Source organism: Eublepharis macularius, chromosome 4 (genome assembly GCF_028583425.1).
Source record: "Eublepharis macularius isolate TG4126 chromosome 4, MPM_Emac_v1.0, whole genome shotgun sequence".
In the NCBI taxonomy this organism is placed as follows: Eukaryota; Metazoa; Chordata; class Lepidosauria; order Squamata; family Eublepharidae; genus Eublepharis; species Eublepharis macularius.
The window spans coordinates 26,249,394-26,320,242 of record NC_072793.1 but is presented as its reverse complement, the minus strand read 5'-3'; the positions used below and the strand labels follow the sequence as shown (position 1 = coordinate 26,320,242).

General features: G+C 44.2%; 2 protein-coding genes and 1 long non-coding RNA gene across 7 annotated transcripts; 2 read left to right on the top strand and 1 right to left on the bottom strand.

The window, feature by feature from the left end:
- The first annotated feature begins 12,068 nt into the window (after positions 1–12,068).
- Positions 12,069–29,887, top strand: C1QTNF1 (C1q and TNF related 1). 2 transcript variants are annotated; one of them, XM_054978859.1, is made up of 4 exons: positions 12,069–12,151; positions 16,870–17,011; positions 21,971–22,110; positions 24,854–29,887. In XM_054978859.1, the coding sequence occupies exons 2-4, from the start codon at positions 16,881–16,883 to the stop codon at positions 25,402–25,404; spliced, it is 822 nt and encodes a 273-aa protein (XP_054834834.1). In that variant the 5' UTR covers positions 12,069–12,151; positions 16,870–16,880; the 3' UTR covers positions 25,405–29,887. The 2 variants fall into 2 exon arrangements, with proteins under 2 accessions (XP_054834834.1, XP_054834833.1); XM_054978858.1 differs by having other exon boundaries at positions 12,075–12,151; positions 16,867–17,011.
- Positions 29,888–35,531: 5,644 nt separating this feature from the next.
- On the top strand, positions 35,532–69,926 carry ENGASE (endo-beta-N-acetylglucosaminidase). Of its 3 annotated transcripts, none has more exons than XM_054978856.1 (14): positions 35,532–35,585; positions 45,368–45,444; positions 45,539–45,740; positions 46,609–46,757; positions 48,028–48,185; positions 51,230–51,378; positions 53,943–54,108; positions 54,466–54,569; positions 54,840–54,948; positions 60,229–60,413; positions 64,529–64,680; positions 65,888–65,990; positions 66,191–66,305; positions 68,369–69,926. In XM_054978856.1, the coding sequence occupies exons 2-14, from the start codon at positions 45,381–45,383 to the stop codon at positions 68,792–68,794; spliced, it is 2,082 nt and encodes a 693-aa protein (XP_054834831.1). In that variant the 5' UTR covers positions 35,532–35,585; positions 45,368–45,380; the 3' UTR covers positions 68,795–69,926. The 3 variants fall into 3 exon arrangements, with proteins under 3 accessions (XP_054834831.1, XP_054834830.1, XP_054834832.1); XM_054978855.1 differs by lacking the exon at positions 35,532–35,585 and adding an exon at positions 40,613–40,667; XM_054978857.1 differs by lacking the exons at positions 35,532–35,585; positions 45,368–45,444 and having other exon boundaries at positions 45,733–45,840.
- On the bottom strand, positions 45,835–50,460 carry LOC129329338 (uncharacterized). Of its 2 annotated transcripts, none has more exons than XR_008596945.1 (3): positions 50,374–50,460; positions 47,875–47,955; positions 45,835–47,252 (listed from the first exon to the last, which is right to left on the bottom strand). It is a non-coding gene; the product is annotated as an uncharacterized LOC129329338 (long non-coding RNA). The 2 variants fall into 2 exon arrangements; XR_008596946.1 differs by having other exon boundaries at positions 47,875–47,972; positions 50,374–50,433.
- Positions 69,927–70,849: the final 923 nt, after the last annotated feature.

Here is a 70,849-nt window from a genome sequence, read left to right as displayed (position 1 = left end):
CTGCTACTAGATTGCTTAACACTCTTCAAGTTTTACTCCCGTCAGACAACACAGACTGGGTGAACATTCTGCAATCCGAAGTCAAACATAATAACATACAAAATCTACTTTGGAACGACAAAAAAGAACGTTCACAAAAAAACAAGCCTTTCCTTGAAGCAATACTTAAAACTTGCGATCAATTTAGATACAAAATCATGCCAAAGATTTCTAGATTCTCCTCATTTCTTGACCAGCAGTGCTCTCCACCAGGACAAACTAAGGCCTTTAAAGAAGCATGATTGCGATCGAATATGACCCGCCTAATAGACATAACATCAAACAACGGAATCATAAGTAAAATGGAATTGGAACAAAAAATACAACAAAAAATACACTGGTTCACTTACCTACAACTCTCAAACATGTTAAACCAACTTGATACTTGGAAAATACTCAAAACATCTCTATCAGAATTTGAACTTCTTTTAGACACCAAAACTCTTAAACGGAAAGGTTTAATCTCAAAATTATATAACATTTTAATAGCTTCAATACAGACTAAGACTCGTGAAATGTCAAACGAACTGGCATTTAGATTGCAAATCAGAATTCACAGCAGAGCAATGGAAGGAAATCTGGACTTCAAATATATTAAACTCAAGAATAGTTTCATCCCAAATCCAATCATATAAAATAATGCACAGGTGGTATTTGACGCCAAAAACCCTCTCATTGATTACTACAGCAAATTCACCACTTCGTTGGAAAGGTTGCAGCAACGTAGGAACGTGTGGGCATTGTTGGTGGGAAGGCCCTCGGATTGAAATCTTTTGGAAAGATGTTTTGGGATACATAAAAGAAATAATAGGCTACAAAATCCCTCTTGATCCAGAAATTTTATTTCTAGACCAATGGAACACAATTGAGATCCCTCAACTCAGAAGAGATCTGATTAACATCCTTTTTGTTGTTGCCAAAAGCTTAATCGCTTCAAATTGGAAAACACTCAAAACGCCTTCAATAGATAATTGGCTGGAGAAAATATGGGACTATTATATACAAGATAAAATATACGATAGAATATATCAAGTAGAGCATTATCCGAAAGAAACTAATTTTACAGCAAAATGGTTACCATTTCTTAACTATATGACCCAAAAAACAGGCAACCGCCTAAAACGTATTCTTTATCACTTTAGATCAATGAAACAAAAATGATTTGGTAATAAGAGATAGAGTTAATTACATTGGTTAATTTGACTATTGTATAGTTATGTACAAACATGTACAGAATTTATAAGCATTTATATACAGTTAATGTATACTTATTATCTGTTAGTTATGTATAATGATTCTGCATTAATAAAAATTTATAAAAAAAAAAGAGGGAAGAAAAAAAAATAATAGGACAGGCCATTGGTGGGCATCATTCCCCAGACCTGTTAAGAAAACTTTCTTCTGTTGTCTGTCTTGAATGGGGAGTGGGAGAATCTACTAGGTCTTCTTTAACCTATTCTGATCTATACTCAAAAAGCAAGAAACTGATGCTTCCAACTGCAGAAGGTCTTTTTTCCATTACCAGCCCTACAAAACAGCCTTTATATGTAGTCCCACATCGCTAAGATCAGAAAAAAAACAGTGCAATTTGTTATTGTTTTTAGCTTCCAATTAGCTTGTTAACTCCAGTGGGATAGAATTTGGTTCCCGGCCAGGTAGCCAATTGCTATGCAGCCATTAAGGGCACCCACAGAACTTCCGGAGCCACTATGCCTATTGTACATCTAAAGGGAGGGAGGCATAACACTACACCAGTTTGGTGTAGTGGTTAATAGTGACAGGACTCTCATGTGGGAAAGCGGGTTTAATTCTTCACTCCTCTGCTTGAAGCAAGCTGTGTGACTGGATCAATCTCAATTTCTTTCAGCCCTACCCAACTCATAGGGTGATTGTCGTGAGGATAATAACAACACACTTTATAAACCGCTCCAAGTGGGTGTTAAGTTGTCCAAAGGGAAGTATATAAATTGAGTGTTGTTGTTAATGCATAAGGTCTCAGTCCCTGGCATCTCTCCTAAAAAATCTTAGCAGGAAACACCGCCCCCCACTCATGATACCAGAGAGCGTTCACTGTTTAGCAGAGAGTACAGGAATATACTAATACTCAAAGAGCAAGTGAGCACACATTGCCCTAGCCAAAACAAACATCCCATAACACCTTAGGTATCAGAGCCATCTAAAGAATAAAGGACTGGAAGTAGTAAAAAAAAGGGGAGGTTGGCAGAAGCCAAACACAAGAATTAAGTACCAATCGAGCCATTCCGTTTTCCTTCTTCCTTTCACGTTCACAGTAAGTCATTCCTCTGAGAGGATCAGACGAAGAAGTCCACTTTTCCATGTGATAAAACCAACCCAGAAAAGGTAAATCAGTTTTGTTTGGGGCAGGGGAACAAAGCAGTGTTTAATGCCAACAATGCTGTTCAAACATCAGTACCATCCCCTGTTCCCTTAGCTTAGTCTTCCATATTGTGCCAGAGAGAATCCCCATTATGTAAGCAGTCAGCCTGGCCTCCGCCATTTTAACAGCAGTTTTTGTATGGCTGCTTGTGATATTAACAGTGTTCAGGCCTCTGGAGTAAAATGGCTGCAGTTTGGCCAACAGAGGACCTCTAGCAGTTGCTGAATCCCCTCCCCACCCCGGGAGACATGGCATGAATGGAATGCTGCAAAGGAATGCGGGGTGATTAAGCAGCGATTGGACTTACTATCTTCCTGGCCTCACCCATGACCAGCACAACAAAGGACTTGCAGCATCACCCCCACTTAGCACATTCCTCTCCCTCCTTCCGTGATGAGATCTGCTGTCCATGATTGAGGAGCTAATCAAATGACATTCATAAGTATAGACAGTCGTTCCTGGCACAATGTATCCCCTCCCTAAAAACACTTAACCTAGCTCCGGTGTACCTCATCAGAAAGTTGTCCTTTTTGTGCAGTGCTAGAACTAGCTTTGCATCTGCATTCACACACCCTGGCAGCTATCAATCAAAGTACTCAAGCCTTCTGTCTAACCCAGGAACTAGCCGTTGGAGTCTTTGTCCTAACTGCTAGGAGGACTGTCCTCCACCTCAGGGCACATTTTACCTATAAAGGTAGAGCTCTGGCCCCATTCAAATTGTGCAAGATTCCTGGCTTCTCCCTTAGGGTCACTTCCCTAAGCCTCTCTTCCTCTGAACATGTTTCCGGATCCACAAGCACTGTCCCCTTGAAGTTCGCTCTAAGCCTCTTGCCTTGCCAAGGATGCTGGCCGTTTGAAGCTCTTCTCTCTCTCTCTCTCCTCACCGCAGACTGGACCCCTTCTCCAGGATAGGTAGATATAATTACTCCCTCTCGCTCTATTCACAAATCTCTGGCTATACTTCCTAGGACTCTGTGTGTGCGTGTGTGTATGACTATTTCCCCCAGTTATTGATGTGTATGCGCATGAAGTTCTTGTGTTCAATAAAAGTTCTTGTTTAATATTAAGTACCAGACTCACTTGTTCTATTGTCGGAAGGGACCTGGTATACAAAGGTGATTGATCCTGGTTACCAGCCTCTTGCATAGCCATTCTCCTTGCCAGCTAATTCCCCCATAAATCATATTTATTGCAAGGAGACCATTTCCAGTAACAATTATATGCCTTAGACCACCAATCTTCAGACTTTCCTAATCCAGCAGCAACTAATGAGCTTCAGGCATGTAACATCACAGTAGTACAAATTCAGATCCATATTATAGTATGGTGAGGACTCAGAATTAGATCCTCACTAGTGTCAAGGCCAGGAGTGTAGGCAGTGGACCAAAAGAGCCAAGGACAGGAAATAGAAGCCAAGCAGCACCAGGAGATGTACCATTGTTAGTGAAGAACAATTCAAGGAGCATAGCCACCAGGGAATCCTCTCTGTCAGTGAGTTTGTCTTGCTGTCCTGCTGTTATCCTCTGCATTCGTTTAGGGAGAGGTAGGAGGGGTGATTAGGGCTGACAGGTACCCCTCACCTCCTGTCGGGAGGGTGGAGTCCCTGGCACTTACCTTGTGTGCTGCACAAGGCCATGGGCTTTGCACATGCGCGCCCTGAGGCTGGCGTGATGATGTCACTTCTGGAAGTCACATCACCACACCGGCTGTGCAAACGCTCACACACTCCGCATGGGGCCGGTTTGGCCTGTTTGGAGCCCAAATTGTCCCCAAACAAAGCGCAGGAATGCTCCAGCGGGCAGCACGATGACATCGGGAGTGCATGCACAGTATGAGCTCCTGAGGTGCCTGCCAGTGGTGGGCAACCTCTGGGAGCTTGCCCCCTCCTACCGATTGCTGAGCAATCAGCAGATGGGGCAAATCCCCAGGAGGTGTCACTGGCAGGCACCTGGGAAACCTAGGGGTGATGCTAACTGTAACAATTTTCAGCCCCCCAACCTTAAACGACTTCTCACTTACAATCATGAATCGGCTAGCAGAGTCACCAACACAGGTACCAGACCCTGCAACAGACCCAGATGCCAGCTTTGCCCTCATATCTACCCAGGGAATACAATTACAAGACCCAGTGGCGTCAACTACACTGTCTCTGGCTCTTACAGCTGCTCATCCTCCAATGTGATATATGCCCTCATGTGCCAACAATGTCCATCTGCTCTGTACATTGGACAAACCAGCCAATCTCTGCACGAAAGAATAAATGGACACAAATCTGACATTAAAAATGGCAACATCCAGAAACCAATGGGAGAACACTTCAATCTATCAGGACATCCCATCAAAGACTTAAAGGTCACTGTAGTTCAACAGAAACCTTTCAAAAACAGAATCCAATGGGAAGCTGCTGAATTGGAATTCATATGTAAATTTGACTCAGTCAGGCTTGGATTGAATAGGGACTATGAATGGTTATCTCATTATCAGAAGTAACTGATTTCATTATCAGAAGCAAACTGATCCCATTATCAGAAGCTACTTATTGCATCTACTCCCCCCTCCCCTCTCCACCTATATATCTGACCAGTTTCTTCTTACCCTCCATGCATCTGATGAAGAGAACTGTGATTCTTGAAAGCTTATGCTACAGTAAAGTTGGTTAGTCTTAAAGGTGCTACTGGACTCTTTTCTATTTTGCTAGTACAGACTAACATGGCTAACTCCTCTGAATTTTAAGTGTGTGTGCATTTCTTTAAATGATTGGTGTGTTACAGAAGAAGAAGGAGGGGTGAAAGAGAGGGATGAATGAGTGAAGTGATTGGTTGATGACTGAGAGTATAGGTGGAGTTGAGAAGAGTGAGTGGAGTGAAATCTGATTGGACAATAGCAGGGCTCTAGGGGGAGAGTGAATTGTAGGGTTTTTTTGGTTGCTAAGGGGAGAGAAAATATTCATTCTGGGCGAAGCGGGCAGCCTGTGTGGAAGCCTGAAAGGATTCTCATTCTAGTTCAGTCAGGCAATCTCTGTGAAGCCTGAACTATGCGTTTCTGAGAGAAAATGTTCTATCTAAGTTAGGCAAACTGTGTGTGCGCCTGAGAGAGAATGTCTATGTATATCTGAGTGAGAGATTAATCCATCTAAATTAGGCAAGCTGTGTGGAAAGTCCTAAATGAATCTACGTTTGTGTGGAGTTTATTCTCTTAAAGAAGACTTGTATTGAAAATTATTTTGTGTGACTGAGTCTATGGAAAAAAACTTCAAGAACAGAGAACTATCTTTGAAACCACCAAACTTAAGAAAAGGTGTGAAACCAATACGCTTCATGTAATAATAAAGGTTTATTTTGGGTTTTTTTTGTTCACCCCAGAGTATACGTGATATATCCTGTCTTAACCTCAGAGGGCCACGTAGTCCCATGAAGGAGCCTAACGCTTTGGCATATTATTTAGATAAAAATTTAATTAACTAGTTTGTAATTGATTTCCAGGTGGCAGTATTACCTACCCAGAGGGGGAAATAATGAGGGTTTAAGGCATCAACTCAAACTACACGGTAAGAAGGGAGTTGTAACACTAATTTTGTCAGGCTGCCCACTATGGCCCCCAGAACCCCTACTGTTGCTCAATGGAGAAGCAGAAGCAAAATGGGGAGGGAGGAATGTCACAACAACATTACTTTCAGTCATGTACCCAGAAGTGCTGTCACAGTGTTGCACACCACTAGGAATGCCCCAAATTTCTATGGTAAAAACCATAGAGATTTGAGAAATTGCTAGAGTGTTGTATGATGCCGTGACATCACTTCCAGATACGTGACTGGAAGTGACATCATGACATTATGCAACACAGTTTTCTAAGTCTCCCTCCTCCCTAAAGCTAGGTGACTCCCTTGTTTTCTATACATAGTTACTAGCAGGAGGTCCTTCTAACCCATACAAAAAGTTGTAAAAAAGCCCATTGTGGCTCTATAGGAGTTCATGAACCTCCAGGAGGTGTCTCCATGACCCTCCTAAAGGTTCTTCTGACCTATGGGTTGAAAACCATTGCTTAAAAAGCTATCACAATGCAAAACTGACCACTTGAAGGGGAGAAACAACTATAAATGTGAAAAGGCCTGTCCTTGCTCATAACGGGCAAATCCACATGCCCTCGGAGAGTCCTGGCGTTGTGCTAAATGTTTGCTAAACACCCGGAAGTATAGTGTCTTTCTAGCGTGATTCAGAAATCGCGCTAGAAAGATGCTATACTTCTGGGTGTTTAGCGAACATTTAGCGCAACGCCGGGACGCCCTGAGGGCGTATGGATTCAGCCCAGATTACTAAACTCAGGTTAGGTTTTGTACCTCCACTGTTATTGCTGTTTGTGATAATTCATTTTGCATTAGCTTTAATTTCACTGTGGGAAAGTTAGTGAAATTCAATTATTTTCTTCAAGGAATTATTTAGTGGAATCAGTTTCCTGCTGATATATAGATTTGTTTTGTCTAATGACTCATAAGCAGTTATCCATTTGCTTCTATTCATTACTCCAGTCTTTTCCTAACAACAACTGTGACCCATGTGAGCTTTTTAAGGCTTCAAATATGTGGAGGAAATGGGCTTGTGTAATGAAGTATTGGTACCTTATTAACGTCTGCACTAAAGATGCAATCCTATGGAGAGTTACTCCAGTCTAAGCCCATTGAAGTCAATGGACTTAGACTGGAGTAACTCTCCATAGGATTGCACTGTTAATGTTTGGGGGCGGTAAGTTAGCAGCTGAGGCCACGGCTGGAGTGGCTCTAACTAGTCCACTTGTGAGACAAGGCAGGGTAAGAGTTGACAAGCTTCTTGAACAGCTGAAATGGAATTTACTCCTGAAAATTCCCACATTTCTCCATTGTAAATTTGAGCGTGAAATCTGAATAAGTGGGGACTTCGGTATTTTTTCTTACCCTCCAGTGCAAGGGATAGTCTAGCCTACTTCACAGTTTAAAAGGCTCCTTTGGTTAAATTAAGCTCTGAGGATTTATGTTTTAAAAGGTCGTGCTTCTTTTGAGCCATGCCCCCCGCCCACGCACATGGAGCTTTCATCTCCAAGAGGATAGTCCTGAGAAGGTAGGAAAATTGGGGTTAGCGGGCATGCACTTGAGAATATGTGTACTGTAAGCCTGCTTTCTTGTCACATTTATCTCTCTATATAAAGACAAGTGTCCTGACTGACTCATCAATAGAGGTGGGCACAATCCAAAAAAAATTACCAATCAAGCTGATTGGGGATCGGCGCCGGCAACAACCCCAAATCACCGATCCACTCCAGTCATCTCCCATTTCCGATCCATGGATCGGGGATCGGGGAAGCCAAAGCAGAGGGGCGCCCCGCTGTTCCCAGCTATGTGGGAAGGTGGGTGGTAGCGGTGACCACCGGGTCCAGCGGGCACAGGGAGGCGGTGACGAGCTGCCTCCCCTCAGGGAGGGGACGTTCACACACACACACACACACACACTTAGATCAGAGGGGGGGGAGTTTTTAGCCCTGCGACAAGCCGCCTCCCCTCAGGGAGGGGATGTTCACACACGCTTAGAGCAGTGGGGGGGGAAAGTTTTTAACCTGGCGACGAGCCGCCTCCCCTCAGGGAGGGGACGTTCACACACACACACTTAGAGCGGGGGGGGGGGGGAGTTTTTAACCTATCCCTGCCTCTCCAAATAGAGAGAGAGAGACACCCTGTCAACATGTTTCAGCCACCTTTTAAAAGAAAGCAGGGACAGAATCCTCCATTCCTCCCCACCCAATTTTAAAAGCAAGCAGCCAGTCTTCCAAAAGCATATTTTAAACACACACGCAGAGCTGTGAATGAGGTTTTCCCAGAAAATACAGTGTTTTAAAAGCAGATTAAAAACAGAGTGACAGACAGAAAAACAGCCATTCCTTCTACAAAGCCCCGTTTTTTAAAAAAGCAAAAAACGTTTGGAGTGCCCATGACTACAGAACACCCCCTTCCCCCTCCCTCCCCTGGCTGTCTTCTCCCAACTGGTGATGAGTGCGTTGCTGCTCCGTGGTTGGAAGGAAGCCCTGCTGATCAAGGCAAGCTAGGTTTCCATTCGGGTTTCCAGGGTGACAGAAGGAGGGCAAACTCAGCTCAGGCATTCCCCTGGCTCTGTTGCCAGGGGAATAGATTACTGGCACCGGAGTGACTGGATCTCCGATCAGATACCGATCGCTCCGATCAAGCCCCGATGAAGGCCCCCCCCCCCGAACGCTGGATCGGTCACCGTGGATGGCACTGATCCACCGGGTCCCGATCGCGGCGAACGCCATTATCGTGGGTATTTTTCTGTCGTAATGCCGATTGTGCCCATCTCTACTCATCAATGCCCAACCCAAACCCCTGGACCTAGAAACAAGACATTTGTGGAGAACATTCCTTTCATGATGTAAACATCCACTAAGAAGGGATTTTAAGAAATTCAACCCTAAGGGGGTAAAAAAGGGTAAAATGTGTTTTCCGAAAGGGATAGAGCTTTCCTGTATGTCTGGCAGGCTGCTGCCTACTTGCGCCCCCTCCCACTGCCAGCTCGGCCACTCTTCCCTGATTGGGCCAGCCTTTCAAGGTCATTTGCATATGCAGGCTGATTGGGGCTCCCAACATTCTACATCTCATCCCACCCCCCATAGACAATAGGAACACAGAGGTCATTTGCATATGCAGCATGATGGGTCCTCACCCCCCACATTCTAAACAGTATGCAGTTGCTATTGCTAGTCATTGAATATGTTCTAACATTCACTAGGGTTGTCAATCTCTCTGTGGGGCCTGGCTTTCCTGTGTGGCTGGCAGTCTGTGTGGCTGCTATTATACTACAAAACCAACTTAAAAAAACAAAAAACACAACCCCCCCCCCCAAATATTACATAGCCATAAGTATTATAACTGGATTTTAAGTAGTTAGTGGCATGCCCGTTTCTTTTAACACCATCCATAGCTTTTCATGATCCGCACAGTAAAAAGCTTTGCTGTAATCTATAAAATACAAACTGATTTTTTTAAAAAAATTATCTGGTGTGTTTCATTAACCATTGTAAATTTGCAGTATTATCTCTAGTGCCTCTTCTTTTCTGAATCCAGTTTGAACAACTGGCGTTTCTCATTCCAAATATGGTGAGAGTCTTTGTTGTAGAATCTTGCTGCATGGAAAAGTAATGTGATGGTCAAATAGTCGCTGCCATCTTTTGCATCTCCTTTTTTCAGAATTGGAATGTGGATTAAGCATTTCCAGTCTATGGGCTATTGTTTTGTTTTCCACATTCTGTTGACATATTCTTGTTAAGCTTTTGATGGACTCGGTTTGTATAACTTGAACCAGCTCTATTGATATCCCATTTACTCCAGGGGATTTGTTTCTCCCAGCTGACTTGTGGGCAGCTTTCACGTCACTTTCTAAAACTGCAGGTTCTTCATCAAAAGATTCTTTGATGGAATCTATCATCCTTTCATCTGTTGTGTACAGTTCTTCAGTGTATTTTTTCCATCTTTCCTTTATTGTGATTGGATACAAGTCTGCCAAGAAAACTTCGTGATGTGACATCCCCCATGGGTCAGTATGTCTCGGTGTGTCAGGGCCTGCCAGTTATATCCCCAGTTACTTCACTGTAGACACTCCAAGAGTCCAGTTAAAGTTTCTTTATTAGAGATCCATCAGTATCAGTGCGCTCAGACTACAGCATTGGCAGAAGTAATGTAAAGGGGGAAAGCAATGTTAGTTATAGGGCAAAGTTCCCACCCTGGGATAAGGACCGTTAGAATTTAGGCACGCAAGGTTGGAGGGGGTAAGGGAGGGGAAGACAAGGATGAGCTAATTTCATGTCTCAGGAAGATACGGCTCTGACCTGCACTTCAAGGACACTTTCCCATGCCAGTTGAGAAAGTGAAAGTAGCCACCTGCAAGATAAACGATTCACAGCTACACAGTTAGACAGCTAGACAGATATTTCTTTACACATTCTCAGAGGCCCAGAATACAATACAGAGTATAATAGGCATACACGGCAGATAAGCAGGGGCGCATCTGACATGGTACTTGCACCTTTACCTTTTTACTATTTCCATATTTATCTTTTAACATCCCTGCTGGTGGTTTGGATTTTCCTTTGATTTCCTAGATCTTGTGGAACAGATCTCTTGTTTTTCCTTTTTTTGTTATTCTTTTCTGTTTCTTTGCACTAGTTATGACAATAGTTCTCTTTGTCTCTGCGTGCAAGTTGCTGAAAAACGGCTTTTAGAATTCTGACCTTATTTCAGTCACCTTTTACTTTTGTTTCTCATCTATCTTTAGCGATTTTAAGAGTTTCATCAGTCATTGGGGAAAGGGAAAGAAAGGAAAAGGGGGGGTTGGGCCGTGGGGGTGCCACCAAAATCAAAGGCACAGCCGTGCTTTGGCACAGACATGACAGAGGTAAGGGAGGAGAGGACAACAGCAGTGAGAGGAGCAAGAACAGGGGTGTGGGATGCCGCTTCTGCGCATTCTCACCCTGCTTGCAGCAGTTGCTGTGGTCGTGGTCTGTTTTTGCACCTTTCTGTAGATGTAGCCTAGTATGGATAGTATTTGTACTATGGAATTCTGACAGTATTTGATGGGAGACAGGAATGCTCCATCCAGCAGCCAGATCTTCTTGGAACTGACAGATGACATGCAATGATGTTTAGTATTTGTTGACAGCCCAAACAAAACCAATTAAGAGATTCAATGTTAAAGTGCATGCATATTGAACTAAAATTAAATTTCATGTTCAACATTTGAACAGTAAAATTTTGTATGTTGTCAATTTTTTTTTTTAAAAAATGTGGATATTAATTTTGGCTCTGTTGGGGCAAGATAATGATCAAGGTTCTAAACTAGGACTGGTTATTAGCAAGGAGCTCGTGAGGCAAGTTAACTGATACTTCCTTGAGATTATATAAAAAGAACTCAAAGTCCAACCTGAACCTTTAGCCAGAGATTTCTTTAAGTACCGAGCTGGCAATCACCAATATGCTACAAGAAGGCCCATTGCCTGACTTGTCTGCGAATTCACATTCCCCACTTCATGCCGACTGTTAACAATTTCAGATTTTCACACACACTTTGTAGTGGAATCTCTTTGCATTCTGGCAGAAGTCTGAATTGGTCTGCAGGAGGAGGGGAGCACAGCCTGCTAGGTTTTTCCATAGCCGGGGAGACATATTTGCAGTCTATGGCATTGTGAGCGCAGACTGCATACAAAGGGACAACACCCCAGAAGTCAAAGGGAAACTGGCAGTGGGTTTCTGTGCCAACCCGACACAGACTGCTTCAGAGCTGCCTATCTTCTGCCAATCTGATCTCCATTGCTGTGGGCAGTGGCTGTCGTTTCCTTCCCTCCTTTCTTCCCTTCTTGGCTCTAGACCCCAACATCTGGAGATATTTTTTGGCAGAGGAAACCTGCCTTCTCTCTCTCAGCTGTGGGTGCTGGGCATACATATGGTTAACGGCAGCTGCGTTCCCATCCGAAGGAGGAGGGCCGGCTTGCAGAGTCTGCCCCCTTCTTTCCCTCTCTCTTTCTCTCTGACTTTTCCAGCAAGCGCCTTTCTGCTTGAAGGCTAGAAGTAGAACCGCCTTGCTCTCTTCTTCCCTGCAAGGTGTTTCCTCGGAAGGGGATGCTCTAGAAGATTAAAGGCAAAGACAAGCGGTGGCTCTGGCAGCCTGGAATCCTGCCCCGAAGGTAGGTTGGACTCTGCCCGGGTGCCAGCTGGGCAGAGTCCTGGGGCCAGATGCTCAGGTCTGTGTGGAATTATACATAGCTGGGGGAGTAGGTGGCAGGGTACAGCAACCCAAGGCTCACTGGGATCTTGTACAAGGAACCTTTCCCCAGGGAGCTCTGTGGGGCTCCAACTGTTGGTCCGTTTGATACTTTGGAAGATGAGACAGACAGTGATTCCGCACACGTTGGATAATGCACTTCCAATCCTCGTTATAGATAATTTCGAACAGATTTTCTCATGTGCGGAACAAAAAATCCACCTCAAATGATTGATAAAGTGCATTGAAAGTGCATTATCCAACATGTGCGGAATCAGCCAGAATCTGTCCCATGCGGTATCTTCTCGTTCACTATCTACTCTCTTCTCTCTTATCCATCCCTGCTTGTAGTGGGCTATACAGCATCATGCAAACTGCTCCAGGACTTGTTTCTGATACAGAGGCAAGCCCTGTCCTCAGCTCCCTCTACAACTGGCTAATACAACTTGCTAATGTGCTCTTGGGGAAGTATAATCTAGGGACAAGTGATATGAGGCAATCTTCTGATGCACAATTACCCTGCCATGAGAAAGGGGGAAAGTGACTCTCCCACCCCACCCCTCCCAGGTTTGCTCCTGAGAGACTCCAGATTATAGCACCAGGCTGTGAACAATCATAGGCTGACAGGTGGGCCAATCCAAGAGCGGCTTCCTTGTGGTTCCTCCACATATCCAAGAGAATAATGGACGGGTGGCCATGAGGCAAACACAGGAACCGTGGGATCCTGTCTCCGCATCACCCCAATGTCCTTTTTCTTTCTGCTCTGGCTAGAATGGGTTCCTGTGCATCTAGAGGCCTCCAATGTTGAGAAATTCTTTTCCAGGATGTGGGGACTTTACATTCTCAGGCTGCTGTATTAGGCCCTGCAGAGATGGAGAGTGGCCAGCGTGAACCGGAAAAAACAAATGCACTCTCTCAGAGGACACATTGCTCCACTGCTCCATGTGCCCATGTTTTTGTCTCCATAATTATCCTATGCTTGTTCATATTTATGTCTAGTCTCCGCTAGTATCCCTGAGGAGTTGTGAGCCTCTTTGTGTCTGCCCCCGTTACTGTGATTTTCTTCTTGTGGGTTTGTGTGCAAGGATTAGACAATTAGTTCTAAGCTAGCAGGGAGCATTTTTGTTATCTTAATTTTTCTATACTGCTTAGTAGACTTTTTAGGATTTATAAATAAGTTTAAAAATGTGATCATGAACCCACTTAGATTTGTCGTCGCTCTCATCCCCAAAGAACAGTGCTTTAAAAACAATTAAAATTGATTCACCTCCTTCTAAATATGAATGGAGCAGAAATATCACCTACCAGGTTATCACTATACAAAACCTGCTCGCACAAAAATGTTGTACAGCTGTTTTGAAAATGCTTATGCTTAAATTAGTTTTCAGTGGAAAGGGATTCCGTAGTTGTGGGGTAGCCCCAAAAAGCACGTTTCTTCTGTGTGAGGTCTCCATGGGATTCTTGTGTGGGATTATTTCTCTGTACATCGCTTGTTTTTTGCATGCAGATAATATTCTGGTGTCTGTGAGTATGTGTAGTTCTTCATTTGTATTTCACGTATATGGATCTTACTTGAGGGATATATACAGGCTTCCTGCATGTGTATGTATGTAATTCTGTGTGTGGTTCCCATCAATATTTAGCATATATAGAATTTTTTCAGTCGTGTATTCATGTACTTTTGAGATTGAATCCTCCCCCCATTTTGTTGAACACTTGAGTTCCTAATTTCCCCCCCACTACTGACGATTGGCATATACAAACTATGCCAGCCTATGTATGTCTTTGCACTAATGTATGCCAGTGTGTGATACATCTGGGAAGGAACCATGTTAATTAGTTTTGTCTGTTGAGCATGGGCTTTTTGTCCATGATGCACAGTGAGAGAGAATACATATAATGTTTGTAGGGCATGCAACAGCGCATAGAGGAGAGAGGGATACATGCAATGTACAGTAGGCTATGTGAGTTTTGTGTGAGTGCAATTGATGTTGAGAGTATGAATGTTGCTTCCACTGCACACTCTGTCTGCACTAAAACTATATACAAGATTAACAGTCAGGGTCAGGGCTTCTGTTTAACACAAGGACTGTAGTTTTGTTCAAAGGCTCTATCATCCTCAGAAAACTACAATTCCCAGAGATCCATGGAGGAAGTTGTTTAAGTAGTAGAATGAACTACATGCATGGTTCTCGCACAGTGTGCAAATGCCCATACATGCACGTACACTACAGCTGTAGCTTATTCTGAGTTATAGGTGGGGGTGCCCAAATACAGTATTTGTAAGTGTGGCTTCTGTTTGCACGAGGGGCATAGCTGTGCCCTTTGGTCCATATGCCCTCTCATTCTGCTTTGCCAGAGATGCTTCCATGAAATGCTCCTTGTTCTGGATTTTTGACCCAGCTACATGGTTCATTCCCTGAGAAATGTTATCTCTCCAGAGGCTGGATGACCACACAGATTTTAGGAGAATTGCCCAGTTTTGCTTGGCACTGTACTGCCTTGCCTTATTATAGGGCAAGGGTGGGGCAAACTTCCAAACTGTGCAAATTCACATGCATTCTGCCACAGGAAAGAGTCAGAACAGAGTCAGGCAGCTGAAAGGACACTTATATAGGACTGATTCAGAGCATCATTGTAGCGTTTCAGGGAGGGTTCCTCCGCTCAAGCCTCCCAATTTCCCAGCTACTCTCCTCAGCAATTATCACTGTGTATAGGGAAAATAGATCCAGAGGAGTTAGCCGTGTTAGTCTGTATTGGAATTCATATGCAAATTTGACTCTGTCAAGCTGCGACTGAATAGAGACTATGAATGGTTATCACATTATCACAGGTAACAGATTCTCTTTACAGAGGCGTGGTCTGGGGGAGCCCAGTGACGCCTGGTGTGGGCTTTCGGGGACCACAGGTCTCTTTGTCAGATGCAGCTGGCAGGGAGAGCTGTGGTTACCGAAGGCTTATACTACATAGGAATTGGATACCTTCACTGCTACAAATACAGCAAACTGACTGCACACCAAAAGGAGATGTTTACATTTCCAAGCAAAGGAATGTTTTGATTACCTCCATGCTAATTGCATTCTGTCCTCTTGTGATTTATGCCCCCCTCTTTCCTCTCTTTCTCTCTCTTTCCCCCTCCTCTTCTGTATCTGCCCAGTTTTGATCAGGCATCTGATGAAGAGAACTTGATTCTCGAAAGCTTATGCTATAATAAAATTGGTTAGTCTTAAAGGTGCTACTGGACTCTTTTTGATAGGGAAAATAGGTCCTTTTTGCTTTTCTCCAGACCTTCTCGTTCTGAGTTAAAAAGCCTATCTACATATTCATCGGTGCACACAGGTCTAGAAATCTTTGCAGTCACTCCATAGGACTGAAGGGTGATTAGTAAGCAGAACGCAATGAGCAAGGGTGTTCTCGGTTCTTCTTCACCTACTGTTTTTCTCTGCAGCCCCTACCAGATTCTTTTCTCCATCTGATGCAAGAAACATAATCTTGGACCCCAAGTGTGAGTTGGGGCTATACAAGGGGGAGACGTAGAAGGGTTAAGCAACATCCTTCTCTGCAATGAGCTTTATCCCCCCACCCCACCCCCACCGTGCAGAAGAAACAGCCAGACTGTGTCCACTGTTGCTGCAAGTGCAAATTCACCCTTGACGATTATGCCAAGGGACCAGGAGGTGCTGAAATCGAGAAGTTGCGTTCCTCTGCTGAAAATCTTCAGCCCAGGAAAGTAGCTATGTAGGGAACATGCACGGTGCTGTTGAGAAAAGATACGTGGAATCATAGTTAGCATTTAGCCTCTTTCAAAATTCTGTACCAGAAATCAATTTCGAGCTGCCTCGAGATCCCCTTATATATTATTCAGCAGTCTGGATCTGCTCGTGTCCTACATTTGTTTGCTATGATAGAGGCGTGTGAGGAAAGGAGGGCATTTGGGGACCCAGGTCAATGGACCCTGATGTATGTGGACTGTGTTTTTGGAGATCTTTATTGTGACAAATCCTGGTGGAACACCATTGTGCCCTGGCAGTAAATGTGAATTATAGGGAGGGTCAGGGCTTTTTTTCTGGGAAAAGAGGTGGTGGAACTCAGTGGGTTGCTCTTGGAGAAAATGGTCACATGGCTGGTGGCCCCGCCCCCTCCAGACAGAGGGGAGTTTAGATTGCCCTCTGCGCCGCCGAGCAGCGCAGAGAGCGATCTAAACTTCCTTCTGTCTGGAGATCAGGGGGCGGGGCCACCAGCCATGTGACCATTTTCAAAAGGTTCCGGAACTCCGTTCCACCCCGTTCCCGCTGAAAAAAAGCCCTGGCAAGGGCTGCACATGCCCTAACACTGCCATGCTCTGACACATGCTGCTCTGAAAGATTGATGTCCATTCTTTATGCTGGTCAAGTGTTTGGCAGGAAGGGAGGGATGGCCTACTTCTTGACCTCAGACAGACAGCAGAACTGTGAGCAAATGCGGGTGGAAATCCTGCAGGCCCTGTAGACCTCACCCTCCCCAAATCCATCCCTTCTGAGGCGACTGCTTTGCGCTCTCTCTTCAGTGACTAACTCCTAGGTTCTTCCACAGCTTTTGCAAGATCTGGTCTGTCCTCCCCACTCAGCACTTTGCCTTGCCTGACTCTCCCTTCTCCAGCAGGGCTTGGCGCAATGAAGGGGCTTCTAGCACCAAGTGCCCTTTTGCTCATCTGTCTGCTGTCCTGGGCTTATTGCAGTGCAAGTGATCCAGAAGAAAGGACTGGAACACCAACACGAGCACCGCACCAGCGTCACACTGCCAGGTAGGTTGTGACAGTAACATCACCTTGCAACAAGAGGCCCCAACAGCAACAGTTTTGCCCTTGAGCTGTGGAAGATGATCCCCAGTTGAGCCTCATGATGGGCTTGCTCACACCAGCCCTGATGAGCCATGCAAAGCGTACCTGGGCTCAGAATATCTCTCCTCCCCAGCTTTTAAAGAAATAACTTTATGTTGTACTTCAATGGCCAATTAACTTCATTAATGTGCCTCTTAAGTTTGCCGTTAATGCACAATTAACTCTATTGCTCCGACCCACTTTGAAGGAAGCCAGAGGCTGGTGGAGGATGATAATGGCTCTGGAGGAGGCGTAAATGCCTGCAAAAGGGGGCCTTAATGGGTGTTTCAGAGCATAAAATTAAGGTTCCCCTAAGCAAAGTGAGCATTCCACAATGTATCTTTGGATTGCAATGGGTTATGCTTCTCTAAGTTTCCCTTCAGCCCCTGGAAACAAACGCAACTGAAGAAGCCTTCAACCAGTCTCTGTCTAGTCCTCTTACTGGAATATAAAAGAGGAGCAGAGATATCTTTAGGTGGGAACTTGGTAAACGGGACTTTCATCCCTGATGTTTTTGCTTCTCCAACTATAAAGAAGAATAAACAATTATTCAGTAGCCTTTGTTCCACCCTCCTCAGATCTGTAAATGACCTATTTCTCTCTGACATTGGCCATCGTCACACGGCCATAAATTTAGCACCAAACTAGCGCCATCTCCTGCTGCATGCTCACCTTATTCCGGTTCTGTTGCGATTTCGCCGTTCTCCCCAAATCACGCTTTGTGACTCTTTATGTCGTCCTTATCCGCTTCCATGTGAATGTCCTGGATCGACTGTGAACACTTTGCAACGCCAAAGCGCTCACTTCTGCGATCATCTGTCCCACCTAACACTGATTTTCCTGCCCCACACTCCCACAAGCCCCAGCGCCACCTGCAATTAAGCCTCAAAGTAATGTATTAAAAAGGTAAGCCTTATAGCGCTATTGCGATATTCTGCCATGCAAGAATAACTGAAGCAGTTTTACACCGGTTGAGTACACTGATATTTCCTCTAAAATTTTAGTGCCAAGTAGCCGTGGATTCTCTGCTTCGCTGCCCATCTTGGTCCCCCCTTTTTAATATATATCAATGTTTTAATATATATATATATATCAATGTTGGCCCAGCACAACATTGGTATAACGGAAGTGCGATATAGTGCAAATATGCGAAAAAAATTTTTTTTAAGGGGGGCAGGATTTTTGGCCCCATTTCCGAGGCACTTTGACTGCCCATCAAATTGTGCTTTTCCCTGTTAATGTGTCCAACTGGAAGAGCAAGCAGTCGTCAAAAGATGGGAGAATCCGTTCTGATAACGATAACAGAGGAAACGATTTCTAACGCAAAATTGACGAAATAAGGGGCCATGGGACGACGGCCATTAGATAAGTGATATGCCACAGATCATGGAGAGCCACATACAGAGTGCCCATCAACCAAAGGAGCCATTTGACTATAGTATGCCCTGCACTCCACCCCCAAAACACAGAAGAATAATGTGTAACTATCAGATAACCCTTTTAATGACGGAGTATCTCTGAGCGTGTCAGGTGATCTTTCCCTTTTTGAGATTTTTTTTTTTAAGGCTCAGTATTCAACTGTGGTATGTCCTATTCTGCCACCTTATTAAATTGCATATGTTGACCTAACTTCATATACAGAATCCCTCCATCTGCACAGCCTTGATATAACCATCATGTGTGGCAAGTAAAAAAATAAAGCAGTTTTATATTGGGCTAAATAGCAATGATGATATTATTCTAAGTTCTAAAGAAATTGCCCACTTTCCTTAAACTTGGGCAGGTGCCACATGGGGAATGGTGCTCAGAAAAGCCAGAGGTGGCATGTCAAAGAGCCACAGGTAGCTTCCGAGCCTCTCAGAGCGGAACCACAAGTGACGCCTGACACAGGTTGGACACTTGTCAGCTTCCCTCAAGTTTTGATGGGAAATGTGGGCGTCCTGGTCTTGCAGCTTGGCTCTCTGACTGCTGTCCAATGGGCTTTTCAGCTGTCACTTGTCCAACATTCTGCCAAGCTGCCTACATTTCCCGCCAAAACTTGAGGGAAGCTGACAAGTGTCCAACCTGTGTCAGGCGTCACTTGTGGTTCCGCTCTCAGTAGCACTGCATTAGATCACTGAAGATTGCTGAGATTCTAAAGGAGCAAGTAGCTTATGGTGCGGCAAAGTGCTGCACAATTCGTAGAACTCTGTTGCCACCTCCTCCTCCCTGTACACAGAAGATACAAAATGTTAGCTTCAACCTATGTGATTGTTCTTTTGTGTACTGAACGTCCTCCCTCCCTCTCAAGTGTGGAAGTTGCAAATCAACTGCCACTTTAACGTTTTAGACAGAAACCTCCATAGGAATTATGGGGCCCTGTGCTAAAAAACAAGGGGCAAAAGCAGTGAGAAAGTTCTCACCAAAGCCATGCGGCTCATCCACAATTAACGCAGTGAGAATTGGCAAGGCTAGCAGCGGGCATGAGCCTAGTTCCTGGAGCAGTGACAATGTGCCCAACCTCCGGGCTATAATATATACTGTTCCAGTAATAGTCCAAATAATACATGCCCAAATTTGGCTAAAATCATCGGTTGCAACTTGCAGCACATTATGAGAAAATAAGGTACAGTACTTATTTAATGCACACTGCTGTATTCACTAAGTGGGCTGACTGACCCTATGTTAATGTTCATTTGTTCTGAGTGACTTCAATAATGATAGCGTCCCAAATGTTTTTGAGTAGCTTTTGTTTTCACAGTGGCTCTGTTGCTCTCTTCAGTCTAGTGATTGGTCACCAAGTTTCCACTGCACTGTCATAGAATGTCTTCCCTTTTGCTGTTAAATACAGCTGTGGTGTGGAGTGGTGGCTAGGTCAAACACAGGCACATGGATATTCAGGCATGCAGAAGAGACCTAATTGTAGGCTTGCAATTTGCCTGCCCTTGGACCCAATCCCTCTGCTCTTGAGAAACGGAGGAGCAGGAGAAAAAAATGTCCTCCATCACAACACTCTAGGAATTTCCCCATTTATCTATGGTCTTTATTGGAAGATTAGGAGAAATTCAGAGAGCGTCCCCTGGAAGTGACATCACAGCCTCTCCAAACCCCGTCCTTCCCAGGCACCGCCCTCAAAATCTCCTAGCATTAGGGTTGCCAATTCCAGGTTGGGAAATCCTTGGAGATTTGGGGGTGGAGCTGAGGAGGGCAGGGTTTGGGGAGGGGAGGGACCTCAACATGGTGTAATACCATAGAGGACACCCTCCAAAGCAGACATTGGAAATCAGTAATAATTTTGGGAGATCTCCAGTCTTCACTTGGACATTGGCAATCCTACCTGGCATACCTAACTGAAGCCTGCCACGAGTGCACTGCCTGCCTGATATTTGTCCCTGAAAATTACAGTCTCTATTTGTGTGTGTGTCCGTGTGTGTATGTACATCTTTGCATTAGAACGCTTCAGTCAGATCATTAATTTCGGTGTAGGGGTGAATCTAATGCACACATGCATCTAAATGTATATACATGGATACAAACTACTGGTTCATTGCTTCCTTTCCATCCTACTCCTGTTCAGACAATAAATATTTCCTGATTGTTTTTGAACGGTGCCACCAGATCTATTGTGCAATTAAACAATTGAATTTGGCAGGGTAGGCAGGCTTATAAAGGCAACAGCTGATGCCTAATGCATCCTCTTTCAAGTGTGGGAATAAAAAGGTTTCGAGCACATATATTCCTACACTTTGCTCTGAAATTTAAAAGTTGGACACTTGAAATTAGAAAGTTGGACAGTGAAGAAAACTGACAGGAAGAAAATGGATTCATTTGAAATGTGGTGCTGGACGAGAGTTTTGCAGATACTGTGGACAGCCAAAAAGACAAATAAGTGGGTACTAGATCAAATCAAACCTGAATCCTCCCTAGAAGCTAAAATGGTAAGACTAAGGCTATCATTATGAGTCACATTATGAGAAGACAAGATTCTCTGGAAAAGTCAATAATGCTAGGGAAAGTGGGAGGCAGTAGGAAAAGAGGAAGACCTAAAACGAGATGGCTGGACTCAATCAAAGAAGCCACGTCCTCCAGTTTGCAGGATCTGAGCAAGTCTGTTAATGAGAGGATGTTTTGGAGGTCTTTCCTTCATAGGGTCACCATAGGTCAGAGGTAAATTGATGGCACATAACACACACACACAGCTCTGAAATATTGGTGGGTGGAGGTAATACTGCTGCTTCTTCCTATCCTCTTTCCCCTTTCCAGAGCTGGCTCCTCTGAGCCACTTGTTATTGCTTAACTCAGGTGCAGACCAAAATCCCATCTAAGCAGTCATTATTGCTAGGCTACTCCATTACATGGCAGAGGCATCATCTATACGTCTGGATCCTTCTGAAGATGCCAACTGGAGAGGTCAAACGATCGGACAACTTTCAGGTGCCGCTGCAAGGTTGGGGCAAATATCCCAGGCAATCAAGTGAAAGACCAGCCCTGTCTTAAACAGAGGCTGCTTCCACACACGTTGGATAATCCACTTTCAATACTCTTTAGTGAACTTTTGGAACTGCTTTTCCATGTGTGAAACAAAAAATCCACTTCCAAAGGATTGCTAAAGTGTATTGAAAGTGCATTATTCAACATGTGTGGAAATGGCCAGAGTCAGAAGAAAGTGGAACAAACATTTGTTTACTTGCAACTGTGGAAATGATGCCCCGTCTCAGTATCTAGGCTCTAAGTTAATTCCCATCAACAGGTTTTTAAGATCCTTCAGTGTATGTTTTGTGAAATGATGGCATTAAGAAAATTATGATTCAGGGTCAGAACAGGGGCTGGAGATTGCACATTATCCAAGGAAAGCAGCTTAATTTTTTTCAGTTTCTGCTAGTCTCTCTGCACTGTTTCTGCCAGGGTAGAGAACGACGATGAGAAATACAATAAGCAGCCTCGAGGCTCCGAGTGTATACGCTGTTGTGATTCTCCAGAGGACTTTCCAGCACATCCTATATATTACCAGCCCTTGCCTCAGATCAACATCACCATCCTGAAAGGTAAGGGGGACCAATCATGGATACAGGCCCTGGACTACAGGGAGAGGTTCTAAATGCCCTTTCAAGATTCCACAACTGGGGCTTTTTCTGGCTTATTGCATAAACTGCTAATCCTGCCTGATCGATTGTTCATTGGTCCAAGACTTAACACCTGCAGATAATTATCAACCCAGAGATCCATTTTGTAATCTTCCTGGATTAGGACATTATGCAGCCATGTCTTTTACCATACAGTCCTCCCATGGTCCTGTTGTCTGTGCCACCCACCTACCTGCAGTGCAGTACTTACAGACACCTGCTTATTAGAGGTGCAGGACAGGGTATTCAGTAGAACCAGGGAGGAATGAGCCAAAGAAGTTGCAGTTGTTTTGTCTCCTGATGTGCTGCTCATTTAGAGGTCCGGGTTACAGTCTGGCAACCCTGGCCGATTCCGCCCGGCTTACCTGAAGCCGGAACGTTGTGGAACATGCCGGAAAAAATGTGGAAGATCGCGTTTTCTCGCACGAGTTTTGTGCAATGTTGTGCAAAATTTGCGCAAGAAAACGCGGTCTTCTGCTTTTTTTCCAGCATGTTCCACAACGTTCCAGCTTCAGGTAAGCCGGGCGGAATCGGCCCCTGTGTGCTATGCTGCTTTGTAATTGTGGCTCATCCTTGTTTCTGGCCTATTGTCTGAAATGCCCGAGAGCCTCAGCAAAACCAGATGCATTTCGCAGCCTGCATGGAACAGCAAAAGAGTAGGTTTCTATAAACTGTGGCAAGTTGGCTTTTTATTCCCATGCTTTGGTCATGAGGGTGGAGTGGCTGCTCTTTGGACAAACCTTTGAGTTCTTCTAATACCAGAAGGGCCAGTTTGGGAGAAATTATATGAGCTAAATAAATTTCCTGGCCTGAAGAAGCTGTTATTATAGCCTCATCCAAGCTTTTTCTTTACGTAGGCCAAGGGAAACTGCCAAATTAATCTTTATCCAAAACCAGGACTATTAGAGGTTGCATTCGGACATAGCTTGGCTTGGCTGAAAGAATGAGAAAGATACGAAAGTGAGACATCAGTCTAAGTCCTTATATTGCTGAACCTCTAGATCCCTCCCCATGAGTTATTAGGGGTGGGTGCAGCTGGGAAAACAGGTTCCTTCCTTCCTCCTTCTCTCCAGTAAGCATCTTGGACCCCTTCCCCATAATAAAATAAAACCAATGGCCATATCAAATTATTTATGTTTTATTTCAGTTTTGTTTTACCTCTGTATTTGGTTTTATGCTTGTTTTAAAATTTCTGCAATCCATACACTATTATATTGTTTATTGAATGTCCCAGCCATTGATCTTATTGGCTTGCACCATATAATCCACATGGAGTCTCAGTGAGAAAGGTGGACTATAAATAACAAATTTGGGATCCATTTATCCCTTTACTATGTTAAAAGTAAACCTGTTAAAATATGTTTATATTGCTGTATTTTAGGATTTCACTAGTTAGAAAATTATGTTTGCTCTGCTCTGTTTGCAAAATTGGATACATCTGAAAGGTTATATGTTTATGTTAGCAAACCTAGAGAGGAACTGAGTACTTGAAAACAGCTCGGCTTTTATGAAGTGATGCAACTTTTTGGAGAACTTGCCTAAAAGAACGTTGAGGCAGCCTCAGCAGAAAAAAAAATCGTTTGTAAAATTGTTGATGAAATGGCACAGAACAAAAACAAACTACAAGGTAGTATCTAAGATCGGACCAGGGGAACAGATTAGCCTTCAAAGAGGAAGAGGTGTCAGAGAACCTCCATTTTATTTTCACTGTGTAGCCCTGTGAAGCCTGAAAGACTAGTTCAAGTTCTCAGGATGAAAATCTATTTTAAACAGATAGCCATTTCCCAAGTGGTAACCACGGCCGTTTCCACACGGCTGACCTTCCCTCGGAACGACCCAAACATCGCACAAAAAACGCAGAAGATTGCGTTTTCTTGTGCGAGAATTGCGCAATGTCGCGCAAATCTCGCGCGAGAAAACGCGATCTTCTGCGGTTTTTGCTCGATGTTCCGGGTCATTCCGAGGGAAGGTAAGCTGTGTGGAAACGGCTCATGTCTAGTGCCTGCCTTCATGGTGAGAATCTTACCATATTTCTGTACCTATTGTGAAACTCAGGGAACTACAGATGCCATATATGGCCATACCCTCTTTTTTATATAATTAAATTTTTATTTCAATGGATAACTAAAAAAAAATACAACATAAAATACAATCAGTCGTCCAGATTGTATCTCTACCATCATCCATGACTACAATCATCAATAATCATCCGGATCCTACACAAAACCTAATCACATCATCCAAACCATGTATATAAAAAGGTAAATTATATCATACATCTTTATTAAACTTGCTTAAAGTTCATAATTTTTCACTTCTATTCAAAGATATTTCTATTTATGTTCATATCTAATAACAATTGTTCTTATTTATTCATAATTTTCAGTTATATAATCAAAAACACTTTCCATTTTTCTTGAAATGCTGAAATTGGCCTATGATGAATATAAGATATTAATTTTGCTGTTACCACATATTTGTATAGCTTGAAGAACAAGCTGTGGCCAAACCGTCTTTACCGCTAGAGCAGGCATAAGATACCGAATGATTATACTATGCTGAATGGAATAATCTCCTTCTAAGCACATCTCCTGATGGGGAACTGGAATGTTTAAATTCATGACTAGTACTGGTGGTGCTCAATTATGACCTCTCTGTTATTTAGGTGAGAAGGGGGACCGTGGAGAGAGAGGATCCCAAGGGAAGTTGGGCAAAGCTGGTTCTCCAGGGATCAGGGGCCAGTTGGGCCCCAAGGGTCAAAAAGGCAACTTGGGTGCTCCAGGAGAGCGGTACAAGACCACCTATGCTGCCTTTTCGGTGGGCCGTAGGAAACCTCTGCACAGCAATGACTATTACCAGACACTGATCTTTGACACCGAATTTGTGAACCTCTACGGACACTTCAACATGTTCATGGGCAAGTTCTACTGCTATGTGCCTGGGGTGTATTTCTTCAGCCTCAACGTGCACACTTGGAACCAGAAGGAAACCTACCTGCACATAATGCACAACGGGGCTGAAGCTGCCATCCTGTATGCACAGGCCAGCGATCGAAGCATCATGCAAAGTCAAAGTCTCATGTTAGAGCTGCAGGACCAGGATGAAGTCTGGATACGGCTCTTCAAGGGGGAGCGTGATAATGCTGTTTTCAGCGACGAGTATGATACATACGTTACCTTCAGCGGATACCTAATTAAGCCCAGCTCGGAGCCCTGAATCGGCACAGGTGAACAAAATACTTTCAAGAACTTCACTTTGCTCCATCCTTCCAGTGTCTTCCTCATTATTGATTTCTGATCTTACATCCACTGGGACCCAGCATAATCAGGGCTTTTTTTCTGGGAAAAGAGGTGGTGGAATGGCAGTGGGTTGCCACTTGCCAGCACAGGGGGCAACTCCTGGCGGGAGGTGATGCCCCTGGTACCACATGCGCACGTGCAAAGTGCACACACGCTTCCGAGACCGCACAATGATGTCACTTTGGGTCAGCTGGAACGAGGGGAGGAGTTTTAAAAATTTAAATCACCCTCAGTGAAAATGGTCACATGGCTGGTTGCCCCGCCCCCTGATCTCCAGTGGTGCGGAGGGCGATCTAAACTCTCCTCTGTCTGGATATCAGGGGGCGGGGCCACCAGCCATGTGACCATTTTCAAGAGGTGCCGGAACTCCGTTCCACCACATTCCAGCTGAAAAAAAGCCCTGAGCATAATACTGAAATATTTCTTGGGTCATCTGTACCACATGCTTCAGTGTTTTTTTTTTTAGTTAACAGCTGAGACACGCCCCCCCATGCCACTCCCCCCCACATGCTTTGGCCTAATTCTTGTTCCAACCAAAGATGCAATCAGGCTCTGGCCTTAACTATGTCATCAGCACTGGCCACCTCAAGTGTGCTGTAGTAACGACACGAGACAAGATCTGGATGCAAAGTCTGTCCCTCCAAGATGGAGGCGAGAGTTTTATTAAGAAGCTGTCTATAGCAACAATTGTAGCAACAGTTACACATTCCAAACCAGTTGCAGCCAACTAAGCAAATATGCTGTGATCAGGCTTTTGTCTTATCTATGGAACATAACAGAAAGGTACATCATGAGCTTCTGAGCGTAGGAGAATAGAGTGTATGGGAATGTTGTTTGCTCTGAGAAGAATGAGAGATTTATGGCTACACATTTAAACTACTCCCTGAGTCTTCCCGTGTGGCATGCCAACTGACCAGGAGATCAGGAAGGTAGAAATGTGAAGAGCAATTAATGGAGGCTGTGTGGCATGCCTACTCCAGCCTACATGTGCTTTCTTGGAAATTTATAACGGCAATAGAGAAGGAACCACTGAGGTGGTGTGCTGAGGCTATTACTGGCAGACATAGGGTAAAGTAACGAAAAGATGAAGTCAAACATTTGGATGCCAAAGGAAACATTGTAGGCGACAGACCTCTGTGCTCGGCTGCTGGAATCCAGCTTGCTGAGTACTGTCCCCAGATGGCATGTTATACACTCCATTTCTCCTCAGGAGCAGCTTTGTTGTGCCACCATGGTAGACAACTTCACTGGTGACTCATGTGAGCTCATGCTATATGTTTCATGAACCAAGAGCATTTTCCTAGTAGCTTCTCTGTTGAATGGACTTGGTCAGGGTTGCATTCCAGCCTGACTTCACTTAGTAAGAACTGATAGGGTTGGCAGCTTTTAAACGGGTCCCTCTAGTTGTGTCCTTAATATCAGTAGGATATGAAGCAATGATCAGGTGATGTAATGTAGCTCTGTACCTTGGAAAGCTTAAACAGCCCATTTCCAGTCATTCAGTCTCTATTAAAGCAACAGGACATTTCACCCTGTCCATTTGGCAACTGTATCTGCATAAAATAGCTAATCATCTATTGCGATGACCGAGTGTGAGCAGGACCGGCACGTCCATGGAGGTGGTGCTGGCAACCACCTCGAGTGCTGAACTCTGAAGGAGGCACCGTGCTGGCCCTCGATGACCCCCTCGACCCGGAAGCAGGCTGCATCCCCACTCGCCTCTCTGCCCCTTTGCCACTGCCACCCGCCTCAGGTGAGGGGGACGCTCCTGCGCGATGACAAGTGACGTCATCGAGCAGGGCCAGAGCGCGCATGTGCTTCAAGCGCATGCACAGGGCAAGGGGCACAAGTAGGTATCTTGCCTCAGGCACCAGAAACCCTGGCACCGGCCCTGAGTGTGCTCATATTATGATGGGCATGTGAGTTGAAAACTCACTGTAAATTGCAGCTTTTTAACGTCTGTATATATGACAAAACAGTTGTGTTCAGTTCCATAGGCTTTTAAAAAATGTCATGTGTGAAACAGCATGAATGTCAGAAGCAAGAACCCCATAACCAGATTTCTTCTTTACTCTCCCTCAGGGATCACACCGGGAGCTTTTCTCATGTAGTGTTTTACAGGTTAACAAGCACCGAAAAGGGCTGCTCTCTTTACTGCGAACATACAGTACGTTCCGGAAAATAACGAACTAAAATCTTGCCTCACTACTTTTCATTATTTAAATGTAACAAAGCATGCCATAGGTTAGTTTTACAATATATTTCAAAGGAGAAGCTAGTAATTAATAACATACAAGGCACGTGTGGATTAACAGAGTTTTGTTTTTTTAAGCGGGAGCTGTAGCAGGAAGTGACTGTTGACAATGTTGTTCTCTTCAAAAGCCTACAAATGTGCACATCACGCAACCTGGGAGGCTTTCAGGACACACACAGAGTTATGGGTTTTGTCTCCAGATCATATTTGAGTGTGTTTAATGTTCATATGATGTCCCTCTTTTAACTTCCTCCACCCAGCAAAGAAGTTTCCATGGAGACTGATAAAAATAAATAAGCTTTCCTCTGGGAACCATTGTTTGCAGTTAAAGAGGCCACGCCAACTCAAATCTAGGCCTCCTTTTGTAAAAACAAACTGTGCTCAATCTGAAGAGGGTGCTTCTGAAACATGGAAAACAATCTCAGGGTAAATAGAACTGGTCTCACAGTCGGAGACCCAAATACAGCTGCACACCTGAATATTCAAAGTTCCAGGGCTAATCCTGGGCCCATTAGGGAACAGGCGGTTCCGTTGGTCTTTCCGAATCAAATTTATGGGAATATGCCATTCAATATTCAGAGGCTCCCTTGATATATGACTGTGGTTAACTTTATATTGTCCTGGGTGTGCACAATTTACTTGGGAACTTGTTCTTCTGGTGGAAAGCAAGCTAGCTTGAAAATGCAGATAAGAGTTAAGAAAATGTATATTGAAATTATATATATGCCAGTCAGCAACTTGGAGGAAAAAAATAGCCCTTTCCCTTTAATAACAGATTAATGTGTGGAAATGGACCGCTGAATCTTTTCATGGCATGGAGGAAAATAACATCACATGGTAAGTAACATCCCTTTAAAGCCTCTATTAAAGGGATGGGGCATTTTTTTCCCTCCAGAGAGTTAGTAACCCTAATGGCAGCTGCACTGGTGTATGGTATAATTATTGTGAAAACTCTTCTGTAATATAATGATATACAATGAAGTGCTATACATTTCTGAGGGACTGTGTGAATCTGACTATCATCGTAGGAAGGCATTTTGTTGAGGTAAACTTCACCAGGATCCCAATCCAGTCTGCAAACCAATTGCCATGGTCTACTTGTGATATTTTAGAAATGAAATGATATTTCTTTCACGACTCGTGAAATTGTATGTAAGGAATGAGACTGTGTACGTGTAGGGGCTTGTGTTATAATTTCGTTCCTGGCCCAAAGAAATGTTTGGACCCTGGTTATTTGATAAGCGTTTTTCAAAAGAGGCGCTAAAATATTTAATGTAAGTGACAAACGACCAAAGAAGAAGTTCTGAACATTAAACAGCATTCATCTTCATCAAATGCAAAAGGGTGAGCAGGCAACAATACTGGGAAAGCTGCCAGACTGTTTAAAAATAGGGGAAACTTGTTAATATCATGAAATAACGGTGTAAGATACAATGTAATAGCTTAGTGCCAAGCGTTCGCAGCTAGCAGAGTTCTATAAAAGAGTATTGCAGTATCTTTTGTGGGTCCCTAGATTGGCCATTGAGACTCCCGATTTCTAAGAGAGATCCAAGACAAGAGCAAATGCTGCCTTTTTGTTCTTCCACGGACCAACTTTCAAATTGCCAAGCAGGTAACTAACTGAGTAGGATCTGGTATAAAGACAATTTGCATTCCAAACAATGTCCCAAGATGCCACAGTGGGGCAGGTATATGTGGCACAAAATTGCTGTTCCTGGAACCACTTCTATAGCTTGATGTTGGGCAATGTGGTGGTGGGGGTGGGGGTGCACATGCAAAGCCTTTAGACCTCATAGACATGGGCACAGAGAGGGCATATTGGGAAAAAACAGGGCCCTAAACTGGTATTCATTCTGCCAAGCATCATCCAAAAGCCCTTCGGCATAACCCCAAGTGCTGACAAGTTGTAAGAAGAGTTCAGTTGACTTGGCAACACCACAGGATAGGTACTACCCAATCATATATTCACACGCTGAGATATGCACTCTGTCCATCATTTCCATTTGTATCTACTGAGGTGCAGGACAGAAAAGCTTAGGACTTATATGGGTTAGAAAGGCAATTTTATTTCTATGTGTAAAAGCCAGGTAATCCCTTTTGCCTTTTTGTACTATCAGCTCTGCTCTATAAAATGGGTTTATTTTCAACCAAATGTCTGTCTGTCTTTTTCTCCACAAAACATGGCTGTGCTTAGCTCAGCTCTGCTCAGTAGGCAACACTGCTGCAGCTTCTTTACAGAATCCTAGGGAGAGCAAGATCAACCACACACACGCTAGGTTAGAGTTACAAATCAAACTGATTTATTAAGCACAACGGCATCCTACAGTAGCAACAGCAAGTAATGACGTAAAAGCATACAAAACGTCATATAACCTCAATGATGAGAATTAAGGATATCAACAGAAGTTACAAGGTTGATAGCTGGTCGCATCAGAAGTGGCGACGAGCACATCTGGTCTTCTCAGGGAATGCAAGCAGGAAGATAGCACTCGTAGCAGTGCCTGGTTTTGCTCCTGCTGCGACTGAAGAGAGTAAAAACAAGCTTGGATTCTTGGTATATGGTATGTTCTCTCGGGATTGCTCTGAGCTTCCTTTGGCTAGATGGTCCACTTTTAAAGAAAAATATTTCTATTGCTTTCAGTGGGGAAGTCCAAATTTCAGTTATACCATCTCCTTGCAATTAGTCTCTGAACACCTCTCGTGTACATGTGAAGTAAAGGCTTAAGCAAGATTTTAGCAATTCCTAATCACTTTAGCAATTCCTAACCGCCATCATTTCATGTTGCTTCAAGAAACAGTTTCTATTCTAAATAATAACTTTGTGTAAGCTATTGCCCCATGCCCCAGTTTTTTGGGCATTCATACAAGAGATCTCCACACTTTGGCCAGGTTAACCACACATTGCTTAACATTTTTTCTCTTGCTTCCAGATATTTTACCAGAAGACCTTTCAACAATTGGCTCTGTTCAGTTCTTAAGCTCCTCCTAGTAAATCGCCTTTATCAGTGTAATCATAAACAGAGTTATGCCTTTCTATGCCCATTGACTTCAATGGTTTTAGAATGGTCTAACACAGGAGCCCTGTGGCGCTGAGTGGTAAGCTGCAGTACTGCAGTCCAAGCTCTGCTCACGACCTGAGTTCGATCCTGGTGGAACCTGGGTTCAGATAGCCGGCTCAAGGTTGGTCAGCCTTCCATCCTTCCGAGGTCAGTGAAATGAGTACCGTTTCCTGGGGGTAAAGTGTAGATGACTGGGGAAGGCAATGGCAAACCACCCCGTAACAAAAGTCTGCCAAGAAAACATTGTGATGTGACGTCCCCCCATGGGTCAGTAATGACTCGGTGCTTGCACAGGGGACTACCTTTACCTTTTAAACTCTGCTTAGAAATGCATTCACAGGCCTCTTTACCGCTGGACATTTTTTCTCATCTATTGCCTCTGCGCTTTTAATTCCTTACCAAATTCTGATTGGGGTCTGAGGTTGGTTTCTCAGACCCTACATTCAGGGGTTCTCAAGTCTGCAAAACAACCTGCTCTGCTGTGTTTGCTCACAGTGAATTAAGCACCTGCAAACTCACAGATCTGAACGTTTAGCACTCCAGCTTTACTGCATGTTTGTTGTGATTATACGCATGAACATAAAAAACCTGATGCTGTGCAAAATTGCAGCTCCACGTGACACTCACTGTGGGCAACGAGGCAATGGGCAAAGTGATTTCAAGCATATTCACAATGAATTCCATGTGAGAAGCAGCTATGCCAATAAGCCAGGGTGAGACAGCTGCTTCAATATGGCTAGCAGTTAGATTTGATCCATGGGTTACAAACTCCTGGGAGAACCTCTGACACAGGCTTCTGATCTCATTGTTCCATGCTTTTGTAACCTCGTGGTGGATTACTGTAAGAGTGTCTCTGCACAAGACATCTGGTATGTGAAGAACATGTGCCGGGAGATGCATTGTTAGCCAGGAAGGGTAGTTTAAAAAGACAGACCTGGTGGCAGGGCAAAGGCCTGGAGCTGTGTGAAGAGACTGTGAAATGCTAGAAGAGAAACTGCAGCTCATGTAACCTTTCCGGATCCAAGCCCAGCTCTCGAAGCCAGCTCCAGCCCATTTCCATTCCTCACTGCTCTATGGTTGCGATTCCACCGTTTTAGACTGGAGAGGAGAAATTTACAGAGCCTTCAGGGGTAAAGATGAAAGGTGGCCACCTGGAATGTTCAAGTGACTATCTTGATTGGATACTGGGAGTGGAGTGCCTCATATAAATGTCCCAAAATAACTTGAGCAAGGACTTCGGGTAGGTAAGAGTGTTGAGTGAAATTCTTTATAACCTAGACTGTTTTGTTGTTTCAGCTCATTACTGAAGCGCTCCCTTGTGACACCACTAAATATGCAGCCAGTATTTGTTTTTCACATGAGGAGAATTTCTTCTCCCCTTCTTCCCAACACTTCCATGACAGAAAAACTATGGCTTCCCACTTTCCTGTTAAATCAGTTGCTGCTATGAATGGGAAACGGCTTTATCTGTACTTGCTTCTAATTTCCTTATACAATTACTTCCCAACATGCGTTTCTCATTGACTGTGTAATATGATATCCCCATAGGTGTTTTTACAAAGGCTTCCCCCCTTTTAATTAATACTCACCTCTTCTTCCTACTGGTTTGGACTGGCTTGTTGTCAAACCTCACAGAGTCATAAATGTGAAAGATATACCTGTCAAAAAGGAAGGGGAAAAGGTAAAAAGCAGTCCCCAGAGAAGCATCCTATAACGTAAGATAAATGAAGCAAGCAGTTAGTTGAATCTTTATTTTTTGATATTTATTTCCTGCCTTTCTTTCCCCCTTTTTTCTGACAGACACGATTTTCACGGTATACACTTAAAAAATAGGCATGGGTCAAAACCATCAAAGGAAAAGATCCTACCTGATCCTGGCCAAGTCATTTCGGCACCTGAGATGGAAAAATCCACGTAATGCCCCTTAGCAGGAAAAATATAATCAATAGCTGCCTGTGAGCCACATTTTAATGGTACCCAAAGGTTGCTGTCTGAGATGCCTAATTCATTCAGTCTAATACCGAATGCTAGGGCTGGCCTTGGACCTCATTGCCTTTCACTCTTCGTCTGCCAGTTGGAGTAGCTAGCCGCTGGCTTCAGCTCTATCAGTGGATGGACCATGTGGCATTTGGTCCTAGAAGAACCACAGAAGAAAGATGGTGCACTCCCTCTCCTTCTGCCAGGCATAGGATGGATGGATGCCCATGGAGTGTGTTGTGCAAGGGAAGGCTATGTATTCATGCCCAGAGTAGTTACTAGTTTGGCTGAAAGTGTCTTATACTTTAAGATTTACCCCTGATTCAAACAACAACAACAAAAACAACAACAACAACAACAACATTTTTATAGGTAGTTGATAGATCTCAGCTTGATTCTGCCTTGGACCTTCTTGGTATGAGTTGTAGACTCTCTAGCAGAGGTGACTTCAGTGCGGAAGACTTTCCAGTTGGAGTAACTAAAAAATTAGGACTGATTTCATGTTTTTCTCAGCTTCTGCCTTTTTGTTTGTTTGTCCTGATAAGCCATTTCTCTTTGACAGATTTCTGTTGTCTTAACTGGCCCTGTTTCTTACAATATACATCATTAACATACTCTCTTCTCTATTGTTTCTCAAGTAAATAGGAAATCAACAAGAGCTGGCCAGACTGTCTCTCCGTGCGCATTCAGAGGGTCTGTCATCCTATAATTACAGCAAGAGAAATGGATGCAAAGCCAACTTTCCACCTCCTTATAATCTTCCTTTTTATGTGTTTCAATATTTATACCCCACTTTTCAATTCAAAATCTTCAGGACAGCCATTAACCAAGTGTTCACTAAGAATTCAATCACAAGCTAAAAACCAGTGACTATTCTTATTCCCAGAAGGTTCTGGGTTTCTGGGTTTCTAAAGTCATCTCCTATTCCTGGCATTAGGAGACACCTTTTTCCCAGACAGGTACTAATTTTTCTTCCTGCCAATATGATCTTGGAGGGAACATTTGGACCAACTTCAGATTGCTCTTGGCTTCCCATTTATCTCAGTACAAATGATGCTGCATTTGCCAGCAGTTATTGGCATTGCCTGGGGCTTTTAGCTGGGTGCCTTCTTGCGTCTCTTTTTGCCCTCCAAACAGTTTTTATAATACTACAAATCGATAATTTGGACCAACAAAGGCTTTGCCTTTCTCCAGAGGCTCTGCCTTTCAGGTTCTCTCTTGCCATTTTTAGTTAGTGCTTAGGTCACGACATTATTTATTTTATTTTTACTTCATTTATACCCCACCCTTTCTCCCCAATGGGGACACAAGGCAGCTTACATCCCTCTTCTCTCCTCCATTTCATCCTCACAACAACTCTGTGAGCAGGGTTGCCAGATCTCCCTGGCAACTGGCAGGCACGAGTGGCGGTGGTACCTACCGGGCTCAAACTTTGTGCTTGTGCTCCTGGGAGGGGCGTGGTGAGGTGACATCACTTCCGGAAGTGACATAATTACACTGGCTGCAGGAGTTCTCCCCTGCTTTGCACAGATCAGGTTGTTTAAGAATTGGCCTGTTTGGGGCTGAAATCAGCTCTATGCGAACCAGGGGAGCACTCCTGCAGCCAGCGCCATGATATCACTTCTAGAAGTGATGACATCGCAGCCGCAGGGAGCGTATGTACCACACATTTGCCTGGATTTCCTGCTGGATGCGAGTGATTGCCGGGCGGCCTACCACTTCCCACCAATCACTAGTAATCAGCGGGCAGAAAGGCAAACTGCAGGAAGTTTGCCCACCATCAGTGGGCACCTGGCACACCTATCTGTGAGGCAGGTTCGATTGAAAGTGTGTGACTGGCTCAAGGTCACCCAGAGCGCTTCCATGGCAGAGTGGGGATTTGAACCTGGGTTTCACAGATCCTAGTCTAACTCTTTAACCACTATACCAGGTATGAATTTTTGAGACTCAAAGCTCTCTTCATCAGATATGAGGAGTGGAAAAAGGGAGTCTTTATAATCCAGGCAGAGGGTAGGAGGGGTATTGTTAATTAGAGTGTCAGGAAAATAGCTACATGTTGTCATTAACTTGATAGAGCAGGGATGAAAAGTGCAGAAAATCTGTCATGGGAGAAAAATCCTATATCCTCCTGATTCAACCCTTGGGGATCCATTGTTCCAAATTTGGGAATCATTTCAGCCATCTCCTGTTGTGATTTTCCTTTGAATTTTCTCTGCTTGAAAACTGCTACTCTTAAATCAGCAATAGATGGAGATTAAAATGTTCTCCAACTGGGTTTTGAACGCTGTGATTTTTTTAATATCAGATTTATGTCCATTCAGTCTTAGGTGAAGGAACTGACCTGTTTGCCCAGTTTAGAGAGCTGAAAGGCATTGCTGACACTTGATGGCGTATGTAACCTTGGAAAATGAGCAAATGAATGAACCTGAGATAGTATATCTGGTGCTGTTGTGTTGTTGGAGTGAATATGGGGACAGAGAAATAGTGTGAGGAAAGGGATACAGGAGAAAGTAAAGGGCTTGCTTGTGGTATCACATTTTTTTTCAGGTCCAAAAGCACATGAAAGATTTGCCCATCCCTTTTAATAGGGACAAAAGCTGCAACTATGTTCAAAGGTTGAACGCAGGCAAGGAAAGGTGTTTAGAATATCCAAAAGGACTTCCTCCTCCTTGCCTTCTCCCCTCCCCTCCCCTCCACCCACACACTGGATTTATGAAACTTAGCCTCTGAGTGTAATGGTGATGCATTGCTAGCAAGCGAGGACTCGTTCCCTCCCTGACTGCAACGGGAAGAATCAGCGAAAAAGAGGTAATGGGGCTGGGGGAAAGGACAGACCCTCCATAACTCTAATAGAGACGCACAGTAAAAAACCTTGGAGCTTCAATTCAGTGTAATAGTGATCAATGTTTGTTAAATGTTACTACTTTCTTCTTAGGGAAAAAGCAGGATGAGAAAAGATTAGTCTGTGGGATCCGAATGTACGTATATTACGGAAGGACCGCTCAATGGGGGCTCTTCTCAGATCAATTAACATCCATCTGGTTTAAAATGTCGCCATAAGCAGGCTATTTGGGAGAAAATTCACTAGCATGAGAAATATTGACCAGCCCAGTTCATCAGAAGAGCGAAGGAAAGTGCGTGGCCCAGTCCTTTTATGATGTCATTGGGCATGGCAGGTGGCCTGGAAGGATGACTTTCTCACACAGATGCAAAGATACTTTATTTGGCATAGGTATTAGACCACAGCACGTAGTCCTATATCCATGTTAAGGGTCTCCTGAAGAATTCTATTCACAATTTAAAAAATATTTTCATTGCAGGAATAGAACTCTTCAGGAAAGCACATTTTGGGGTTATTATTGTTCAATACTGTAATATTTTGAAGTAAATATTTTTTAATTATTTATTTATAATATATATAATTTATGAATAATTGTTGTAATACAAGAGGCACTTTGTTTCACTTCAGTTAGGAAGCAGTTAATGATCTTATTAATAGAGGTTTAGAGGTTATATAAGAGAATCAATTAATTGTAATCTGTGTGGGGGCATGCCTCAGCAAAAAAAAAAAAATGATGGGCACCTATTCCCTGTGGGGCCCCTAGGCTCCAACCTAGTCAGCTTTATGAATAATACAGCCCTGCCATGGGGAGAAAGGAAATTGTCTAAAGATATAGTCCTCAAAATTGAACAATAGTGTCCAGATCAGAATTACAGTGTAATGACTGTCTCTAAAAGAGAAAATAACTATGGTATGACAATTCACAGACTGAAAAACCATGCTGAATGAAATGACAGTTAAATGATAGAGTATTATGCAGGGCAGAAAGTCAGCATAAACTAGAAGAGAAATTAACAGTGTAAACTGAGTAGAATGTTAATATTTGGAATGGTGAGTGTACTAACAGCGGAAGGACAGTCATATATGCGGAAGGTAGCCAGACTACTGTTCTTCATTGTCTTTTCAGCAATGTACTCTTGCACTTCCCTCATGCATTATATTGAAAGAAAAAGTCAACTTTTTCGAAATGCTGTCTGCTCATCTTGGGGTTTTGTTTCTGAGAGCCAAGCTACAAGTTACGAATTATACTTGCCTGGCAAGTGAACAGACTGGCGTGTATTCCTCCCTGTTCACTTGCCATTCACTCACACTCCACTTGATCAAGTGGAGAGCAAGTGAACAGGAAGGAATACACAGTTGCAATCTCCTGTTTAGATCCAGATCTAGTCTCCTGTTTGTAGCCACTGTCTTGACATTTGAAGAGACTAACTGGTAAAATACACACAAACCATATTACTATGTGGTAGCATTTTTAAACCACTAGATATGTAAACATTAGGCATTTTTTCTGTCATAGTAGTAAGGCTTCTCCACATTTTTTATATAGTTGGCAGCAGGGCTCATTTCAAGGGGGAATGCGCAGGAACACAGTTCTGGCAGTTCCCCAAAGAGATCACATGTCAGGTGGCCCCGCTCACCTGACTCGGCCATTTTGGGCCCGTTTCGTCCTGGATTGGAGCCGAAACAGCCCGGATCGGGCCTCTGACGGGTGGTGGATCATGCTCCTGTTCATCAGCGGCCCAATCCTGACCATTTTGGGCCCCTTTTCGGCCATTTTCAGCCCCTTTTTGCCATTTTGGTTCAAATTTCAGCCCTGAATGGCCAGGATTGGGTCCAAAGCAGCCAGGATAGGTGATGTCAGGGAGTGTGGCATATGCAAATCAGTTATGCTAATGACACATTTCTGGTGCTACAGCAACAACAACCGGAGGACGCCACAAAAGTAATAGTTATATAATAATTTATAATAAAGTGCAAAAGTGCAATAGTGTATAAACAAGGTACAAAAGTTCCAAAGATACAATAAATACAATAAATCCAATACAGCGGTCTGTCGCCAAGGTAATTAATTTACAACCATACAATGATGGGCTCAACTGGAGATCTGTGTGGGTTATACTGTGACTTGCTCAGTGCCTCAAACTTTGGCTCTGTCTGGGGATGGACGACATGAACCCATCCATTTTGCTGTGCTAAGAAGCCTAACTGATTTGCCTCTGGGAATAGAGATTTTGCCTCTTGCCTTTTGCCTTTTGACAACTTTGGAAACCAACTTCTGCTTCTATATTGGAGTTTAAATGTGTTCTTGCTGATTTGCAACATGAGCAATTCTGTGCAACGTCTCTCTTTCTAAGAGACTAGCCCTGGAAGAAGAAGCTCCGAAACGGGAATTGTAAATGGAAGCTTTAGCCCGTCGGCTAGCGTGGTCCTTTTTACTCCTTGTATGACCTTATGGACTGGTTCTCTCCAACCCTTCCTTTACTACACTCTCCACCTCCAGTTGAGCCCATCATTGTATGGTTGTAAATTAATTACCTTGGCGACAGACCGCTGTATTGGATTTATTGTATTTATTGTATCTTTGGAACTTTTGTACCTTGTTTATACACTATTGCACTTTTGCACTTTATTATAAATTATTATATAACTATTACTTTTGTGGCGTCCTCCGGTTGTTGTTGCTGTATGCCTTCTAGCCCCCGGGGGCCTCCCTTTTGGCTTTCGTTACATTTCTGGTGCTGGCAAGGGGTGTGGCATATTCTAATATGTTATGCTAATGAGTTCCTCCAGCTCTTTTTCTACGAAATGACCCCTGGTTGGCCGTAAAATGTATTGGTACTCTGTGGCTGGTGACATTACTTGGTGAATGATACGAAGAGTCATGGCTACAGTTGTGATTTTAGGAATGGGTTGTCTTCTCTCCTTCCCCTCTCGTTTCAGATTTCCAAACGTTCTTTTGTACTTGTAATGATTTAGTTATTTTCAGATTTCGTCAAGCAATTTCTTTTTTTCCATTTGGTGTGTGATTGTTTTTACTCCAAGAAATGGAAATTTCTTATGTTTCCCAAGTTACGCTTGCATTGTGTAGATGATGTGGGGTTGGGTGCAACATATATATGACATTAATTTGGTTTTTAGATAATTTTAGCAGTTGCTTTCAAACAATGTTTTTATGAACCCTAAAAAAAGACAGCAAAACATTACATATTTTGAAACCAATTTCAACACTATGAGAACAAAATAAACTGTCTAGCTACAAAGAGCCAAGAAACAGTTATATAATGTTTCAGAAGTGCATGGAGAAATGGGTAGGATTATTATTATTAACCACAGAATAGTATATAACCATCCATGATTGTCTGTGTTTAGCACACTTAGGTAGTGGGCAATTTTCTCCACAGCTACAATAAGGCAAACTCATAGTCTGTATTCATTCAGAGTTAGCTTTGCAGATTTTTACTATAATCAGATATAGTAATGGAACATTTCTGTACAAGCAGTCTCTGTTGCTGTGTCGGTGATTTAAATATCTTCTGCCGGGAGTATATTAGACCTTGTTTTCCGGTTCCTCCCCCCTTCCCCCCAATAATCTTGCAGGGAGACTCTTAGATCTTTAGTTTTGTATGTTTTTCCACTTACCACGCAATTTTTATTATTTATTTAGAATAGAATATTGCAGAATAGAAGAGTTCTCTGCCCTGAAGGGATTTGCAATTTAAAATGTTAGACAAGGGACACGACAGAGGAAGGCGGAGATTTAAAAAGGAAAGATGTGTTCATTCCATTCACAGTTTACATTGTCACATTTTTGTTCACTTAAAGAGCTGTTTTGTGAGGAAGGACTGTATAAGTGTAACGAGCGTCTAACTTTGCTCATTCCATCGAGAGAAATTCAACTGTATCCAGTACTGCTGTTTTTTTTTTTTATGTTGCGCATCCTGGATTTTTTTCTTCTTCAGTAGCCATCACAAAAATTAAATGGGCTACTTGACAGGCATGGACTCATTTCTTCAATCGGCCTCCCATCTGCAAAGAGCTTGTGCCATATCAGTGTGGCATCACATACACACTCCTGGGCAACCCACAGCTATGGTTTGACAAGAAAGGCCCACTGAGGGGAAAGAAAATTTGTTCTGGGGTGACTTGCTGGACTGGAGGGGGGGGGGGCTATCACCTTGTTGAAAAGGCCTGAGTGAAAATTAAATCTGACTCTGTAAGCGAATAAAGGTACCCAAATCAGGCGTCGAAAGTTGTATCCCTTTTCCTGGGTACAGGACTAAGACTTGCGTCCTAAAATAACAAGGAGGGTGCCTCTGAGAATATACAGAGGGCATTTCCCTTTCTTCCACACATTTTTGTTCACTTAAAGAGCTGTTTTGTGAGGAAGGACTGTATAAGTGTAACGAGGGTCTAACTTTGCTCATTCCATCGAGAGAAATTCAACTGTATCCAGTACTGCTGTTTTTTTTAGATGTTGAGCATCCTGGATTTTTTTCTTCTTCAGTAGCCATCACAAAAATCTGTAAGTGAATAAAGGTATTCCCCCCCCTTTCCCCCCCCCTTGGTACAGGACTAAGCCTTGCGTCCTAAAATAACAAGGAGGGTGCCTCTGAGAATATACAGAGGGCATTTCCCTTTCTTCCACACTATTCACAACAGCCCAGGACAACGAAGTTTTACAGAAAAATGTCGTTTCCGGGGAACTCCGCCCTCGGCGAGAGGCCAGCCTTGCCCCCATCCCACAGGGAGCTCCAGCGGCCGGCATGGCGCCCCTCCCTCCGCCGATCGTATTGCCCGGACGCCGAGCGCGCCTGGCGGGGCCCGCTAGCTGCCGCGGCCGGGATTGGCTGGAGCTCGGCCGCCCTCCGCCTCCATGTGACGGGGCGGAGAAGGAAGGCCCGAGAGATGGCGGGAGGGGAGCGGGACGGAGGGAGGCGAGGGGCCAAGCGGGCCGAGGCGGAGGGAGAGGAAGGGGAAGGGGGCGGCCCGAGCGATGGCGGGCGGGAAGAGCGGCGACCGGCCAAGGGGCGCTTCAGGCCCGGCCTGGGGTAAGCAACGCCTGGGACTGGAAAAGAGCACGGGGGGAGGAGGGATGTCCCAGGCTGGGGAGGCCGGCAGCTGCCAGGCGGCGTTTCGGAGCAGAGCTCTACGCATCGTCTTCCGACCGCCTCATGTGCTGCTGTGAAGAAGTGCTCAAGGAAAGACGCTTTGCACCTGCTCAGAGTTCTTCATTCAAAGCGTTAGGAGCGAGCCGGTCCTTTGAAAGGGGTTCAGAGAGGGAAAGCGCCAGAGGCAGCCGGCTTCAGCCCGGGTGTAAGGCAGGGTCGGGCTGTGCTCGGTCTCGGAGAACTGGTTTCGGGGATGGGGAACTCGCTGTGTTAAAAAGCGAGTCTTGGGGTTTGAGGGCGGGCTGTAGTTGTTCAGAGATGAGCATAAGACGTTCTTTTTTCGGTCCAGTGGAAAAGAGCAAGAGCCAAACAGCACCTATAAGACTAATAAAATTAGTGGAAGGAGATGAGCTTTCGTGAGCCACAGCTCACTTCTTCACTTCAGGTATCTGAAGAAGTGAGCTGTGGCTCACGAAAGCTCATCCCCTTCCTCAAATGTTGTTAGTCTTACAGGTGCTACTGGACTCTTGCTCTTTTCCACTGCTACGGACAGACTTAACACGGCTACCCATCTTGATCTTTTTGGGTCCAGAGTGGCTTCACTTTTTAAAACATCGCTTCAAATATATCACAATTGTGCTCTAGTAGTGAGGCTAAGATTTGTCAACCATAAGTTATAGGAATGGGCAGAGTATTCGGTGGAGGTGATGCTGTTGCTGAACAATTTATGACTGTGGGGAGGGAAGAAATGAGAAAGAGCCCTTCTGAGAAATAACGTGGGTGCAGATGTAGCTGTCCAGGCTGGCCTGACTGGAGGAGACCATAGCCCGGCCTCCATCCTCCCCATGCAGCATCTTTGCCCCACTAGAGCCTACCTCTAGATTAGTCTGGATTAGTAGGCTGGACAGTGCCTCCCCACCAGTTGTTTCTAATCAGATTGAGAGGGGCAGGGAAAGAACACTTGTTGAACAAGATGCTGTGTTAGTTCCTTCACTGACTCACCCTACAGTGTAGGTAGTGTCTAATAAAGCTTCCTCCTTTAAACTGATTCGGCAAAATTAAGAACAGCCTTTGCCAGGGGGTTTACAGTGCAATCATATGCAGAGAGTTATTCCAGCCTAAACCTCTTGATCTTCCCGGTAGGACCCTAAACCTCTTGATCTTCCAGCTACGAGGGTAAGGGGGACCTGGTAACACTAAGGCCAGTATTTATAGCAAATAAAACTGCTGATAAAGGGCAGCCTTGTCTAGCACCACAATTTAGATTAATTGGAAATTATGGTATACGATTAATTTGCAGAAAGGCTCTAGGTTTATTATATAATGCTTTAACCTGCTGGGGCATAGTGGTTAAGTGGCTGGGCACTGCTGGTGTGAATCCCACTACTGCCATGAACTCTGCAGGTGGCCTTGGTAAGCTGCTCCTATTAGCCACAGCTCCTCAGTTGTATTGTGGGGATGATGATAACACTGATTTTGTTAACTCCTCTGAGAGTTGCACTAATCTGTCCAGAAGAGCAGCATATAAGCACACGGTTATTATTCTTAAAACATCCCTGTATATTGAAAGTGTATAAGATGTGAAGCAAAAAATCTCACTCTATTCTATCAAAAACTTTTTCAGCATCAATCATCATTACAACTATTGGCACCGTTTGTGATAGAAATTGCTTGTCTGGTGCTATCTGTAAGATACCTAATGAGCCCTGTTTGGTCTAAATGAATATACTTATAACTAAGTTCAGTCTTGTAGCTAAAATTATTGTAAGGATCTTATAATCAATATTTAGAATAGAATTGGTCTGTATGAACTTGGAGATGATGGATCTTTTCCTGATTTATGTATGAATATAATTCTGGCGTCATTCCACGATTCTGGGATGGTGCCCATCTGTGAATGTATTCATTAAAGAATATAATATTACCTCACAAAATTTATAATTTCAGCTGTTAGGCCATCTAGTCCAGGGGATTTGTTTTTGCAGATTTTCTATTTACCTCTTGAATTGTAATTGCCTGATTTAGATTAGCTCTATTAATCTGTTAATGGTTTTATTTTGCTTCTTTGCAAGACCTCCTTTATCCTAGATAATTTAAGATTAACAGATGAATATACATTTCTATAAAAATCCCTAAATACTTTTGAAGTCTCTTTATCAGTAACTTAACGGCGGTGGGTCTCTGAGAAAAAACATGTGGTATCGTACATTCCTCACTCTCTTTCTTCAGGAACCAAGCCAAGGTCTTATCAGCCTTATTACCTTTTTCAAAATAATTTTGCTTAGCCAAATTATATAGCTTTACTTGCTTCTTGTATGTTGATAATCTCTAGTGGTTTTTTACAAACTTTAAGTTGACATCTAATATCTGTACTTTCTCTGTCTGCTGAATTGAATTACTTATATCTTCCTTTAGTTTACAGCATTTCCTCTTTTCTTGCACTTCTCATTGAAATATAATTTATCTCAATAAGGCTTTACTGATTCCCAAATTGATTTCCAGTGGACATCAGGAGTATTATAGAGCACATAAAACTCTTTAAGTTGCTTTATTATTTGTTTACATCTTGTTTCAGTAATATAGTATTTAGTCTCCAAATACATTTTTCTTCTGATGTTGATTAAGATTAATCCTGCAGATAATAGGAGCATGATCAGAAAAAATCATAGGAGCAATGTGCACATCATGAACTAAAGAAATAAAATCCTGGAGTTAAAAAGAGCAAATCAATTATTGAATAGCTATTTTGTGAATTATAGCTTTTTTATTTCGGTGACAATATCTCTAGGCTTCAATTAATTGTAAAGATTCTATTTCTCTAGTTCCAGAGGAGTTAGCTGTGTTAGTCTGTAGTAGCAAAATCGAAAAGAGTCCAGTAGCACCTTTAAGACTAACCAACTTTTACTGTAGCATAAGCTTTCGAGAATCACAGTTCTCTGCATCTGATGAAGAGAACTGTGATTCTTGAAAGCTTATGCTACAGTAAAGTTGGTTAGTCTTAAAGGTGCTACTGGACTCTTTTCAATATTTCTTTAGTGAATAATTTGGCCAAAACATTAGAAGGTTTCTTTAATGTATTACTTTTATTCAGTTCCAAATCAAGGATTCTATTAAGTACCTAGTAAAATTTCTCCCTCAAACACATGGAGATCTAAAAAAATTTTTTTAAAAAATAATTTCTCCTTCAATATATCTTCCATTCAGATAACTTTTAAAGCTATCAACCTGAAAGTTATTATTTGATCTTATAAATATAGCAACACCTCTTTTTTGCCAAGGTAGTGTACAAGTTCCTTCTGCCAAGAACGTATACAAGTTTCCAAATTTAATCCATTTAAATACTTGTTGGTTTTTTTATGAGTTTATTGTAACATCAATATAGCAATTCTTTTTAAATTTCCGTTGCCAAGATCTTTCTTTTAAGTGGATTGTTTAGACCATTCACACTGAGTAAATTTTGACTGTTCCATGCTTAGCACTTGAATAACTTGAAATCCTATGCTAAAAGCAACTTTAATAAACACATTATTTTTAAAATACCTTCCTGTTTTATGCTATGTCATCCTATAGTTGATAAAAATTGATTCTCTCCTAGGCAAGTCATTCACATTACTAAGAGCAGAAACTATTTGTGGATTTTGTGGTACCATGAGAGAGGCTGTAATCTAAATTACTGCTTAACACCTGGATTTCTACAGAAGATTTAGATGTTAAGTAATGTAATTCTGTAACAGTTTTCTCATCATTTAAAGCAAATCCTTCAGTTTCAACATTTTGGGATTCTAATTTTGTCAAAAATGATTTTGGTATGATATATATTTTTTTAAAGATCAGCTGAAGTGTCTTTAGATGCTGTGTGGATGGGAAGATAAACATTTTTACAGGTCCCACCTCTGCACCATTTTCCTGCCATTTAGCCCTCCTTCCACCATAGTTCTTTAAAAAAATGATAGATTGCAATAATGCAGGAACATTATAATGACCTATTGCAACAATATATTGGTTCCTAGGTCCCCCCCCCATTTTTTAAGTCTCCGTCCCTTGTCTTTGTGGAGTTATATGGGGAAAGGTACTTGCTGCACATTTCCCCTTATAACTCTGCTACAAAAAGGGCTAGAGGCATATTGTTTTTTAAAAGGTGGGAAATAGTACATTGTTGCAGAAGTTTATTACATTACATTAATGCTATAGTGATGTGTCAGTTACCATTTTTTTTTAAAAAAGCCATATGGTGGATGGGTAGGGACCATGGGGGCTGTGGGGATTGAGGCAAGAAAAGTGTAGGGAAAGCTGCTGTGTGGATGCTACATTGCCACTGCAAACACGATGGCAGTGAGAGCTTCTCAGAGAATTGTCTCCAGTTGGAAGCAATCTTGGGGAGTGCTGTCAGTGATCACCGGAAACTAATTTGTAGTGAACCACCAAGGTAGATGTTCTGTCCATCTCCTGGTGGCTGATAGAGTAAATGAATGGCATAGATAGATTTAGCTGTCTCGAAAATATTATCCTCTAGAACTTAGGGGCTGGGGGAACATGTCCAAGGGGAATGGATTGTAAGCCCTGCAGCACTATTCTTGAGCGCCTGCCATTCTAGCACACCCAAATGGGATCCCTTTTCTGAACTGTTCCCTTGTTTTCAGCTTGCAGCTTGGTATGGAGAGCCAAAGAACCTCTGTCCTCCACAGGGTGGTCAGTTTTGCCCCAGATCCTTTGCCTGGTAAGATTTGCTATGGGAGGGTGCATCTCCAACTCTTTGGGAGCTGGTACTACCATCAACCTGCAGTATTAACCACCTCCTTCTATATTCCCAGCCAGGCAATACGATAAACATACCACTGAACCAATAAGCTTCTACCTCTCGGGCTTGGAGGAACTGCTGTCTTGGAAATCTACCAGTGATGATGCTTTCAATGTATCTATCGAGCCATTAGCTAAACGGCAGCCTCCGCTTGACAGCAACAGGCCCCGCACGCTGGTGTGCCATGACATGAAGGGTGGCTACCTTGAAGACAGGTTGGGACTCGTTGGAATCTGGAATAGAGACTGAAAGATGAAGCGTCCAGATTTGGAAATGGTTACCCAAAATAGCCAGAATGGCAACAAGCTAGTCTTGGTGGGATATTTGAGTGAGCCATGGTCCCCTTGGGGGCATCCATATAATGGTGAAAGGAGTCTGATGTACATTCAGTGCAATAATGCCTAGCATTTCTATAGAACTTATTTAGATTGCCCATTTCAGGTATTCATAGTATTTTATATTCATTAACTCCCAGACGTTCTGCTGGCCCTGTAAAATACATCTATGTTGTTATCGTCATATTGAGGCTGGTGCATGGAGGGAGAGGAGGGCTGAAATGGAGCAAACAGTTGCTTGCGTGACTGTGGTGAGGACTGGGAGCTTCCTGGTTCACACTTCTGTGGTGTACCATTGTGTGTGCAATCCCTGTAACATCACACTTCCCCTGTCCCCCTGCAAAACCAACGTAGCCTATGAAGGTTGTACTTCAGCAGCTGGGCTGCGAGTCCATAGTCGCTTTTGCGAAGCCGAACTTTATTTGCATCCTGTCCTCCCCATTTAACTTAGAAAGCACTGAATGAAAAGCCTGAAAAACTGGCTTATGGATGTGCCCTTTACAAGAAGAACAGGGAATTAAATTTAATTTTTGTATGTGCCTGGGGAACTCCAGTCATTATAGAGTCTCTTGAGAGAGAATGGCTCTGTGGCGCCCTAGCTTCAGGAGATGATAGCATCCTCAGCTACTTTGAGTACTACGAGTATAACACTTTCCTGCTCTACGGAAGCTCTACTTTGACATGTGTGATATAGATCCTTGCTGATTACCTATTCCTGACAAAATCTCTCTCTTTATACTGTGGGCAGGTTCATCCAGGGGTCTGAGGTCATTGACCCTTTTGTATTCTATCACTGGTGTTACATCGACATCTTTGTATACTTCAGCCATCATACGGTTACCATTCCACCAGTGGTCTGGACCAATGCTGCCCATCGCAACGGTGTCCTTATGCTGGGTGAGTTTTGAGTGTGTGTGTGTGGAGCATTTTGGAGCATCTGATGTTAACATTGTTGGGCCTGCTTTACTTCCATACTAGGTATTTAGTCAGTAATGAACATGATTACTTCATTGGTTCGACAATATATGATTCCTTCATTGTTTTTATGGAGAATCCAGATAACACGTACTTCGTTGTCGTTTCATCTATCTTCAGATATGATTTGCGGTAATTAAAAGAAAGTCAAAATGTTGGTGCAATGTCAGTGTGGATAGCAAAGTCTAATTGACGTTTTTCTGGAATACTGTCCCTTTAAATTTTGCTGCTTTGTTTCCCAGCTGCTTTTTCTCTTCTTAATTCTTTACTTCCTGTTTTTTCCTGGTGAATGCAGCATTCCTGAATTGATCTTTAATTATCAGATCTTATTCCTGGTATTGGAGTATTATTTCTTTTCTCTGTAGAGCAATGGCACGTGCTTCTTAATTTATTCCTTTTATGATCCTAATTGCACTACTATGAAATGACAATAATAAAAAACAAACAATTTCTTTGGCTGCAAAAAGAAAATAAGTAATTAAAACCCACTCCCATCCTCCTTGAACAAAGTCTTATAATTATGGATCTGTTCAGGAGTGCCACTGCTACTGTGGGTGAGCAGAAATTAACACATTCAGCAGAAGTAGCTGTAAAACAAAGACACAATATTGAAACAAAGATACAATATTGCTGAATAGGATTTGCTTCCCAGGTATACATACCCGAGTATTGCTGGGGCAGAGAATAGAGCGCTAGATAAAGTGCCATATTGAAACACATTTTTAATTCTGCTTGTAGTAGATGCGGAAGAGGAACAACTAAGTAGGACAAAGTAGGGAAGTCATTACTCCTACATTTCCCCAACCTGAGTTTGATACACTAAAGACTAGAATGGGCTCTCCTTTTCTGGAAGAACTGACATGCATTTTCATGCCACTGGTTGCATTCTTCCAAAATACTCTGAAATGCCTCCTGTTTTGTGAGTTCCTTTTTAATTAGGCATCCCATCCTCTTTCTGAGATCTGCTACGAGTTCTTACAAGCAGCTCTTGAACCAGTTCTGCATTTTATAGCATTTCTTTATGGGAATCAGAAATTACCTCTGGCATTTCTTGTGTTTTGGTGACTCCCTGTTCTCTCTCAAGGTACTCCAGAGCCGGCACTTCCCTGTCTGCTTTTCTCTAGATGGAGAGAAGTTCTAGATGAGGCAGGAGATAAGAGATTAATGTCCTCTCTGCATTCTGCCTCCCTAGGGACATTCATCACAGAGTGGTCAGATGGTGGAAAGATGTGTGAGTCGTTTCTGGCAGGTGAGGAGGAAGCATACCGCGCTGTGGCTGAGCAGCTGGCTGCAATTGCCCAGTTCTATCGTTTCGACGGCTGGCTGGTCAACATTGAGAATTCTTTGAGTGTGAGCAGTGTTCCCTCTTTACGACCCTTCCCAGCCCCCTTACTGCTTCCTCCACACATAAGCAGGTTGCCCCTTGGCTATAATTGAAGCTCAAGATCATCCTCTTAACTCGCTGTGCATGTGGATGTGTCAGCCTACTCATCAGTTCCCTCCACATCTCGTTAAAGTCCCTGGTTGTGCTTGAGAAATCTGGTGAGACTTAAGGGGAGCTGAAACTGTGTCTGTGGGCACGCTTAGTTTCATGATGCAGTTTCGTTACCCCTTATTAGGGTGATTAATAGGGAGGAGAAGGCTGGGTTTGACTGTTATCTTCGTTGTGGATTGATGATACTAATCTGCATTATAACATTAAAGAGTATTAGATTTTCCAGATTAGTTTGAAATAAAAAAGTGTGATGTTGTGTAGGTATCCTAGTGGAGCACTGATTGCCATGGCAAATAAAGTCCCTTATGTACAGGAAATGTAATTGCATAATATTTTTGTGGCAAATTCCTGTGGCTGTAGAACACCATAAAAGAAGGCATAGGCATACTGTATAATTAGAAGAGGAGGCTGGAAGTAACGGCAGCTAAGAAATCCCATCCACCTATCCTTTCTTCCTGCCATAGATGACTCAGTCTTCCTGACAACTCAGCACTCCCCTATTTCACAACAACGAACCGGCCTTTTTTCCAACTTTTTCAAAAATACAATACAATTGCTACATTCTGAATTACAATATTGCGATTTTTTTTGTCTAACATTGTCTGGCTGAAGTATCCTACTATATCAAAGGCAAGCCATATTGGTGACGACTCACTTTTTATCCTCGCGCAGGCACATTGCTGGCAACTCTGGCCTCGAGGCTGCTGCGAAGCGCCTGCTTGCCTCCTGGAGGGGACCTGCCAAATTGACGGCCTAAGCACTCCTCCCTGCGCCTCCCCTCAGCGCCCTCCCACTCTGGCCTCCAGGTCGCTGCAAAGCGCCTGCTTTCCACTGGGAGGGGCCCCCCCGCCAAATCAGTTTTTTAGAGCCCGTTGCATTTTTTCACACAATGGGCATTGTTGCTAGTTTAGAATATAATGTTGACGGTGATCTCAACACCTCCTTATTCAGAAGTCTACCAAAGTGTTGGGTTTGGGGAGTCCACATATTGGAGAGCGTCAAAGACCAGTGGGGAAGAATTTTTAAGAAGGGGAAAAGAGTGGGAAAGATTAATCCAAAAGAAAAGACTGGAAGGAAGGAGAATGCTGAGATGGAGGTATACCAGCCTGCTGGCGCGTAAAAGTATTCTGCTAATATGTAAGTGACCTTGTTACGGCTTCTCTTGAGCCAGGTGGGAAGTTTAGGTCAAATAGGGATATGTACAGACTTCCTTAAAAATTTCCCAAAAAATGAGCTCAGTTACTCTTTCTCTTCTGCATTTTACAAATTATGTAACAGTTAATTGAATACTAATTCAGTGATCTGTCTGGCTTCTCCCCATCATCTGTGTTTCTGGTGGGTTGTCTGACTTCTTTATTTTGAAGAACTGCATCTACATTGATTTGAAATAATCATTCATCGCCTTTTGCTTTTCAAGGAAAATTCAAAATCAGTAAGCCAAAGAACTCTCACCATCCTGGGGAGGGGATGGTGAGAGACAGAGACAGAGACAGAGACACAGAGAGAGGACTTCCGGTTTGGGATTATGGCGGATCTGAAGTGATCCAGGGAGCTGGATCATCTGAGGTGCTGTTTTTTGGCTGGCGAGGTGCTTTGATCACCCGCAGCCCCCTGATTTCAGGCAGAAATCGGGCAGGAACACTTTTACAGCCCCAAGAGTGTGTGATCTCGGCAGAGGGGGGGTTCTGAATCAAGGATTCTCCCCCTGCCTTGAGGTCCCCTCATACAAGGGCGGCTATTATCTCTGCAGCAGCTTTTGGAGTAATTTAATTGGCACAGGACTGTCGTACCCAAGCTTCAGAAACAGACTTTAAGTAGAATTGAACAAAAGAAACAGTGAGTACAACCCAAGAAGAACGAAAGAAGTAAAGATTGCTATCTCCCCTAACGGGCTTGTTTACTATACAAAGATCAAAGCTTACTGATCTAAAGAGACAGATACCTAAAGCAGAAGAATTTAAAAAGCGGTAGGGAGTGGAAGTTTGCGAACTTTTTGAATTAAAGAGCTGAAAAAGAGTGAAAAGAACTTTTTGTTTTGCATACCTGTGGTTGGTGAGATAACAACGCGAAGGGAAGGAGTGTGGGAAGCGGCGGAAAGATCGCGAAAAGTTGTTTGTTTGTAATAGCAGTGAGCCGCGGCTAGAAGGGCAGGAAATGCCTCGGTGGAGCAGCGGAAGGAAAACAACAAGGGACAGAGGATTTGGAGAGGAAGAGGAAGTTCGCCATTTTCGAAGTGGGAAAGCTGGAAGACTTCATTATAGACTATATCATAGAGAAAAAACGCCCGACATTTTGAACGCAGAAACTTTTTTTTTTTGGTATTTTTTTGGGCATTATTGAATTAAAGTTTAACACAAGAGTAAAAAGAGACAGATAAGAAGACGGAGCTGAGAAAGAGAGCGGATTCGTGGGGTGCCAAGGCAAGCCCAGCGATGGCGAAAAAAGATAAAGACAAAGAATGGCAGATAGCGATTGAAAACTTAGATAAGAAAGTAACAGAGGGCAATAAAGAAATAAATGAGACTATACAAAAAACCATACAAAAAACACAAGAAATGGTGCAGGAGTCACAAAAGCAAATTCAAGAGTCACAGCAAAACCTATTGAAGGATATTATAGACAGAGACACAGAGAGAGAGAGAGAGACAGAGAGATGTTGGAAGCACTGGTTTGCCACAAATAGGCAGAAACTGGTTTTCTGAGATCTGTCTTGGTGAGGAAATTAATTTTATGTGAACAAAACGTGATGAACCCTGCCCTGGAAGTGTAGCTCTTGGAAGAACTTCAAGGACATACACAGAACAATTATATTGAGAGAGGGAGAGAGAAGTGCCGTGGGGTGGCTGGGTCTTCTAAAGGACTCTTCCCCCAGGATAATTGTGCAGTTCTTTCATGGCAGGTGACGGCAGCACGGAACATGCCCCACTTCTTGCAGTGCCTGACAGCCCAGGTGCACCAAGCTGTGCCAGGAGGAAAGGTGCTGTGGTATGACAGTGTCCTGAAAAGTGGAGAGCTCAGGTGGCAGAATGAACTCAACGACCACAACAAGTGAGTGAGGTGGCTGATCCTGCTCCCCACCCCTCCCCCAAAGAGATGCAGAGGTAGCGGGTCTTTCTCAGAAGGCAGAGTCAGAAAAGCAGCTCCTCCAAAAGGAAAGGGTTATTTTTACCCCAGTCCTTTCCTTGTTGTATCTTCCGGCTACATTTTGGGAATGAACCCCACATTGATTAGGGGCAGCGTACCAGTGTGAGACCTAGAGTGGGTTTGAACTTAGAGGTTCCACCCGATATCTTGAGCACACTGTTTCCGTTTGAAAATCACAGTTTCTGATACAGGTTCTTGCTGTTCAGGATGTAATTAATGGGTGTTCCCCCTATCCCCCCCCCAATATCGAAATCTGGTAGAATTATTTCTGTTAAAGCTGATGCCCATTTTTGTGTTAATGTTACATGTGTGTGTGGTGCCCTCAAGTCATAGCTGAATCATGGCAGCCCCTGGCAGGGTTTTCATGGCAAGAGACTATCAGAGGTGGTTTGCCATTGCCTGCCTCTGCCACCCTGGTCTCCGTTGGAGATCTCCCATCCAATTAATCAGGTCAAGAAACAATCAAACTGAGAAGTTGCAACAAAAATGGGTGAAACGAAAATGCTGTTGATATCAACCTACAAAAACAGAAGGGTAACCCTCAGTTTGACTGGGAAGGCTTTGGTTTGGATCCATGCCCAATTTAGGGCATGTCACTGGCTCCCAACCTAAAGATCCTTACAGGATTGATGTGAAGATAACATGGGACAAGGCATGTATGCTGCCTCGAGCATCTTTGGAAAAAAGAAGCCTGTATAGTGTAATGGTTGGAGTGATGGACTAGGAGACTCAGGTTTAAATCCCCACTTTGCCATTAAGCTCTGGTGACCTTGAGCCAGTCACACACACTCAACCTAACCTAACTCACAACCTGTTGTGTGGATAAAGTGGAGGAGGGGGGAATTAGGTCCCTGTTAGAGAGAAAAGTGAGTTATAAATATCTAAACAAATAAAGGCAAGGTATGTACATGATTCATCTATAAATAAGCCTTCTGTAGCAGGGAATCAACGAGCACTCAAGACATAAGAGCTGTTAAGTCTCAGCTTACTGGAAGACTGACCTCTCTTGGGGGCTTGGGAGAGGCTGTGGTGTCCTCTTAGGATCTGCTGCCAAAGATGGGACCTGCAAGAACATGGGGTGGAGAAATACCGTTCCTCTAATGGCGCACACTTTCCCTCCTAGAAGATCTTGTTTTCCATCTCTCACCATCTGGTATTTGTGGTGACTGTTGCAATGTTGGGCACCACATTGATTTGTTAGGGCAACGCAAAATGCCACCCAAATTCCAGACTTTTTATTTTTCGTGATTTCCATGCATGTGCCAACATCGCACTTAATTTTGGCATTTTTTTTAATGCCTAGTTTTTATTTTAAAAAATCAATCTTTTCCACTGCTATAGTAGTGGATGATTGTAGAGGTATGATTTAGATGATTGTATGACTGTAGCTTATGTCTTATGTGTTTGAGTTTATTAATTGAAATAAATTTTTAGTTTTTTTAAAAACAATCATTTCAGCAAAATGGGGTTTTCTCCAGATTTGCAGAATCCAAAACTGTAGCCATGACTGGCCCCACTGAGTGGATTTTTAAAATCTGCGCAGAGAGCTAACCACTGGCTATTAGATATAAGCAGGGCTTTTTTTCAGCTGGAACATGGTGGGATGGAGTTCCGGAACCTCTTGAAAATGGTCACATGGCTGGTGGCCCCACCCCCTGATCTCCAGACAGAGGGGAGTTTAGATTGACCATTTTCACTGAGGGCGATTTAAACTTTTAACCTCCCCCCCTTGTTCCAGCTGACCCAAAGTGACGTCATTGGCCCTGGGAGCATGTGTGCACTTTGCGCATGCACATGTGGTACCAGGGGCACCACCTCCCGCCAAGAGTTGTCCCGTGTGCTGGCAACCCACTGAATTCCACCACCTCTTTTCCCAGAAAAAAAGCCCTGGGTATAAGGATTGAAGAAGAATAAGAACGTGCCATAGAGTCTCAACTGTCTCTTGGTGACCCCATCCATGAGGCATTCTGGGCAAGAGATGAGCAGAGGTGGTTTGCCATTGCCTTTCTCGGCATAGCAACCACAGTCTTCCTTGGTGATTTCTCATCCATGTACTGGCCGTGGCCACCCCTGCTTAGTTCCTGAGCTCTGACGAGATTGGGCTAGCCTGGGCTATTTGGGCTACTAGGAAGAAGAATTACTCAACTAGCAATATGGAAACTGCTCTGGAAAGGGAAGGCACCTTTTTCATGCCCAGGCTCAGAATGGGAAATTGGCTGGCCATGTCACACAAAGTGCACTGATCTTTCTAAGCCATGTAGGTCAGCAAAGATTGCTGAAGAATTTCATGTACTTGGGATGAAGGAATTCATACAGTTAGACCATCTTGGAAACCCAGATAGAATCACATAGTTGGAAGGTACCTGTGGGGTCATCTAGTCCAATCCTCTGCAAAATGTAGGAAATCCCTAAATACCTGCAAAGCTTAAAGCCTTGTGGCACCTGTCCTTTGCTTTGTGCCTTTGCAGGGTTTTCTTTGATGCTTGTGATGGCTTCTTCACTAACTACAACTGGAAGGACGGGCAACTGCTGCGGACAAGAGAGATGGCAGGCGAGCGTCTGTGTGATGTCTACGTGGGGGTGGATGTGTTCGGCCGTGGTGATGTTGTGGGTGGCGGATTTGATTCTGACAAGGTGGGCAGGTGTTGCGATTTCTGGGACATTTCCTCTATCTGAGTGGGTGTGGTTGTACCAGGCCGCAGTGCTAAATTGGATTCGGTATGGGGGCCAAGAGCCACAGTGTTTTTTCAGCTTAGGACACATTAACTATTGAACGAGCACATCCCTTTGCAAAGGGAAGAGAGACAATCCTTAGGGCAGGAAAGGCGTAGTCTTTAGATATCTAGCCCTGGTGTCTTTGGCATTCCTGTACAGAGGGAGCTGCTATCCCTGTAAATGCATTCAACATCGTTCTTGAATCCTCCAGTCGCCAGAGCTCTGGGGTAATGCTTGAAGGGCAATGCTGACGTTGTTTTCTTTGTGTCCCTACAGTCTCTGCGCCTGATTCGTAATCATGGCCTTTCTGTAGCCATCTTTGCGCCTGGCTGGGTGTATGAGCACCTGGGCCCAGAGGACTTCCTGCATAATGAGAACAGGTGAGAACCACGGGAAGCAGATTGTGGTGTGTCTTTTGGTGTGGCCAGGTGGATGATCAGTGGGGTTGGCTCTGTGCAATGACCAGGCTTTATCTAACTGGCTATCCCTTCTCTTCTTGGGGCTGATCAGGCCTCACCACCAGGTATGAAGAGGCTGGCAAACACTCTGAGGTGCCAGCACTACCCCTTCTCTTCCAAACTTCCTAATCATGCAGCCTTTGGCGGTGTGGGAGAAAGGTGGCTTGGTCACGACCTCTTTTCTGTTTGCAGATTCTGGGGCCTGCTGGCTGAATGGTTGCCCACTCATGGGGTTGGCTCCCTTCCCTTTGGCACCAGATTCAGTCTAGGCATGGGTAGAAGACACTTCAGCAATGGACAGGTATGCATACTGGCCGTGAGGTAGCCCTGTTGCGGGAGGGAAACTGTGCCATGTTGTGCCTTGAGTCATTAGGTGTCAGTCATTGGCTTTGGCTGTTGGCCAGTGTAATGTCAGACTAGGTTCTGGGAGGCCCGGGTTTGGCTCCTCGCTCTGGCACGGAATCTCACACACTCTTAGGCTAACTGACTTCATAGGATTGTCACGAGGATGAAGTGGAGGAGGAGAGAGTGTCGAAAGGCCTTTTGGATTCCCACTGGGATGAAAAGTGGAGTGTGCATGAATAAACAGTTGCCTAGTAAGCTGCTCCGCAGGGAGTACTGGTGGCTTGGTGGGTCTCAAGCTGTTCCATTCTAGGTCACTGCTTTTCTAAGCTAATGTTCTTCCTGTGGAAAGTGCCTGGCTGCAGTGGCCTTCTTGAACTTCATGACTCATTTTGTCAGCAACGCCCCCGCCCAGGGTTCTTTAGGAATGGGGGCCCAGGGGAAGAAGAGCACACCTCAGCTTCCTGCTTCTTTACTTGTCGGCTTAGCCTCTGGCTTCTTATGGGGTAGATTTTTCCCTCCATGGCCTTTAGCTAGGAAGACAGCTAGTTTGACACAGAAGACTGCATCCTACTATATAAAAGGCAAGCCGTATTGGTGATGACTCACTTTTTATCCTTGCCTAGGCGTGTTGTTGACATCTCTCGCCTCGAGGCCGTTGCGAATTGCCCGCTTGCTGTTGGGAGGGGGCCTAAGCACTCCTCCTCGTGCCTTCCCTCAGCGCCCTCCCGCTTTGGCCCCCAGGCGGCTGTGAAGCACTTGCTTGTCGCCAGGAGGGGGCCGCCGAATCAGTTTCCTAGAGCCCATTGTGTTTTTTCACACGACGGGCATTGTCTCTAGTAAGAACATAAAAAGATCCCTGTTGGATCAGACCAGTGGTTCATCTAGTCCAGCATCCTGTCTCACACAGTGGAAGGCCTACAACAAGGCATAGAGGCTGAGGCCCTCTTCTGAAGTTGCCTCCTGGCCCCAGTATTCAGAGGTTTGCTACCACTGTATGTGGAGGTACCCTTTCCTCCCGGCTAATAGCCACTGATAGACCTCTCCTCCATGACTCTCTCTAATCCCCTTTTAAAGCTGTCCATGCCTGTGGCCATCAATATATCCTCTGGCAGTGAATTCCACATCTTTCTCACTCGTTGGGTAAAGAAGTATTTCCTTTTATCTGTTCTGGATTTACTGCCTATCAGCTTCATTGGATGCTCGTGAGTTCACGTATTATGAGAGAGGGAGAAAAAGTTACCTCGGTCTATTCTCTCTACCCTGTGCATAACATTATAAATCTCGTACCACACCCCGTCCCCGTCATCTCTTTTCTAAACTGAAAATCCTAGACTCTTCAGCCATTCCTCATAGGAGTGGTGTTCCAGTCCCTTAATTATCCAGATAAATTAATTATCTTCTGTACTTTTTTCCAGCTCTGCAGTGTCCTTTTTGACACGTGGTGACCAGTACTGCACCCAGGGTTCCAAATGGGGCTGCATCATAGATCTACAAAAGGGCGTTATAATATTGGCTGCTTTATTTCATCTGCTTTCCTGTTGTCCCCCAGCAGAGAGTTGGCCTCTTTCACTGCTGTGGCGCACTTGATCGACGTTTTCATTGAGCTGTCCACTATGAAACTCTTCTTTCTCAGTCTCGGCGAGTTCAGCCCACTGCCATTTTTTTTCCTGGTTCCAGTATGCATCACCTTACCCTTAACCTACACTGAAATTAATTTGCCCACTCACCCAATTTGTGGGACTCCTCTGGGAGTTCTTCACAGTCGGCCTTGGTTTTCACCAGATCATTTAGAAACAAATTAAATAGCATCAGCCTCAATACTGATCCTTGTGGGATTCTGCTGCTTATGTTCCTCCATTGCGAGAACTATTCATTTTTTCCCTGTTCTGTCATTTAACCATTTTTTAATCCATAAGAGGCCCCATCCTCTTAGCCCTTGACTGCTAAGCTTTCTCGGGAGTCTTTGGTGAGATACCTGGTCAAAACTTTTTGAAAGTCTTAAGTAAATAATGTCTAACGGGTCGCTGTTATCTACATGTTTTTTCACTTTCTCAAAGAACTTCAAACATTTGGTGAGGCAGGACTTTCCTTTGCAGAAACCATGCTGATTTTTTCTCAGCAAGCTTTGTTCCTCTATGTGCCCCAATAATTCTATCGTTGATTATAGTTTCTACTAATTTGCCTGGGACAGATGTTAGGCTATCTGGACTGTAAGTTCCTGGTTCCCCTCTGGACCACTTTTTAAAAACCAGTGTAACATTTGTTACTTCCAGTCTGCTGATACAGTGGCTGATTTTCGTGACACATTTGAGTTCTCTAAGAATCCTTGGATGTATAACATCAGGACCTGGAGACTTACTGGTTTTTAATTAGGTAAAAGGTCTAGAACTAGGTCTAGAACTTCATGTCTTTTTCACCTCAATTTAATAATAATGAGAATTGTGCTTATGTACCACTCTTCCAGACAAGAGTGGTAAACAAAGTCAGTATTATTACTACAATACAACTGGGAAGCTGGGGCTGAGAGGAGTGGCTTACCCAAGGCTACCTGTTAAGCTCGTGGTTGTAGTGGGATTCGAACTTTCAGAATGTTGATTTGCAACCCAACCACTTAACCATTCCATTCTTCAGATCCCTCCCTGAAAATAAAATCAAAACGAGTCTAGTAGCACCTTTAAGACTAACCCTGAGCCTGCTTGCGGGGAGGGCGGAATATAAATGCGATAAAATAAATAAATAAATAAATAAATAAAATAACCAACTTTACTGTATCATAAACTTTCGAGAATCACAGTTCTCTTTGTAAGATGCAAGAGAACTGTGATTCTCGAAAGCTTATGCTATAGTAAAGTTGGTTAGTCTTAAAGGTGCTACTGGACTCTTTTCGATTTTGCTACTACAGACTAACACGGCTAACTCCTCTGGCTCCCTGAAAATAGTTGCTCTGGCCTGGTTACATGCTCCATGCTTTCCACAATGAACACAGATGCAAAGAATTCATTTTCCTTCTCTTTATCTCCCCATCTTCCTTTAGTAATCTTTTTATTCCTTAGTCATCCGAAGGCTCATCTGCCCCTCTGGCCTGTTTCTTGCTCTGGATACGTTGAAAGAAATGCTTATTGTTTGATGCTTTTAGCAATCCTGCTCCTCAAATTCTTTTTTCCTTTGCACAGTTACTAACTTATACCTTTTGCCAAACTCTGTGCTCCTGTCTGTGCTCTTCATCATGGCAGACCTTCCTTTTTTTTTTTAGAAAGCCTTTTTAAAAAATATTTAAGGCTTCCCAACTTGGGTTGTTAACCACGTAGGCATCCTTTAAGTCCTGGCAGTACCAAGTGCCTAACCTTTCCTAAGACTGCACCATTCTTTCCTGCAGGTGCAGGCTCTGTTGCCACATATCAAAACTCTTGTGTGTCAGATCCAAGATTCCACTTTAATGTTGCTAAGCTGTCACTAGAGGGGGTGGTTTACAAAGGAAAACTGGCAGGTGGGTGGTGGGTGTTTTTTTTTTTAATTCCCACTTTTTGAACGCTTTGCAAACCCACCACTTTCCTTGTAATCCCCACCTTCAGTGAGAATTCCAGATGCACCCTTGTGAGGGAAACAGAAAAGCAATAGCGGGGAAGCAGTAGAGGAGCCTCACCCCACCTCTCCTTTTTCTTAATCATATCATATGTAGTCCTGCAGAGGACTTGGTTCCCAGCAAACAACCGGCTCTTTTTCGGGCTAGCTGTAGGAACTCTTCCAGCCCTTCAAAAGAGGGAGAAGCCAGTCCCCTTCCCCTGCCTCCACCCCATTCATGGGGGCTGCATGAGAAATACTGACTTAGAGGGTTTCATCTCAGCCCAGTCCTCCTTTCCCAGGGGTCCAGGAGTCAAGTACAAGAGGGAAGGCAAGCTCCATATTATTCAGTGGGACGTACTGCCAGGCAAGTTTTCTTAGGATTGCAGCCTTAGGCTCAAGATGCACATTACATCTTGGGACAAATAACTCCTCTCCAACCACATTGGCTCAAGGAAGCTGCGTAGGGAGGACCTGTGGGCCTGAGACAAATCAGGCCCCTGCTGACCTTTAAAATGCTGTTTCCTGCCGCTGCTGTGCATCTACAGGGAGAGTAAGTTAGACCCAGGGAGCCTGAACCCTGACATGTTACAAAATTTAATGTGTAGTTTGGCCTTCAGTCTGTTAAAAACAGGGAGGAGCTTTGTGCTGCTGTAGCACAGTGGTTAAGTGGTTCGGCTGTGAATCTGCACTCTACTGGTTCGAATCCCACGACTGCCATGAGCTCAGTAGGTGGCCTTGGGTAAGCCGCTCCTCTCAGCCCCTGCTCCCCAGCTGCATTGTGGGGATAATAATGACACTAACTTGTTCACTGCACTGGGTGAGGCACTAATCTGTCTAGAAGAGCGGTATATAAGTGCAGTTGTTGTTGTTATTATTACTTCTTAAAGGCTAACAATGTTGAATTTTTAAGTGTTTGCAAACTACAGCTCATTTAATCAGTGTGTGTTTTCAGTTAGAAGATACTTTCTGGCGGGGGGTGGGTGGGGGAGACCAAAGGACATGAAATGAAAGCAATAAAGTCCATGATAATTTCTATTCAAAGCTGAAACATATACAAGACCACCACAGTAACCATTCACAACAGCAGTCATTGTATTATTGCCAGTTTTTCATGTTTTGCCGAACTAATTAATCTCTGAAGTGGGCGAGAGAACCTTGATTTCAGTTAAGACTGAGATGAATATTATCAGACCTCCAGCTAAATTCTAGTCCAGTCATTTCACACTGGAGTTTCTTTCCGAAGTTCTTTTGTTGGACAATAATGACTTTCAGATCTGCAGGAGAAGATCCTAACTTAATTACTCAGAGCTGCTCTCCATGAGTATAACAAAGGAATGACCTTTTGGAATATCCACTTCCTCTCAGCTGAACGGGTCTGCAAGTGTTTGCTGATTAGAAGGAAAACTTTGAACTCTTTAGAAGGAAGAAATAAGCTCACTAATTTGCTGTAAAGAAACACTGGACTGACCTTTGTAGAGCAAGAGAACAGATGCTTCCAGATGGTAAACAGACAGTTTTCACAAAACAGGCAAATGCAAACTTCACTGAAATACACCCAAGAAGGGGTGTGTGTGTGTGTGTTTGAGACCGTGAGAAAGTACAAGAACGATTGCGTGTAAGAAATGGTACTTTATCGATACGCCCTGGTTCAGCCTGTAATTTTCTTTATCAGGAAAATGGGACCAAGCCGTGGTACAACTTGAGTTCTCAGGAGATCCAGCCGCTGTACACAAGCCACCGGCTGCCTACTGGTGGCTGGCTGCGGACCCGGTGCTGCCTGCAGGATGCGTGGTGTGGGGGTAGTTCCCTGCTGCTGGAGGGGGCGATCCCACCCAATACGAACCACATCACAGCAAGGTGAGTCCCAGCTGAGGGTGCGGAGCCTTCGCTGGCCGTACACAGGTGATGGGAGAAGCTCCTGGATGGGAGGAGATGCTGCACAGAGGAGAGGAATCGCACCTAAGAAACATTGACTTGTCTTTAGGGGGAAGGAGAGGAGAGCAGGTAGTGCGTGATGTGCGTGCTGTGTTCATGTCTGCATTTGCAGCGTGCATTGCTGGATGCTCACCCGCTGTGCAGCTCCACGTGTGATAAAGAATCAGGGTTCGAATAGACTTCAAAGGTCGTTCAGCTGAAGCTCTGCGTTGTCTAGAGTTTCTCGGTTGACATGAGATCCAGCCAGCATCCCCATTTCTTAGCCTTCTAACGAAGAAGCTTCTTTAACTTTTTTTGGCCACTATTGCCCAGCATATTTGTACAGGCAGATAGAATTTATGATTGAAGTTTCCCAGCTTTTCACTCTGCTCATCCATTTAAAAAACAACAACAACTCTGATCCCCCTCCCTTCAGTTTAGTCAGAAGAAACATACCCAGATTCCTGTGTTTTTCTTTATCATTATGCTTGCCAAGTAGGGTAGCCAACAGTTTAGGAGAAAAAATTCCCTTCCTGGCAACTAGACCCGAGCTAAATACATTGTATTTTTTTCTTGTGCTGTTTTGCAGTCTTTGCATCCTTTAAAAAAAGTTGGTATTTTTGTGTTCCCATCTCAACTCTGTCATTTAGAAGCTCCCTATGCACCTGGCAAATAATCAAGTAATGCATAGCTCCTTATATGGCATAATAAACCTCGCTAATCTGTATGAGTAGTGCTATTGTTGTGGTGTAGCTGGCATGTTGAACTTATTTACTTCTAAACATGGTTAGAATCAGGCAGTAAAGATCTCAAAGTCTGCAAGAGGGTCCGTCTACTAATTCTTCCCTCTTGCTTCATTTTTCTTTGAGTTACACCAGCAATCTCTGTAAATCTTGGTGTATGTACTGAAAACAAACTACTAATAAGTAAATCAGAGTGTCAGCCCAAATATATGTATATCAAGCAGCTGACCCAAGAACTTAAAATACCAGCGTACTGGGAAGAAGAGACTGTTCCGGACAGAATTATTTCAGCATCCAGTGTTCTGATATTGAAATAGTACTGTTTAGGGATTTAAATAGCTTTTTAAACAATAGTAGGGGTTGCAAATTTAACATCACACCCAACCCCAGAACTGAAGGTTGAAATGGTGCTGTAAGAGGGTCAAGTGATCAACGGGGTGGTGGGGAAGGGGGTGGGTGGGTGGGCACCTGCTGGCTTCCAGAGGTAAAGTCCCAAGTCTGAGCAGCACACATTTGCACCAAATGATGCTCAAATAAGGAGTAAAGACAGACGTAAAATTTCTAGACCTGTGGAGCCAGGGTGGAATCATCATGTTCAGTCCAGATGTATCTTTCCCTCTCCTGGTCTGGATTCTTTGTTCTGCCAGTTTGCAGCGTGGTTCAGTTTGAACTGTGGGAAACCTGCGTGCCAACTGGCTTGTGCCTATGCATTGCCAGCTCCAGTACACTTTCCCTCTTGCAATCCACAGAGCTGCTTTGCAACCCTTTTATGTTTGTGGATGGATTTTTAAAAAAAAAAATTAGGTGGAGGGTGAACACGTGTATATATAAGTCCATGTGCCTGTACCACTGAAAAGAAAGATGTCAGAAGCCAGCCTCAGGCTGGATGAATACTTGTCAGAGATGCTTTAGGCTGATCCTGCACTGGGCAGGGGGTTGAACTAGATGGTCTGTATGGCCCCTTCCAGCTCTATGATTCTATGAGGATGGGGGGCGAGACTGAGAGCTGAGACAGCATTCTGCTCGTTGGCACTTACGTCTGCCATGCAGATGCAAAATTGAGTTCACTCCAACTGCTCCTTGAATTGAGCCATCTGCTTTCATCCTCAGTGGCTCAGGTATTGAAAGAACAATTGTGCTGTTCACTTGGGCAGTCTTAAGGTTAAAAGAGCAGTAGTGGTGGACTGTGGGAGCATTTGGGGAGGCAGGGTGCGAGGAGAGGGTGGCGGAGAAGAGCCAGTGAAGGGCAGCTCTCTGGTTTTTCCTTAAAAGCTCCCAACATGGTGAAGAACACATGGACAATATTCTGCATGGCTGTTTCCACATGGTGGGCACAGAAAACATCCCCCCAGTGTGAATAAGCAGGAATAAGCACCTGCCCCTGCCCCTGTTCTTGCACTGCTCACTGCTGCTGCTATCCCCTGTGCAACTTGGGGAGAGAAAGGGGGGGGGGGTAAACAAAGGGCTAAAAAAGAAAATGGAAATGCTCATGGCAGCAAGCTGTCTGCACTATTCTGAAAGCACACCTTGGCTCTGCCCCTTCCCCATAGTGTTGCTGGAGGAAATGTCTGCATGGACACTCTTGCTGTGCTCTGAAGATTTCCCTTCAAACCAGAAGAACCTGTTGGAAAGCCCCAGGGACGTCACGAGTCAGTCTCAGAGTGATGTCATGTGGATATTCCCCTTCATTGCAGTGGGCTTTCTGCTTCCTGTGCAGGGAAAAATCCTGTGTGGAAGCAACCCATAATGGTCAGCCTGGAGCAGCCCTATAAACTGGCCAGTGCCTTTCGTTAGGCAGAGGAGCTAAGCACCACTTCCCCTTCTTCTGTGTGAACGTGCCTGAGCTGTATAGCTCTTCCTCTTCATTTTATAAGTAGACGCGCGCGGGTGGGGTGGGGAGTTGACACTTACCTCTTCCTGTAATATTCGAAAGAGAAAATACTAATAATTTTAACCCATAGTAAGCTTTAGGTAAGCAGTATGAAGTTTTGACTAAACCCAGAGTTGTGAGCGATCTAGCATTTTAACATTTCGAAAAAAGGTGGAATTAGCAGAAGGTAGATGAAAACTAGATGTGGTTCTAATGGTTTCTTTTTTGAAAAAAACCTTGACAGTGACTTACACCAAAACTGTAGGCAAGACAATTCTGATCACACCCGTCTACCCTGGACTTATTACTTGCTTCACTGGTGCAGCATAACATTTACTACATGTGTAGAAAACCTGGGGATCAGAACTGAAATGAGAGCAGCAGGAAAAGGTGTGGGGCCAATAGGTACAGCAGAAGGAGAAAAGGCAGCGGCCCAAGTGGGCGTCATAACGGCCTGCCTGTTTCTCAGGGTATCTCATTAGTTAAACGGCAAGAGACTGGAGGTGGATGGCGGGGGAAAGAGCGTTCTATTGAGCATCTGGATTTGATGAAGACTCCTTCGATGCTCTGCACTATGCCTCAGGTTCTCCTTATAGTCCTTTGCTACCACCTCCCCCCCTCAAATTTATTGGTCAAAACTTCATCCCAGGTCAGCTGTAGCTGGACTAAATTAGTTCTCCTGCTGGTTTACTAATGAACACGTTCTCTGACTGTGTACTTGAGCTGTAAAAAGGTGGAATGAAGCCAGTGACTCAGAGTGAAACTACAAGTGACAAAAGGCACAGGTTGGACACTTGTCAGCTTCCCTCAAGTTTTGATGGGAAATGTAGGCATCCTGGTCTTGCAGCTTGGCTCTCCGACTGCTGTCCAATGGACTTTTCAACTGTCACTTGTCCAACATTCCGCCAAGCTGCCTACATTTCCCGCCAAAACTTGAGGGAAGCTGACAAGTGTCCAACCTGTGTCATTCGTCACTTGTGGTCCCGCTCTCAGTTTCACCCTGCAGGGATCTAGATGTGGATTTAACCGAAGGGGCGGGGGACCGAATGATCGAACTGGTCCTGGGAGTGGTGTTCTTCATGCAAGGAGTAACATGGGGAGGGAATGCGAAGGGTGGATATAAAACCAAGGGTAGAGAATGAAATCGAAGGGATATGAATAGAGAGTGGCTTGATCTGTCTAACAGACTGGAAGCCTCACATATCTCGTCATATACTACTAATGTCAGTAGCCATGTGATGCAGCCTCTGTGAAGGTCTCTTTCAAGTAGCTAGTCCTTGCTGAGTCCAGATATTCCTTATGTACTAGTTTGGCCAAAGTGTGCATAGCTGGGAGTTCTAGATCACTGCTTTTGCAAGAGTTGGCCTAGAGTTGGCACTGACTGTTTCCTCTCTCTGTCTCTCTTCTTGTCTGTCTGGGGATTGGGGGGGGGGGGCTGTCACCAGGCTGTTTTCTTTTCAGATGCGGGCACCGCAGAGACTGTACCTTGTCTTAATTTATAAACACGAAGACTCATCCCAGGGAGTGACCATTGCACCAGAGCTCACCACACAGGAGTCACACTCTTGTTACAATGTTGATATGTTTGCTCAGCCTGGTAAGGAAATAAACCCCAGCTTCTGCCCTAGAGAGTCTTCCCACTGAGTGGCATAGAAGGCAATCTATAGCTTCAGGCCTCTTGCTGAGTGGCTCCTTCTCCTAGTTTGCTATCCAAACTATGATCTTTTGGTGCCATTTTCTAGTTTCATATTTCTTCCAAGTAACATTATGGGAAATACTTTACAGCCAGCCCAACTTACTGCTCTTTTAAAAAAAAAGTCAGATGTTATTGCATTTTTATGCAGTTAATCAGTAAGGATCCGATTTTCTTTTTAAAAAGCAACGTGGTTGGGCTGGCTACAAAGTGAAAACAGTATTCAGCACCCCGCCCCCCTCGCATACATAGAAACATTGCTTATGAGAGCCAGTTTGGTGTAGTGGTTAAGAGCACGGGACTCTAATCTGGAGAGCCGGGTTTGATTCCCCACTCCTCCACTTGAAGCCAGCTGGGTGACCTTGGGCTAGTCACAGTTCTCTTGAGCTCTCTCAGCCCCACCCACCTCACAGGGTGATTGTTGTGGGGTAATAATAACATACTTTGTAAACCGCTCTGAGTGGGCATTAAGTTGTCCTGAAGGGCGGTATATAAATCAAATATTATTATTATTATTTACACCTGACTCATGAATGTGAGAACCAGTAATATGCGAGAGTAACAGGAAATAAGCAGTTAAACTGGAAAGAGAAAGAAGAAAATTTAAAGGGAAGATAACTAACTTCAAGAGTTCTCCTAACTCTGCATATGGGTCATCCGGATGTCGAAACTGTATTTTAAAGTAAAAAAAAAAAGCCAGTAAATTCAATCTGAAAAAAATAATAATCAAACACCGGCACAGAGAACTCTGGAATGCAACTAGTTACCAGTACCACCCGCTGAACTATCCATTAAAACGGAATGGACAAATAGTGGCAGCTCTAGACTGAACGGCTACTTTCGTCACTCACCATTCTATAGAAGAGCAAGATACGGGTCCAGTAGCCCATTAACGGCAAACTAGGTTTCCGGGGTATGAGCTTTAACTTTCAAAAGCACATACTGTGGAACTCTAGTGGGCCTTTAAGGTGCTATTGGATGTGAATTGTGCTCTTCTACTGCTGACCAACATGGCTACCCACCTGAAACATTCTCTGTAGATTTGTCTCCCCCCTTCCCCCCCCCTGCTCTGTCTGCTGCCTCTCCTCACCTGTTCTCTTTCCTCCTGAAGAACCTACCCGGCATAAGCCCTCGCCTCTTCTCACGCCTCCTCCCCACCTGGCCCAGCTCCTCAGAGGGTGTGGACAACGTGGAGCTCCTGGTTGGCAGGGTCGGTGAGTGGATGGTGAATGGCAGCATCCTTTTGTATCAAGATCCTCATGCACACAGCTGCTTTCTTGCCTGGCCCTCAGCAGCTGAAACCACGGCCCTTGTGAGGATGGGGTTTTTGTGCTTCCTGGGAGCAGCCTGGGATGGACTTCTCAGCACTTTGCAGCTGGCCAAACCCTGATACTCGGCTTTATTTTATCCCCAGGTGTTACGAGCTGGAGCTCCAGAATTGTTTCCTGAATGAACTTTCCATTGCTGTCTCCCGTCGGCACAGTGGCCAGGATGAAGTGCCCTTCGCCTGCCGCCTGGGCGAAATCTGGGTGAGGGAACAGTGGGGAGCGCTGGTGAACAATCGGGGCAATGGTCGAAGACATGGGGCTGGGGTGGGGGAGTCGTCTTTTTACCAGCTCCCATATATGTGAGAGGCTTCCCTGTAGTCCTGTTGCAGTTCTCTTGGTTTGAAGTGGGCCTTGAAATAGGGGTGTGGACACAAAAAAGTTGGTAAATCTGGATTAGGAACATCGAACCAAGGGGAAAAAAAATGGCATTCCCTGAATACTGAATTGCTTATCCAGTTCAGTAAATTAGGAGAAATTTGGTAAAATTCGGCCAGTGTTTCCTTTGGGAAAATCAATCCACAGGCTATCTATTGTGCTGGGTGTATGTGTTATTTTTTCAAGCAAACTTCACCGAATTTGCAAGGCACATGCTCCTGATTGTCCTCTAAAGACCCCCCCCCCAAGTTTCAGGAAGATTGGACCCCAGGGTCCAATTCTATGGGTCCCAGAACAAGGTGACCCCAGCCACTCCATTGTTTCCTGCGGAAAGTCAAAGCTGCCTCCCACTGCAGAAACACACGGGCAAGGCTACCACGGCCAAGGTACAACCCCAAATGCAAGCTAAGCTCAGCCCAGAGAAAGCCCAACAAAACCAAACGGAAGCTTGGGAATGGAATCCCTGCAGAACCAAAGTGAAGCAAGGGGGAAAGCATCACACCAAAGAATCACATTCATTCCACCCAAAACAAACTGACTCAAGGGACACAGTTGCAACTTAGCTCAGCAGAACCAGTGTCATTCCCAGCAGCCAGGCACGGGGTTCAGCCAGTGGGGGAACACCAAAGCACAGCACCGAGCCACAAGTACAAGCCTTTCCCTTGCTTCAGTTTGCTTCTGTTGGGCTAAGTTGCAACAGTATCCCTTGCTTTGGTTTGGTTAGAATGGGTGCGATTCTCTGGTGTGTGACGCTGGCCCTCTTGCTTTACTTTGGTTCTCAGGGGGATTCCATGCCCGTGCTTCAGTTTTCTTCCGTTTTCTCTGGGAATGTGCCTTGCCCCAGTATGTATCTGCAATGGGAGTTGGCTTGGACTTTTCCCCATAGGAAACAATGTAGTGGCTGGGGGCACCTTGTTCAGGGGCCATAGAATTGAACCCTGGGGTCCAATCTTTCTGAAACTTCGGGGGTCTTTAGAGGGCAGTGTGGAGTAGATTCCCTGCAAACTTGATGGAATTTGTTTGAAAAATGCCACCCCCAGCCTCCCCGGATAGCCCCCAGATTAATTCAGTAAAAAAAATCCAGAATACCGAATCCAGTTTGATACTCACTTTTTAAATCTGGAATACCCAGATTTCACCAAATCAGTCCAAATTTGGTATTTTAATCCAAATAATGAACCAAACGGCACACTCGTACCTTGAAACACATCTAACCCTTTTAATTTTTATTTGTACCCGGTTTTTCTCCTAGTCGGACTATTCAGAAGGGGCATTTGGCCCTTCGTTTCAGCTTCACAACCCTGTGAGTTAGGTTAGCCAGAGACAGGGTGTTTGGCCCAGGGGTGGGGCAGGGTGGAGCCAGAGACCTCTTCTCGTTCTCCTTTTCTGCCTAGTAACTGCAGGGCCTTGCCAGGAGTTCTGTAGGATCCTAATCTGATAAAACCTCAAGTCTTGTCTACCATCGTATGTAACTTTGGCAACCTTTGGGCTCTCTGCAATACATTTTTCGTCTTTGCTTGTAAAGGCAACAATGCAAAGATTACACTGCCTTCCCAACTAACCCCTAATCCTGCAAACACTTATGCTTGAGAGAATCCTAGGTGCAAATCACATGGGCCGACACTCTGAAAGGACTTCAGTTTTGTCCTGTTTTCCATGAGGGGAATGGCAAGACTCGTTCCTTATTCCTTTCTCCCCCTTCCATTTGGTTCTTTGCCCTGGGACATCTCTTGGTCCTACATTTTAATCATCTTTTGCATTCGTGGCTCATTTGTGCCTGCTGTTTGGGGCCACCTTATGTAACTTTGCTCCTTGCTTTCAATTTCCTTCCTTTTGTGCCCCTCCTATGTGATGTTCCCAGCAGTAATCGAGTGCCTGTCTCTCCATAGGTGATGGATGCTGCCCACCTGTACTCACGATTACCCACTGCTGCTGCCAGTCAAATCTTATCCATTGAAGTTGCCCACCTCCAGTGGCGTCGCCCTTCTTCGGAGGAGCTCTCGGTCAGTCTCACCTTGCGGTGGGCCTATCCTCCTAGTGAGGCCAAGTGCTTCCATGTCCACTATCGAAGTGGGTCATGTGTTAGTGGCCCTGAACCCCCTTTGCTCCTGATTGGTGAAGCTCATGCCCCCCTGTTCCGAGTCACTGACCTAAGGGTGCCCAATGCTGCCTCTGAGACTTCCTGCCGCTTGGAGTTCCTTGTGGAACCAGTGTCCCGTGAGGGGGTCCAGGTAGCTGCTGCCCTGTGGGGAAAACTGCTCTTGGTATACTCTAATCCCAAGTTACCCAGCACTGGTGGCAGCACCAATGCCTAGTAAATTTACTTACTCTTTTTTACTTTAGGGTCTGGTGGGTAAAACCCTTGCCCAGAGCTGTGCTATTTGGTACCACTTAAACAGGGAGGTTTTTCATTTGGGGCACACTAGCACTATTATTCCTGTTCACAGGCTTAAAGAATGTAACTGTGTGCCACTGACATCATGAGATGTTTCAGGGAAATAAACCCTGACAAGGAATGTTAACAGTGTACTCAGGAGTCAAGGTGCAAAATTACACACGTTTCCACAACGAACAGCAAAAAGTGGTGTTCCTTTGTAAACTTGTGGAATGCAGCAATGTGGATTCCTCACAGAAACGCATGTCTATCTTCAACATACGTGTTAATACATTTTTACCTCTGCAAAGGTAATTCTGTTGGGGTGAGGTAAGCACGCTAGTCAAGATACAAAGTTGTGCAGAATGGATTTCTTAAAAGCCACATCCTGTGGTTAAACTTTAAAATGTATTCAATGCCATGTTGCAAATGGGTACAGGTTGCTTGGACAGGAGTTGCTTAACATGCTCCTTTTGGAGTTCTACTGCAGCCCAAGCCGTGCAGCATTTCTGATTTGCAAAGAGCTGGCCGTGTACAACTTTCATCACCACCACTGTTTGTACATAGCTAGGAAAGCCGTAGGTTTTTGGAGGTATGTGGATGGAATGAAGTTACTATAATACGCTGTGAGTATTTCTTTTGCCCTTAGGAAAAGGTGTTAAAAGAGATGCTCGCAAGGAAGGTTTCTTTGTAAACAAGCTAGATATGTAACACATTCAGAAAACGGAAGAGCTAGGAAGAGGGCTGATTTCTGCCTTCTCCTGGGGATACTGCACGCACGCACGCACCCCCCCTCCCTTCTCCAACTTTTTAAGAATGGAAAATACCTGACTTTTTATAACAGGAAGAGAGAATTCTAGAGCCTTTTGGTACCTGCTGAATTTCTGCTTGCTCCTTGGAGCTGAAAGATGAATTTACTATACTTGGCTTTATTTCACGTACAGCTGAGAGACAGAGACTAGAAAGTTAAAACGCACCTTACGTAACTTGATAAATGTCAGCGGTGTTAAAATTTTCATCATTTTGCTACCTTATTTCTCTGCTAGCACTAATAAATTCATAATGAAATTCCTCTTGATGTTGCTTCTTTTGGTAGACTCAACAGAAGTATTAATAGTCATAACTAATTGAGCATGGGTCAAGTCTGCCAAAAGAAGGCAGAACGTAAAAAAAGAATCGATGTGTTCTTCTGAATTCCAGCGGAGAGAAGGCAAATGTGCAGAATGAGCCTTTCTCCCCTCTAGTTTCTTCAAATTTCACGCAAGATGGTCTTCTGGTGACTAAGGTGGGATGTGATTCCGTGTCTGTGAGTGCAACCAGAAAGGGAATGGCAGTGCAGTTTCCAACAAGGACCACAGTGTGGCAGCAGAGTGTTGTCTGACTGGTTGGGTGTCTTAAAGAGGTAGTGAGGGGTCTTGAACTTTCCCCTCTACTGAAGTATTGAGCAGAATTAAGGCTAAACCAGAATGTGACTCCATTCCAATAATTCTGGCCTCAGTAGTCATTAATCTTTGCTGTAATAAGAAGCTAATCAGTTATGATGGTTTATAGTGGGACCAGCTTGCATGGATCGGGTTGCTCTTTGGTGGCGCACATTTGTAGAGGTGCACTTGATAACCTCTCCACAGCCATGAAAAGCCAGAACTATGATGCAACTTCAGCCTTCTCATTCCTTTCTAAGCAAGTAGCACAAAACCACTGTAAATATTTTAGTTAAACTGCTTTACAGAGCAAATGAGAGTGTTCTACAGTGTAGCATAAGCAAATAAATCCAGAGCACAGGGAATAGATATTTCCCTGCAGCACATCTGCTGGGGAGATAGAAGAGGAAGGGGCTAGTACCAAGCGACAGCCCGCCATTTGTAAACTTTTCTAGTTCACCTCCACCAAGCACTGACTTAGGGTAAGGTGGTGACCGAATCCTGTCCCTTCACAGGACAAATCTATCGCCTCTGTGTGGGCAGAGAATCCGAATGCCTTGCTTTTTGCATCGTCA

What these genes read in the sequence shown, in the direction of transcription:
- ENGASE (XM_054978856.1), top strand. Translation starts at nt 45,381, where the DNA reads ATGGAGAGCCAAAGAACCTCTGTCCTCCACAGGGTGGTCAGTTTTGCC. An exon ending in ACGAACCACATCACAGCAAG is followed by an intron (nt 60,414 to 64,528) that starts GTGAGTCCCAGC and finishes GGCTGTCACCAG; the next exon opens with GCTGTTTTCTTTTCAGATGC. An exon ending in GCTCCTGGTTGGCAGGGTCG is followed by an intron (nt 65,991 to 66,190) that starts GTGAGTGGATGG and finishes TTTTATCCCCAG; the next exon opens with GTGTTACGAGCTGGAGCTCC.
- C1QTNF1 (XM_054978859.1), top strand. Translation starts at nt 16,881, where the DNA reads ATGAAGGGGCTTCTAGCACCAAGTGCCCTTTTGCTCATCTGTCTGCTG. An exon ending in CACCAGCGTCACACTGCCAG is followed by an intron (nt 17,012 to 21,970) that starts GTAGGTTGTGAC and finishes TGTTTCTGCCAG; the next exon opens with GGTAGAGAACGACGATGAGA. An exon ending in CAACATCACCATCCTGAAAG is followed by an intron (nt 22,111 to 24,853) that starts GTAAGGGGGACC and finishes TCTGTTATTTAG; the next exon opens with GTGAGAAGGGGGACCGTGGA.